The sequence below is a fragment of the Arachis stenosperma genome, chromosome 9, assembly GCF_014773155.1.
Source record: "Arachis stenosperma cultivar V10309 chromosome 9, arast.V10309.gnm1.PFL2, whole genome shotgun sequence".
Classification (NCBI taxonomy): Eukaryota; Viridiplantae; Streptophyta; class Magnoliopsida; order Fabales; family Fabaceae; genus Arachis; species Arachis stenosperma.
The window spans coordinates 110945629-111017717 of record NC_080385.1 but is presented as its reverse complement, the minus strand read 5'-3'; the positions used below and the strand labels follow the sequence as shown (position 1 = coordinate 111017717).

At 39.2% G+C, this 72089-nt stretch overlaps 2 non-coding genes across 2 annotated transcripts; both read left to right on the top strand.

The window, feature by feature from the left end:
• Positions 1 to 36149: 36149 nt before the first annotated feature.
• Positions 36150 to 36257, top strand: LOC130953987 (small nucleolar RNA R71). Its single transcript, XR_009076145.1, has one exon. It is a non-coding gene; the product is annotated as a small nucleolar RNA R71 (small nucleolar RNA).
• Positions 36258 to 67266: 31009 nt separating this feature from the next.
• LOC130952591 (small nucleolar RNA R71) lies at positions 67267 to 67370 on the top strand. The gene has a single exon (XR_009074770.1). It is a non-coding gene; the product is annotated as a small nucleolar RNA R71 (small nucleolar RNA).
• Positions 67371 to 72089: the final 4719 nt, after the last annotated feature.

The window sequence follows — 72089 nt, the reverse complement described above, 5'->3', positions numbered from 1 at the left end:
AAATCAATTAATTTTAGCTTAAACCTCATGATTTAGCATCAATTTAATGGTGGTTGTTTCATTTAAAGAAGTTATGCATTTTCATTCCAAATTTCTTACTTATGATGCAAGAAAGTGCATAAAGACTAGTAAAACAAGTGAAATAAGCTTGAAAAATGGGTATATGATGACCTGTCATCACAAGGCATCGAATGGTAATAAGAGAGGATTAAGATTAGCTAAATTAAGACCAAAGAAGCATGTTTTCAATCATGTAATAATTTTAGGAAGGAAATATAAATGTATGCTAATTATATGAATAAGTGGGTAAAGACCATGATAAAACCACACAATTAAACACATTGTAAACCATAAAATAGTGGTTTATCAGTCTTTGATGACCGAGGTTGCTCAATTGAAGCGGGATACAGAAAGTTTATTTGCAGATGCTAAGGACATGATTTCAGCGACTGAGGAGGCCTTAAAAGCTCAGGTCAAGTGCTGGCCCCAGAGGTTGATATGTCCATGTTGAGGGCCTTTCAGACTGTTCTTGATGGGGATATCGTTAACTTAGAGTTGTTTTTCATTTTAAGGTATTGTGGAACAATTTTCTTAAGTTTGTAAGCCGTTTGTTTGGCTTTTGCTTTTTCTTTTGGCTAGACAATTTCTTAAGTTTGTTTGTTGTCTGTTTGATAGCTTTTACTGCTTTGTTGGCCTTTCTTGGGCCGTTTTGTTATGTGCTAATTGTGGGCCCCTTGGTAGGCCGATTTCTAATTTTATTTTGATTTTTTAGATATTTGTTTTGTTGGCTTCGGGGGTAAGCAAGCCTGGGATTGCCATTTTGTTTGTAGCATTTGCTCGTGTAGAAACGTGAAAAAGAGTATTTGAACTTAAGAGAGTATTTGAATGAAAATAACCTCTTTATTAAAGGTCAGGCCTCGTTAAAACCTCCCGTTGTTTTTGAGTAGGAAAGAGTGCCTTAAAAAATGATTTGAACATGAATGAGAGGGAATGACAAGCTAAATTAAAGCAAGCAAAATACAAAAACTATAAATAAACCATAAGTTTTGCTAAGTTGTCAAGTCAGTGGAGTACGACTATGGCTAGGAGCATGTATATTTGCAGCGTTCCATGATCTCGGTAGCTTGGTGCTGTTAAGTCGTTCTAGCTTGTAAGCTCCTTTTTCGATTATAGACTTAACTCGGTAGGGTCCCTCCCAATTAGGAGTTAGCTTTCGTTCTCCCGGTGTGGGAGGGCCAATGTTGTTACATCGCAAAGCCAGATCTCCTTGCTTGAAGTTCCGTGTTACCACATTTTGATTGTATCTCGGGCTTATTTTATTTTAAATCTTGTTCCCATAGGTGGGCTATGCTTCTGGCTTCATCCATGTGGTCTCGCTCTGGGTCTTCATCGTGTCCTCCTAAGGTCCTTCGAGGGCTGGATTGCCCAACCTCAACAGGGATGATGGCTTCTAAACCATATGTTATCCTGAAGTGGGATTCTCCGGTTGAGGTTTGGAGCGACGTTCGGTATGACCAAAGTACAGAACCGAGCTCATCAGCTCAGAGGCCTTTGCTTTTGTCTAGCATTTTCTTAAGTCTTTTTAGGATGATTTTGTTGGCCGCCTCTACTTGGCCATTAGTTTGTCGATGTTCTATTGAGATGAACTTTCGCAAGATGCTGAGCCCCTCTAGGAACTCCTTGAATTGCTTGTCTACGAATTGGGTACTGTTATCTGAGATTACGATCTCTGGGATCTCGAATCGCATTATAACTTGTCTCCAGAAGAATTTTTGGCATTGAGTGGCTGTGATTGTGGTTAGCGCTTAAGCTTCAAGCCACTTGGTGTAATAATCAATGGCGACTATAAGAAATTTTAGTTGCCCGGGAGTTGTGAAGAAGGGTCCAATGATGTTGATTCCCCAGGTTCTGAAAGGGCATGTTGCCATTATAGTGTTGAGCTGATGATCTATGGGGAATTGCCAAGCCTTGGTAAAATGACGGACGAACACGAAGAGCGATTCTTAACCCATCACCATGAACTAGACCCACTAAATTGCCGCCCCTCAGTGCACAATCCACGGAATGACGATTACCCCCCCCACCCACAGGAGGATAATCAGCACGGTCCACGTGCAACCAACACACAATCAACAGCCAACTGACAATCAAAAGCCACAAACAAATGAGCACCGATCTAGCAAACCTAGGGTAATCGACAGCCTAGGAAAGTAAGAGAACCAGATTATTTAGGGGCTATAGCAGTGAGTACAGACTTTGGAAGGCTGAGTCACTTCTAAAGAATGGTACCAACCAGAATGTACAAGCAAAGTGATCTCTCAAACTATGTCATGAAGAGATGCAAGGCACGAGAGATCGCCAAACCAATAGCACTGTAGACACAGGAACCACAATAAATCCTAGGAACCCAAATTCCATCATGACAAAGACGAAAGTAGATACTAGAGAGATTCCAAGCGAAGAAGAAATGAATACGTGATAATGGGAGGTACCCCATTCATCGAGAGAATTCTGAAGGCCAAGTTACCGAAGGGGTTCGACAAACCAACTGATAGAAGTACGATGGCACCAAGGATCCATATAAACACATAACAACCTTTGAGGCCAGGATGAAACTAGAAGGAACAAACAACGTAGTTTGATATAGGGCCTTCTCGGTAACCCTAGCTGGCCTAGCATTAAGCGATTTAACGCCCTCCTGAATAGTTCTGTATCCTGTTTTGATGACATCTCCATGAAATTCATGGCATAATTTATCACTAGGATTGCAAAGGCAAAGCACCCGATCAGCCTGCTCGGGGTCACGCAATGGCTAGACGAACCTATAAGGAAGTACTGGTCATGGATTCTGGAAACCACAACTGAACCGGCAAGTACACCAGGTCGTACCAAGTAATATCTCAAGTTAGTGAGGGTCGATCCCACGAGGATTGATGGACTGAGCATCTATGGTCGAACGATTCCTTAGTCAGGCAAGCAGAAAGTGATGTTTTGGGGTTCAAAAACATTAAATAGTAATTCAAAGAGTAAGAAAGCCCAAACAGTGAGAATGGTGTAAAATATATGAGAGAAAGCAGTTAAGGTATCAGAGATGTTTACTTTTCCGGATTAAGTTTTCTTACCAACTATTTTAATCATGCAAGATTCATTTCATGGCAAATTGTCAGGGACTAAACCCTAATATTTTAGTGATTTAGTCTCCTCCAACCTAGTTAACTGCCAATGTCTTGGTCACTTAATTTCGATTTGAGGGTTAGGTTCAATTCTACTTTATGGGTAAAAAATCCCTAATTACCTAAAGTAAGAGGATTTTATGTCACGTATCCCGATTAGTTCAAGTAATTAACAATTTAGGAGGAATTTACTTTCAAGCTGTTGTTCAGGTGAGATATCTCTTCCAAGAATCACAAGAACGCATATAGAATAAGGGTCATTCTTCTGATCCATGCAGATTTATAAAATGAAGAATGAAAATAATCCTTGAAACTGAATCAATATGTTAATGAAAATAGGAAAACAATAGTCTCAATCCATAGAAATAAACCGAGCTCCTAACCTTAACCAAGGAGGTTTAGTGGCTCATGCTTCAGAGAGAAAACTAGGGTTCAGAAAAATGTGAAAGTGCGAAAGTGAGAAGATCCCCCTAAAGGGTGGATCTTTTCCTTTTTATATCTAACCTAATTTGATTTGAAACTAAAATAAAATAATAAATTCTAAATCTAAAAGATTTTGTTTGTAAATAAAAAAAACTAAAATAAAATAAAATAAAGCAACTAAAAGCTAAATCCAACTAAAGATGTTCTAAGAGTGAGGTGAGGTCCGGATTGCCTAGCGCTAAATGCCAGCTTTGGCGTTTAGCGCCTTTGAGGGCAGAAACACTTCTGATCTTGCTGAGTCGCTAGAGCTATCACCCTAGTAGGCAGCTTCAATTCTTTTCTTTCTTGTGCAAAACTCTGCCAAATTGATCCAAATTTCTCCTAAAATAATTAAAACACCTAAACAACTCAAAGTAGCATCTAAAGGGGTTTAAAACACTAAAATTGAACTAAAAGTAATTAAATTTTAACTCAAGATAAACAGAAAATAGGGTCAAGATGCTCACGCATCACAACACCAAACTTGAACTGTTGCTTGTCCTCAAGCAACTAAAAATAGTATAGGACTGAGAAGAGCAAATGCCTAAGACTTGAGTCCTCATTTAAGCTCATATCCGATTACTGAGTGGGTCTAATGACACTATAACTCTGAATAGGTTTGGCATCTCACTATCCTTTGAAGCTCAGAAATGTTGATATCCTTTAGAATCAGCACTCAGATGATATTATGGAACCTCTTTCTCATGAAGCTCTGATTAATCCTTGAACACAGTTTTTTCTTATTTTTTCTTTATTGCTTTGCACCTTGATCCTTGCCGTGAGTCTAAATGTTTTGTCTCAAGATTAGCTTGAAACAAAAACACCACAAGTACTTAACTGGGGATCTCTTTTCAAGTTTAATTTTTCTTTTAGTTTCTTCCAATCAGTAGTGCTTAGAGCCTTTGGCATACTCTGTAATTGCACTTGGTCTCAACTCTTAGTGCTCTGTCTCAAGGGTTACTGGACACATTCACACAACAAGCATATGGTTAGGAAAATAATTCTTTGAGCTTTTAATCATTTTTGACCTTCCTAACCATTGATGCTCAGAGCCTTGGACCTTGTTTTTTTATTAATTTTTTCTTTTTGCTGTTTATTTTGCTTCAAGGGCCAATTTCTTACTTACTTTAGAGAATCCATAATATTTCTCTAACTTTCTATACCTCAGGAATCAATATTCTTAACTTCAAGATTGAATATGCATTGTTCAGTTCATACATTCAGAATTATAGACAATACCACCACAACAAAATAATCAGAATAACTCATAATATATAACTTAAGTCTCATGCATTTTACTACTTCTTTTTCTTTCTCTTTTGGTTTTTTTTCAAGCTCAGTGAGTAATGCATGAGACATTTTTCAAAATAAGGATAAACATCAAAATAAATAACTAAACTAGAATGCAATACTGATGATTATACAAAAGCTTTAAATAGAAAATAAGAAATAAGATAAAATACTAAAAAATAGAAAATAAAATAAGCAGAAGATAATAAAATTCAACCACCTCATCCATGTCGCGCCTCTGCCTCAGTCGCTCCTCTACTAGCTAATGGAGGAGGGCTGAGTGGTCCTGGTGCTCAATCCTCAATTGATCAACAAACAATGTCAGCTCTCCAACGGATGTGGTCAACTGATCCCAGTAGTCACAAGGAAGGAAATAAAATCCCCGAGTCATCTCCGGTTGCTCCTGTGGAGGCGGAACTAGCTCTTAAGGCGGTTGGTGCACGAAATTGTGAACACTACTTTGTCCATATTCAAATAATCCCCGGTAATGGCTCCAAAGACTTGGTGCTCAATACCATGGCATAAACACAACTTCGCACAACTAACCAGCAAGTGCACTGGGTCGTCCAAGTAATACCTTACGTGAGTAAGGGTCGATCCCACGGAGATTGGTGGTATAAAGCAAGCTATGGTCACCTTGTAAATCTCAGTCAGGCAGACTCAAATGGGTATAGTGATAAACGAATAAAGCATAAAGATAAAGGTAGAGATACTTATGTATATCATTGGTGAGAGCTTCAGATAAGCATATGAAGATGCCTTCCCTTCCGTCTCTCTGCTTTCCTACAGTCTTCATCCAATCCTTCTTACTCCTTTCCATGGCAAGCTTGTGTAGGGTTTCACCGTTGTCAGTGGCTACCTCCCATCCTCTCATTGAAAGCGATTGCATATGCCCTGTCACGGTCATAGCGGAATTCATCTGTCGGTTCTCAATCAGGCCGGAATAGAATCCAGTGATTCTTTTGCGTCTGTCACTAACGCCCCGCCCTCAGGAGTTTGAAGCACGTCACAGTCATTCAATCATTGAATCCTACTCAGAATACCACAGACAAGGTTAGACCTTCCGGATTCTCTTGAATGCCGCCATCAGTTCTTGCCTATACCACGAAGATTCCGGTTAAAGAATCCAAGAGATATTCACTAGAGCCTCGAATGCTTGTAGAACAAGAGTGGTTGTCAGTCACTTTGTTCATAGGTGAGAATGATGATGAGTTTCAATCATCACCTTCATCAAGTTGAAGAACAAGTGATATCTTGGACAAAGAACAAGCGGAATTGAATAGAAGAACAATAGTAATTGCATTAATACTCGAGGTACAGCAGAGCTCCACACCTTAATCTATGGTGTGTAGAAACTCCACCGTTGAAAATACATAAGAACAAGGTCTAGGCATGGCCGAATGGCCAGCCTCCCAATGATCTAAGATAGCATAAAACTCAAAGATAGCTACCCAGATTCTTAAAATACAATAGTAAAAGGTCCTATTTATAGAAAACTAGTAGCCTAAGGTGTACAGAGATGAGTAAATGACATAAAAATCCACTTCCGGGCCCACTTGGTGTGTGCTTGGGCTGAGCAATGAAGCATTTTCGTGTAGAGACTCCTCTTGTAGTTAAACGCCTGCTTTTATGCCAGTTTGGGCGTTTAACTCCCATTTAGGTGCCAGTTCCGGCGTTTAACGCTGGAATTTCTTGAGGTGACTTTGAACGCCGGTTTGGGCCATCAAATCTTGGGCAAAGTATGGACTATCATATATTGCTGGAAAGCCCAGGATGTCTACTTTCCAACGCCGTTGAGAGCACGCCAATTGGGCTTCTGTAGCTCCAGAAAATCCACTTCGAGTACAGGGAGGTCAGAATCCAACAGCATCTGCAGTCCTTTTGAGTCTCTGGATCAGATTTTTGCTCAGATCCCTCAATTTCAGCCAGAAAATACCTGAAATCACAGAAAAACACACAAACTCATAGTAAAGTCCAGAAAAGTGAATTTTAACTAAAAACTAATAAAAATATACTAAAAACTAACTAGATCATACTAAAAACATACTAAAAACAATGCCAAAAAGCGTACAAATTATCCGCTCATAACAACACCAAACTTAAATTGTTGCTTGTCCCCAAGCAACTAAAGATCAAATAAGATAAAAAGAAGAGAATATGCAATGAACTCCAAAAACATCTATGAAGATCAGTATTAATTAGATGAGCGGGGCTTTTAGCTTTTTGCCTCTGAATAGTTTTGGCATCTCACTTTATCCTTTGGAATTCAGAATGATTGGCCTCTTTAGGAACTCAGAATCCAGATAGTATTATTGATTCTCCTAGTTTAAGTATGATGATTCTTGAACACAGCTACTTATTGAGTCTTGGCCGTGGCCCAAAGCACTCTGTCTTCCAGTATTACCACCGGATACATACATGCCACAGACACATAATTGGGTGAACCCTTTCAGATTGTGACTCAGCTTTGCTAAAGTCCCCAATTAGAGGTGTCCAGGGTTCTTAAGCACACTCTTATTGCCTTGGATCACAACTCTATTTCTTTCTTTTTCGCTTGCTTCCTTCTTTTTTTTTGTATTCACTGCTTTTTCTTGCTTCAAGAATCATTTTTTATGATTTTTCAGATCCTCAGTAACATGTCTCCTTTTTCATCATTCTTTCAAGAGCCAACATTCATGAACCACAAATTCAAAAGACATATGCACTGTTCAAGCATACATTCAGAGAACAAAAGTGTTGCCACCACATCAAAATAATTAAACTGTTATAAAATTCAAAATTCATGCAATTCTTTTCTTTTTCAATTAAGCACGTTTTTATTTAAGAAAGGTGATGGATTCATAGGACATTCATAACTTTAAGGCATAGACACTAAGACACTATAAGACACAAACATGGATAAACATAAGCACTTAAAATTTCGAAAAACAGAAGAATAAAGAACAAGGAAATCAAGGAACGGGTCCACCTTAGTGATGGCGGCTCTTCCTTCCTCTTGAAGGTCCTATGGAGTGCTTGAGCTCCTCAATGTCTCTTCCTTGTCTTTGTTGTTCCTCTCTCATGATTCTTTGATCTTCTCTTATTTCATGGAGGAGAATGGAGTGTTCTTGGTGCTCCACCCTTAGTTGTCCCATGTTGGAACTCAATTCTCCTAGGGAGGTGTTCAGTTGCTCCCAATAGTTTTGTGGAGGAAAGTGCATCCCTTGAGGCATCTCAGGGATCTCATGATGAGAGGGGTCTCTTGTTTGCTCCATCCTTTTCTTGGTGATGGGCTTGTCCTCATGAATGGGGTTATCTCCTTGCTAGAATATAAGTACTGGTTTCTAGCAACAATGTCTATAAGCTCTTGAGCTTCTTCAATTGTCTTCCTCATGTGTATAGATCCACCAGCTGAGTGGTCTAAAGACATCTGAGCTTTTTCTGTAAGCCCATAGTAGAAAATGTCTAACTGTACCCACTCTGAAAACATTTCAGAGGGACATTTTCTTAGCATACCTCTATACCTCTCCCAGGCATTATAAAGGGATTCATGATCCTCTTGTTTAAAGCCTTGGATGTCCAGCCTTAGCTGTGTCATCCTCTTTGGAGGGTAAAAATGATTCAGGAATTTGTCTGATAACTGTTTCCATGTCTTTATGCTTGCTGTAGGTTGGTTATTTAACCACCTTTTAGCTTGATCTTTTACAGCAAATGGAAACAGTAATAGTCTGTAGACATCCTGATCCACCTCTTTATCATGTACTGTGTCAGCAATTTGTAAGAACTGTGCCAGAAACTCAGTAGGTTCTTCCTCTGGAAGACCGGAATACTGGCAATTTTGCTGCACTATGATAATGAGTTGAGGGTTTAGCTCAAAGCTGCTTGCTTTGATGGGAGGTATACAGATGCTACTCCTATATGCAGCTGTAATGGGGTTAGCATAAGACCCCAGAGTCCTCTTGGACTGATTAATTCCACTTAAGTCCATAATGGACAAAAGGGAAATGAGAATGATTGCAAAGAGATAAATTTTGTTTATTTTTATTTATTTTTTTTTTTGAAATAACCGAAAAAAATAAAATAAAAAGAAATTTAAATAAAAAAAATTTTGAAAATCAAAAGGGAAAATGAGATCAAAGCAAATTGAGAACTGAATCAATTAGTAAAAAAAAAGATTTTGAAAACAGCAATTAAGAAGATATGATTGAAAAATTTTTATGAAAGAGATTTGATTTTTAAAAAGAGGAAAGAGAAAAAAACACAAAAGACACCAAACTTAAAATTTTTAGAAAATCAAACACTAAATTTTTCGAAAATTTTAAGAGAAAAACACAAAGAGGACACCAAACTTAGAATTTTTATGAATCAAAAAGGGACTAAGAACATGCAAAAACGAAAATTTAAAAGAAGAATAAAAGCATGCAATTGACACCAAACTTAGAATATGAAACTAGACTCAACTAAAAGACTCTAGACCAACAAAAATAAAACAGTCCTAATCTAAGCAACAAAATAAACCGTCAGTTGTCCAAACTCGAACAATCCCCGGCAACGGCGCCAAAAACTTGATACGTAAAAATTAGATTTCACGTACAACCGGCAAGTATACCGGGTCGTATCAAGTAATAAAACTCACAAAGAGTGAGGTCGATCCCACGGAGATTGGTAGATTAAGCAACTTTAGTTAATGGTAAATTTAGTCAAGCAAACATAGTTTTGATTTCATGAGCATTTTGATTTTTGAACATAATTGCAAGAATTTAAATGACACAAAATGTAAAGAACTAGAATAGAGAAATAAAATGAAAGTAAATGACGGAAACTTAAAGTGCAAGAAACTTAAATGACATCAAAGATAAATTGCAAGGAATTAAAGGCTGCAGAAATTTAAAGAACATAAGAGTAAATGGCAAGAAATAAAGGAACAGAATGTAATAACAAGAATAGTAAATTGACAGGATGTAGAAGGGAGTTGGGCAATGGGTTTTCAAACACTAAGAACAAGAGAAATAAGAATTAATGATAGAGAGGATCATTAGGGATCAGAGATGTTAGTTTTCATGAATTGATGTTAGTCAAATCCTTCTCAATCATGGGTATAGATCTATGGCAAGTGGGTGATTGAACCCCAATCTCTTGGTGATTCAATCTCTCTTAACATAACCAATTGCCACTCTCGTGATCTAATTGTTCATGAGAAGAGATGAAGCTCATATATTATCCAGCCACACAATTTCTATAATCTCAACCAAGGAGAGTTACATCTCACATACTAACCAAGGTATATTGATGAGAGAAATCATGAAAGGATGAACTCTAAACTGAATTATGTGGCTCATTCCTCAAACTCACCACATAATTCATATAGATTAACCCCTCTCTCGATGGTGGTTGAATCTGTGAAGATCAAGAGCTCCCTCTTTAAATCAACCACTAGAATTGAGGAGGAAAGATGGGTTCATCAATCCATTCCAACAAACAGAGCTCATCCCCCTAATGAATGGGGTTTAGTGAATCATAGCTCCAATATTAACAACAATTGCCATGAATGAAAATTAAGCTAAGTATAAAGAAAAATGAAGAAGAAGAAGGAAATGCTTCAAGCTTAAAGAAAATAAAGAAGAAGAGTTCCAAGAAGAACCCCAAAAATAGCTCTCTGGTTCTTCTCTCGGAAGTACCAAAGAGTTCTTCAATACAAGTGCTAAAAGTGATAAAAATTCTAAGTGTTAAAAAGTAAAAAGTCTAAGTGTCAAAGTCTCCTCAAAGTACAAACTCAATCTCTATTTATACTAGTCCTAAAGATCTTCAAGTGAGTTAGCAAGATGGGCTTCCTCTTTGTTGAATTCTTGGCTCAATTGATGAAGTTTCTGGCCTTTGTGAGGAATAGGGGAAGTAGAGCACGTTGGCACCAATTCTGGCCCATTGAGGGCGTTATTGGCTCTAACTCCAGGCCAAATGCACGTTGGCAACGTGCTTGACAATTTCCTGGGCATGAAGTATGAGACTTGGGCGTTGCTAGCCCAAGTTGTTGCAAACAACTTGCTCTTCTCTTCTTGGCCTTACTTTCATGCTAAATGTAGCCCAGAATTTGAGTGTCAACCTTCAGCTTCAATATGGACTATTATACATCATTGGAAAGCTCTTGATGTCTATTTTCTAATGCCACTGGAATCACCTCAATTGGACTTTCCTAGCTCAAGTTATGGTTCCTCAAAGAAGGTAAGGTCAATCTGCCAAGTTGTTGCCAAGTTGTTGTGAATAACGCACCCTCAACCCCAAGTTGGCAACATGCTCGTGCCTAGCCTCCCAAGGCAGGGGTTTGAGGCTGGCGTTGTTGCAAAACACGCCTCCTTAATGCACGTTGGCAACGTGCTCGATCCCACATCCAAGGCTCATCTCTAGCTCCCTTGAATTTCACTTCATGTTCTTGTTTTTAGGGCCTAAAGATGACTCTGGTTTGGCTCCAATCTTGTGCTCCACCATGGACTATTATATATGGTTGGAAAGCTCTGAATGTTAGCTTTCCAACGCAACTGGAAGCACTCAATTTGGATCTCTGTAGCTCAAGATATCTTCCATTGAAGTGGACATGTTCAGGCTGCCTTGTTTTGGTAAGTTGGCGTTGGCAACGCCCATCTAGCGTTGGCAACGTGAGTGGTGCGGCATTTGGGCGTTTGGAACTTGGTTGGTGCACATTCTGGCGTTGCCAACTTGGTGTTGGCGTTGGCAACGCGGATGGTGGGCTGATGGGCGTTTGCAACGCGGTTGGTGCGCCATTGGGCGTTTGGAGCTTGGTTGGTGCGCCATTGGGCGTTTGGCAGCCTGGTTGGTGCGCCAATGGGCGTTTGGCAGCCTGGTTGGTGCGCCAATGGGCGTTTAGCAACTTGGCTGGCACCAAAACTTGGTGCCTAGCCAAGCCTTCTTGTGTGGCGTTGGCAACGCCAGATTCAAGTTGGCAACGCCAACTTTGCTTCTTCCAGGGCCAAGCTTGATAGTGTGGCGTTGTTAGCCTGCGTTGCCAAGGATAACGCCAATGCTTCCTAGCTTCAATAACGTGCTCGAGCTTCCATATTTGTGCCAAAATTGCTTGTGTGTGGCGTTGGCAACGCCACTCTCAAGTTGGCAACGCCAACTTTGCTTCTTGTCTTCCTCCAGGGCCAAGTTCCTTGCTTGTGTCTTGTGTGTGTGGCGTTGGCAACTTGGTTCTAGAGTTGGCAACGCCAACCTTGCTTCCAGGGCCAAGTTTGCTTGCTTGTGGCTTGTGTGTGGCGTTGGCAACTTGGTTCTAGAGTTGGCAACGCCAACCTTGCTTCCAGGGCCAAGTTTGCTTGCTTGTGGCTTGTGTGTGGCGTTGGCAACGCCAATCTCAAGTTGGCAACGCCAACTTCTTGCCTTGGTTGCCTCCAGGACCAAGCTTGCCTTGTGTTGTGAGTTGGCAACGCCAATCCCAAGTTGGCAACGCCAACTTCTTGCCTTGGTTGCCTCCAGGACCAAGCTTGCCTTGTGTTGTGAGTTGGCAACGCCAATCCCAAGTTGGCAACGCCAACTTCTTGCCTTGGTTGCCTCTAGGACCAAGCTTGCCTTGTGTTGTGGAGTTGGCAACGTGGATCCCAAGTTGGCAACGCCACTTCTTGCCCAGCTTGCATCATTCTTGCTTCCATGCTTCCTTGTTTCATCACCTATCATCAACAAGGGAAATAGCTTCAAAGTCTTACCAATTCAAGCAATAAATTTCATGAGATTCCTTCATACTCATTCATATATGCATTCCTTAAAACATTTGCATGAATTTGGCTAGAATTAACATGTTCCTTGATATCATCATGCATGGAAACAAAACTCATAAAAGGACTTATTTATTTAGAGAAAATGAGTGAAATTAAGCTAAAACTAACTAAACTAACTAACTAATAATGCAAATATGCATTTGCATCAGAATACAAACCCCTCAGTTGGCATAAACTGTCCAGCCAGGATATACGTATACATATTGAAGGACGTCGGTCTCTGGACAATTTCCAATGTCATTTTGAATCACTCACACCCCTGCTATCCAAACCGCACAGAGATGTTCAAACAACACAGGGAGCTAAGCATGTTCCTGCATCGCACCATCGAAACCAATGAGGAAGCTGGAATCAGACCGAGCAAAACTTACCAATCATTCGTAGCAGCAGCCGACAGTCATCAAGAACTAAGTTTCATAGAAAAAGATGTGAGGAATTACATCACAAGGGATGTACGAAATGTTTCCGAACAAGACGATGCCAAAGAATTTGGGAAGTACCTACTAAAATTGAAAGAGAAGAACCAAAATTTCTTTTTCGAGCTCAACCTCGAAGGTGATCACTAGATCAAACATGCATTATAGGCCGACGCAAGAAGCAAGACAGGATGTGAGTATTTCGGAGACATCGTTTCATTCGACACCACGTAAAACATAAACAGGTATTTAGTTCACCTAAATTCAGTCTTTACGTTCCCCAAATCCATAAATTTTGGCTTATCACAATGTGAAAGTGTCTATTTATGCAAGTATAATCTGGTTTTTTGTTCTTTAGTGGGTTTGAATCACCACGGTCAGTCGACACTTCTCGAATACACACTGATTAAAAACGAAGACATCCAATCATTCAAATGACTATTCGAGTGTTGGCTCTGTTGCATGGGAGCCAAGGCACCAAAAGGGAACCTCACCGACCAATGCGCATTGATGCAAAGGGCCATCGAGATGTGCATGCCAACAACAATTCACCACTGGTGCATCTAGCACATCATGAAGAAGATCCCAAACAAACTAACCGGCTACAAACGACACGAAGAAATCGAACAAGAGATGAGCCATGTCATTTGAAAGTCGTACACAAAAGACGCATTCGACAGAAACTGGAACAATTTTCTCACTAAGTACAGCCTCGAAGGCAACACGTGGCTCTCAGGTAACCGAGGTTTAAATTCGAATTATTTTCATGCCGTTACCTTTCGGGTCAAATCATGCACAGATTTCGGTTTAACATAGTTCATTGGTTCCGTTTATTCTACAGAATTGTATGAGGATCAGCATATATGGATTCAATTTTACTGGATCACCACTTCTTGAATCAGATATAAATATTAGCATTAGATATATACATTGAAAGAAACAGTGTTTGCTTTTTTAAACAAAATATTATTAATTACAACCAGTCAAACAAAGTATATCCTATTTACTACTATATATGTCCCCAGACGTGTATTTACAAAATGGGCTAGAGAGGGCAGCAGATGGCTTCAGGAGTCTTATTGCTTTACATGCCCAAATCACTTGGTCTCTCATTTTGTTCAGTTTGTGCAATAGAATATTTGGACCATATTCAAGCCTGAAAGCATTAACCTCTTCCTACATTTCAATTGAAAGGAATTAGTTACATAAGAAATGAACCCAACTAAAATAAGAAATGAAAGAATTTTGTTAATTTAGAAAATACTTACTTGTGTCCAAGCTTTATATTGATACCTCTTCTTGGTTTTAATCTTTCAAAGATCAATTGTTTCAAGCCATTTTATGACGTATATCGCACAATCATAGCTAAGCAAGAATTTAAGTAAAATATGATTAATAATATACAAAATAAAACACATTAAAAATATCACTATTGAGGAGAAAGATTTTTACCTTATACGTTGACCATTCAGCCTGATATACTCTACTTTTTCTCCATCCACGTCCTCCATTAAGGGTTCTGTCCCAGCGTAAACCTTCATTTAGGATATTATTAATCCTTGAAAGTGATTAAAACAGTGACTTAAAATAAGGTGAATCAAAATCAGCAATTTCACTTAATCGAACACCAATCATGACATGAATAAAACGTTATAAACATTGAATCAAAAAGGGAAACATTTAAATAACTTACAACAAATTTGTGCAGTTTAATCCTCAAATCATGTATTTCATTCTTCTTCTTGTTCAAAGGGTCAAGCATATAGAATACCTTTTTTTGGACATCGGCAATCCACAACCACCAGTGCCCTTCAATGCAAATCGGCACAAACAGCTGAAGTTTGGGAAAATGATAGAATATATCAGTCCAAACAATAGCAAACGAGAGAATTATCAAAAAAGATTTAGAAATCATCACGACGTACAAATGGATGCGATGCGAGTTTTCTTTAGTCAAGAAACTGGCGTTAGTGTGCATATCGATCAACATCGAACCGGCAGGCCTTCTTAGTCTTTGGATCAATGTAATCCTCGCCATGGTTTTCCAACATAAACATATGCAAAACAAACCTCAGTTAAATCATAAAAGAACCAGTAAAAGACCATTCATGTGCTGAATAAAAGGACCTAACTGAAGACACTAACAATCAAGTGAACAAAAATGATAAACACCACTAAACCGAACGCAATTAATGTGCTGAATAAAAGGTGAAGCACATTTAATCATCAAGAAAAATATTTTCTGCATGCAAAAGGACATAACAGAAGACACCAACAATCAAGTGAACAAAAATGACCAACACTACTCAACCAAATGCAATTCATATGTTGAATAAAACGTGATATACATTCAATCAGCAGGGAATAAAAAATTTGGCTTAGCACAATATTCATCGGCACACGGTATATATCTTTCTCAAACTGGGGATATTTCATGTCATTGAGAATCATGCAATATGTCTTGACCACCTACAGGAAGAAAATTTACGTAGATATACAATATTAGAGTCTTTAGAAAAATCATTAATGTTAACGCAATAGGCAAAGAATTCATCGTGCTTTCCACATGTTGTCCGGGCATTAGAAACATGAAGTGATGTCTAAACTCCTCAAAATTCGCTTGATGGTTCAAGATGAATAAGGGGTCATATTCATCGATACTATCTTTAGTTTCTTTGACATGTGTCATCAAATGATAAAACTTCTTCAAATCTTCCGTGATTTCTTTGTCTTTCTCCGGAGTTTTGTAAACTTCAGCAGCTATGAAGCTCGGCTTAGCACTTGTTGCTTCAGCAAACTTCAATGCCGCCATCACCACAACATCTACCACTGCGTCTGCAGGACTTCAAGCTCTGAGACCATCGGTTGAGAGGGCTGACTTGGTTGAGTCACTGTCACTTAAGATGAGGGAGTTGGTTGAGATGCTGCGGGACTTATCCCAAGGGAGAAGGAAGGCACATCATCTTTCCATTGCCTAGGACGAACAGCACTGCAAGATGATAAAGGAAAGCAAAAAGGAAAAAGCAGTACCATATAAGACAAAATTTAGCAAAAATGATATTAATTAAAACTTCGCATTCAAAGGAGGTTCTGGCTCTTTCTTCCTCTGGGAAGATCCCTCGCTGGCCTGCTTTTTGGGTTCCAGAGGGCAGCTATAACAAAAAGGAGAGAGTAATTAATTTCTGGATTGAACAATATAGTGAACTAAAATTAAACAACTCAGTGAACCGAAATTATCTAGATTTGGACAAGTAGAAAACTTACAAATTAGGTTGTGCTTCTTCTTCCCATTGCCGTGCCATCAGAGCTTCTTGACATGGTTGCTGTTGTTCTTTGAGAGACTGTTGCATTAAACAGAAAATAGTTCAATAACGACCCAGAATTATTATCTTGTAACATTAAAACTAATAAAAAGAATTCTAATTACAACTTAAAGGAACAATGAAAGAGCAATATGTAAGACATAAGATTATAAAAATAATATTAATTAAAACTTACACATTCAACGGAGGTTCTGGCTCTGTCTTCCTCGAGGATGATTCCTCCGCGGCCTGCTTTTCGGGTCTTTTTGCTTACTACTTCTTGGTTCTATGGATATTCAAAGGGCATCCTTAGCATCTACTTGTCATATCCTCTAAGCCTAATGGTTCCTTATGACTTATTTTCTTTCAAAATCATTCAAGGTTCTATACTTAGCTCCTTATCTCTTAGTCCTGAATTTTCTTACCTGGTCTTAGTCACTTTACTCTTGTTTTTGCAACAACTCACCATTGACTCACATGCAAACAAACTACTTTTATTGATGCTAATGAAACTTAAGCAACATTTTCTTTCTTCAAATTAAAACATAAGCATAAAAGACTCATAAATACTTCAAAACATAAAGAAATTAAACACAAACTATCCTAACATTGCAACTATTATCAAACTACTAACAGAAATTCAGAATTTTAAATTTTAAAATTTTCAACCATGGGACTCAACAACCTTGATCTTCTTGGAGAAGCTCTAGTTCATTGGCCCTTTTCCCTTGTCTTTCTTCTTGGAGGAAGAGTCATTCTTGGAGGATCCTTCTTGTGCTTTGGTGTTCTTGGGTTTCCAAAAACCCAGCCTTCTCATGTAGGCGCTCTCATCTTCTTTGTGCTTGGCCAATATCTCCGCTTGCCTAGCACTTAGTTCCTCCATTCCTTGCATGAATGTGGGGTATCCGAGGTTCAAGACAGCCACAACATTGCACAAATAATTCAATTTTGCTTGTGTATTGATGTCATACTGCCTCCTTGAAGTAGTTCTTGCATCATAAAGATACCTAAACTCAGCAAGATTCCTCTACTGCCATTTTTCTTGCTCCATGATTTTGTTGAGGCTGCCTTGTATTTCTCCCCAGTTGAATTGGCCTTGTTGCTCCTTCATGTACTCCATGCTTCCTTGGAGTTGTTGTATGCTCTCCTGCATTTGGTCCCGATGTTGTTGTTGTTCCTTGAGTTGGTTGACATCTTCTCTCAAATTGTGTAAATATCCCTTCATTTGGTGGATGTCTCTTTGCATTTGCTCCCAATTGAATCCTTCAAGAAATTGTTGATATGGTAGTGATGGAAGTGGTAGGTATTATGGTTGATCTTCAGCCTCTCCTTCTTATTATGGTGGCCCTTGTGGTTCATAAGCATGAGCTCTGTGCTCTGATGACAAGTCATCATATACCCATTTTTCAAGCTAATTTTACTTGTTCTGTTAGTCTTTATGCAATTTCTTGCATCCTAAGTAATTGATTTGGAGTGAAAATGCATAACTTCTTTAAATCAAACAACCACCATGAAATTAATGTTAACTCATGAGGTTTAAGCTAAATTTAATTGAATTTTAATTGATTTATAAGCCTTTTGAATTTAGTGATACTTTGAGTGGTTGTTTTGGTTTATTGTAGGTGAAGAAAAGAAAAAAAAGAAAAGCGTGGCCTAAGGAAGTGTGGCCCAAGGAGAAGAAAATGTGGTCAAAGAGAGAAGAAGTGTGGCGCACAAAATGAGGAAGGCAAGCATTGCCCTCCACAAGGGCACACTGCCCTCTAGGAGGGCAACATAAGGGAACAAAGCTTGCTAGGCAACTCTGCCCTGCCCACGATAAGGGCAGAGCACAAAATGGTGCCTTGGATTAAAGGAAGGAAAAACCTTGCCCTGCCCTCCACAAGGGCAGTATCGGGCTCTCCAAAAGGAAAAATTCAAAGAAAAAGTTCACCATTGCATGCCACAAGAGTCGAACACGGAACAAGGAAGAAGCAAGGAACTAGGCTTGATTATGGTGCCAAGAAAGCCAAGGAAAATGAGTAGCGTGCGTTCCAGCCATGTCTCGAACGCGGGACTTCAGTTTGGAAACACTGCCCTGCCCTCCGCGAGGGTAGGGCAGCATTTTGTTGTGGCACACAGGCGCACCAACCTGGCGCACCAAGGGCATCATTCGGCAGCACCAGCAGCGCACCAAGGCACCAATCTGGCGCACCAAACTTTTCTGCCCTGCCCTCCGCGAGGGCAGGGCAGCATCCTGCAGCGCACACCAACGCACCACGCCCGCACCATAGCCGCACGCACCAAATCCTGCCCTGCCCTCCGCAAGGGCAGGGCAGCCTCCTGGAAGCAATCCTTCATGGGATAAAATTGGATTAAAAATCCAATAAAATTCATTTCTTCACCAAATCAAAAGCCCATCCAAATCCCAAGATCCAAGAATAGAAAGTGTATAAATAGGAGTTAGTTTGATGTAATTAGGACTTTTACTTTGGACCTCAACTTTCACTTTTCACTTTTTACTTGACTTTTGAATTTAGCACTTTCTTGGGAGGTTTGAATTTTGCAACTTCTCTTGGTGACTTCACTGAGATTTCAGAGAATTGGGGAGGAAAATTGATCTCTCTTCTGCCTCGTTCTTGCTTGGGCACTTTTACTTTTCTTGTTTTGAGTTTTGGGTGTGAAGAATTGAGGAAATTCTGTCTCAATCTCCATTCAAAATCTCTTTAATTCCTTTCTGCATAATTGAGTTCAATTTCAATTTCCTTTACTGCTTCTTCTTCTATTTCTTGTCAATTGCTTTGTTAACTTGGATCTGGGAAGGCAATTGAGATCTAGACTTTGCTTTCTAGTCTCTGGAGACCTGATATCCCAATTTCCTTTTGGTTCTTCTGTGAACCTTTGCTGCACTTGATTTCCTTACTGTTTGAGCTCTAATTGCTTTTAATTCAATCTCTGCTCTATTAATTGTTGCAATTCAGTTCCTCTTTGCTTAGATTCTGAAATCCCAATCCTCAAATCCCTTTTACATTCAAGCAATTTATATTCCTTGCATTTTAAGTTACTGCAATTTACATTTCTTGCACTTTAAGTTTCAGTTATTTACTTTCTTGTTCTTTAAGATTCTGCAAGTTTACTTTCCTGTTCTTTAATTTACTGCAATTCTACCCTCTCCCTTTACATTCCAAGCAATTTAGCTTCTGTTAAATACAAACTACTCAACCAAAGACTTAATTCGCTTGACTAAACCAACCACTAAACTAAAATTGCTCAATCCTTCAATCCCTGTGGGATCGACCTCACTCATGTGAGTTATTATTACTTGATGCGACCCGGTACACTTGCCGGTGAGTTTTGTGTCGGATCGTTTTTCGCATATCAAGTTTTTGGCACCGTTGCCGGGGATTGAATTAGATTGACAATGATTAAGTAAGGTGGTGGTCTAGATTAAGCATTTTTTTTTCTTTTCAACTAAGCACATTAACTGTTTGACACATTGTGTCACCTAACCCTCTAACCACATTCTAGCATTAGAATGTCCATGTTTCATTTGGTTTGTTTGTGATTCTTGCAAGTCATGAATGCTGAGGTGCGTGAAGAGGGAGTGAGCAACAATACCCAGCCTGCAAGAAGGGTGTTGGCCTCTTACACTATCCCCAATGCAAGAAACTGCGGGAGTAGCATACTCACTCCCAACGTTAATGCAAATAATTTTGAGTTAAAGCCTCAACTTATCACTCTGGTGCAGAACAATTGCTCCTATGGAGGAAGTCCACTTGAAGATCCAAACCAACACTTATCCATCTTCCTCAAGATTTGTGAAACTGTCAAAACAAGTGGTGTGCATCCAGACATCTACAAGCTACTGCTGTTTCCATTCTCTCTGAAGGATAAGGCCACTCAATGGCTAGAGACATTTCCCAAAGAAAGCATCAATAATTGGGAAGACTTAGTGAGCAAATTCCTAGCCAAGTTCTATCCTCCCCAAAGGATTATCAAGCTAAAAACAGAGGTGCAAACATTCATTCAAATGGATGGAGAGTCGCTGTATGATGCCTGGGAGAGATACAAGGCCTTAATCAGGAAATGTCCCCCAGAAATGTTTAGTGAGTGGGATAGACTCCAAAACTTCTATGAAGGGTTAACCCAGAAAGCTCAAGAGGCATTAGATCATTCAGCAGGAGGCTTATTACAGCTAATGAAGATAGCAGAGGAAGCCCAAAACCTCATAGAGATGGTGGCAAACAATCAATATTTCTTTGCTCATCAAAGACAACGCCAACCAGCCCAGAGAAGGGATGTGCTGGAGCTTGAAGGTGTTGACGTTCTCTTGGCACAAAACAAACAGATGCATCAACAGCTTCAGCAACAAATAGAAATGATGGCCAAGAAAATTGATGGACTGCAAGGTGTTGCAGTAAACACACAATGCCAATCTCAAACCTCACATGGGTGGAATCAATCTGAAGAAAGTTTTGGGACATTCAATTTTGAGCAACAAAGTCCTGAGCAGGTGCAATGCATGAACAACACTTCAAGTTCATTTCAACACAATTTTCATGGTGATGCACACAAGACACCCTGGAAGACTCATTCTAATTCAAGGTGGGGTGAGCATCAGAATCAAGGACAAAGGGACTTCAACTCTGGTAGCCTCAGCAACACAAGCAACCATAACCATTCATCCAATAATACTAACCAATTCAAAAATTCACAAAACACATATCACCAACCCCATAATAACTCACAAAACGACCAGAATAACTTTTCCACATCCATATCCCACCCACAAAGTACCCCCACAATTAATTCAAACAACTTCCAACAACAACCATCTCATTTCACACAACCACAACCAAATCCAGACTCTCAAAGAATCTCAAGTCTAGAGAAAATGATGGAGAAACTCATGAAAAATCAAGAGATGGCAAGACAAGATCAGGAAGCTGCAAGGAAAGATCAGACCCTGGCATTCAAAAACCAAGAAACCTCAATCAGAAACCTTGAGAGACACATGGGGCAAATGGCTAAGCAAATTTCAGAAATGGATGAGAAGAGAGCAAATGTCGTCCCTAATGTCACTGAAAAACACCCAAGGGACAAGGGAAAAGCCACAAAATGGGAGGAGTGCAAAGCAATCACAGTGGGAAGTGAGAAGACTATGAAGAAGGAAGCCATCAATCAGGACAAACACAACAGAGAAGTTCCACAAGAAGAGACAGAGGGGAAAAGTAAAGAGGATCAAGAAACCAAAAATGTACAAATTTCAAAGGGATATAAGAACACCCTTGAATCACAACTACAAGAGAAGAGGGAAGGAGTGAATCCTTGTGTCCCCAAACTTCCATACCCTCAGAGGTTTAAAAGAGAAAATGAGAATAAGCAATACTCAAAATTCCTGGACATATTCAAAACACTCAGCATCAATATTCCTTTCTTGGAAGCACTTGAACAGATGCCACTATATGCCAAATTCATGAAGGAAGTGCTGACAAAGAAAATATCCCTGAAGGAAGGACAGATTGTTGAGATGACAAAGGAATGTAGTGCTATCCTCCAAAGAGAGTTGCCCGAGAAGAAAGATGATCCTGGGACTTTTTACATACCTTGCACCATAGGAAACATAGCAATTGAGAAGTCATTCTGTGACCTCGGTGCAAGCATAAACTTGATGCCTTTGTCTCTAATGAGGAAATTTCAAATTTCTGAGCTGAAGTCCACACAAATAGTTCTCCAAATGGCTGACAAATCCACTAAGCAAGCACTGGAGTTGTGGAGAATGTGTTGGTAAAAGTGGGAAAATTCCTTCTCCCAGCTGATTTTATCATCCTGGATATTGAGGAGGACCCTAACACTCCCATCATTCTGGGGAGGCCTTTCCTGGCTACAGGCAGAGCATTGATAGATGTTGAAAAAGGGGAATTGTTGTTGAGAGTGCATGATGAGAACCTAGCATTCCATGTTTTTAAAACCTTGCATGAACCCACTCAAGAAGAAGATTGTACAAAGGATAAAGCCAGGGATCAAAGCTTGAAAGAGGCATTCAATGAGTTAACTCTTAGACTTCCAAATCCATGCTTCAAAGAAGTAGAGATGGTGCAACAGACCAAAGAAATCAAGGAGGAACTAGATCCAAAACCCCCAGATGGGAGCCTCAACACTCCAGATAAAGAACCATCAAGGCATGAATTATCTCCTGAGAAAGAAGAAAAAAAGAAGAGGCCAAAAGGGTGGAGAAATAAGAAAATTCCCACTGAAGGCTTCTCACCAGGGGATAAAGTGATGTTAAACACCCAACCAATAAAGGTGTCTCCACAATCATCTGAGTGCTATACTGTGAACCGGATCCTTTCACTTGAACACCTAGAGATCATCAAAGATGAGACTGGAAGGAAGTTCACAATAAGAGGTGAAAAGCTGAGGCACTATGATTTTCAACCCCCATGATCAAAGGATAAGATGTCAAGCTAGTGACAGTAAAGAAGCGCTTGTTGGGAGGCAACCCAACCTGAGGTAGTTTTCTTTTCATAGCTTTTTCAATAAAAATGTTGAATAATTGGTATGCATTGCAAGGAGCTAAGTTTGGTGTTGCACACCAAAACAATTTAAGGGAGAATGAAAGATTCTAAGTTTGGTGTTCCACCAAAAATCTCATTTAAAAACACATTCTCACCTCTTGCATAATGCTAGCTCTAAGCAATCAAACAAATTATCCAACTATTTAACTGCTTTCTAGCTTTAATTCCATAACCTTTAGCAAGGATACAGGGTTTCAAATATGGTTAACTTGTTGCATCTGAGACAGTGGCAAACAATTAAGTTTGGTGTTCACACACCTAAATAAATCTAAGAGCCACACTCAATTTATGCATACTAACCATGTAATTAAGGGCTTGAGAAGCAAGCAACTTTGAGAATTATGCAGGACATGAGTCAACAATTGAAGATATTGTGCATATTAACTCAAAGAAAACACAGCAGAAGGAAAAATCAAAGGGCTGCAACTTCAAAGGTTGTATCTAAACTTAATCCTTGCTGCTGTGAATTATTTTGAACATGGGAACCATTATATATCCTGCTAAAGTGTTTAATTAGTTGCAAGTGAAATTGTTTGATTATGCTAAATCTGCATAATGCTTGTCATTCATCACTTAGCTTTAATTTTGGTTTGTTTCCCATATGCTTGAATAAAAGAGATTTGGTTTGAATTGAAAAGTAAAATATCCAATGTTGCATAAGTAGAATGGAAGTTAATGGTGGTGTATGTGTTTGATTAAATGCATAACTCATGAAATAATTGCTGCATAATATCATTTTCATTCAAGTGTGAGTTAGCTTGCTGTTATAAAGATCCTCATCAATAAATAAAAAGCCCTTGAGAACAAAAACAGAAAGAAAAGGGAGAAGAAAAAGCCAAAGTGGCAAGAAAAGAAAAAAATAAAGGTTGGACACCAATAGCTTGGACCCTAGGACATATGCCTGTGGTGTTCTTGTACTAAGATATGCTTGGATGAGTAAATTCTAAGGGGTATTTTAAAACCCGGTCACTTAGATCAACTGATTTGGGATGGCCAATTGAAAGTCCACAATAAAGAGCAACTTAGCTACAGAACATTTAGTTATCCAAAGAGATGCTGGGCATCAATGATCCTAGGAAGAAATAGTGAGCCATGTGTCTGTGGTGGAAAGATGTTGAGTAAAAGAAAGAAAAAAATAAAGCCAAAGGCTATTACTGCAACATTAGACACCAAACCTCCAAAAGAATAAGCTTGTTAAGCATTACAAGAAAGAAAAGTTAGCAAGGGAGTGATTAAAGAGTAAGTCTTATAACAGCAAGTTTAGCAAACCTTTGATGAAAAATGTATACTATGTAACAGCAAACAATAACTTGAGTTATCATTGTCTGCATGAAGACCCCAAAAATCAAGTTCTGCTATATGCCTAATAAGGATATGTGTTCTTTTCTTGTTCATTTCAATTTCTCTTAGTTTTGATGCTTGCTTGGGGACAAGCAAGATTTAAGTTTGGTGTTGTGATGACAAGTCATCATATACCCATTTTTCAAGCTAATTTTACTTGTTTTGTTAGTCTTTATGCACTTTCTTGCATCCTAAGTAATTGATATGGAGTGAAAATGCATAACTTCTTTAAATCAAACAACCACCATGAAATTAATGTTAACTCATGAGGTTTAAGCTAAATTTAATTGAATTTTAATTGATTTATAAGCCTCTTGAATTTAGTGATACTTTGAGTGATTGTTTTGGTTTATTGTAGGTGAAGAAAAGAAAAAAAGGAAAAGCGTGGCCTAAGGAAGTGTGTCCCAATGAGAAGAAAATGTGGTCAAAGAGAGAAGAAGTATGGCGCACAAAATGAGGAAGGCAAGCATTGCCCTCCACAAGGGCACACTGCCCTCTAGGAGGGCAACATAAGGGAACAAAGCTTGCTAGGCAACTCTGCCCTGCCCACGACAAGGGCAGAGCACAAAATGGTGCCTTGGATTAAAGGAAGGAAAAACCTTGCCCTGCCCTCCACAAGGGCAGTATCGGGCTCTCCAAAAGGAAAAATTCAAAGAAAAAGTTCACCATTGCATGCCACAAGAGTCGAACACGGAACAAGGAAGAAGCAAGGAACTAGGCTTGATTATGGTGCCAAGAAAGCCAAGGAAAATGAGTAGCGTGCGTTCCAGCCATGTCTCGAACGCGAGACTTCAGTTTGGAAACACTGCCCTGCCCTCCGCGAGGGCAGGGCAGCATTTTGTTGTGGCACACAGGCGCACCAACCTGGCCCACCAAGGGCATCATTCGGCAGCACCAGCAGCGCACCAAGGCACCAATCTGGCGCACCAAACTTTTCTGCCCTGCCCTCCGCGAGGGCAGGGCAGCATCCTGCAGCGCACACCAACGCACCACGCCCGCACCATAGCCGCACGCACCAAATCCTGCCCTGCCCTCCGCAAGGGCAGGGCAGCCTCCTGGAAGCAATCCTTCATGGGCTAAAATTGGATTAAAAATCCAATAAAATTCATTTCTTCACCAAATCAAAAGCCCATCCAAATCCCAAGATCCAAGAATAGAAAGTGTATAAATAGGAGTTAGTTTGATGTAATTAGGACTTTTACTTTGGACCTCAACTTTCACTTTTCACTTTTTACTTGACTTTTGAATTTAGCACTTTCTTGGGAGCTTTGAATTTTACAACTTCTCTTGGTGACTTCACTGAGATTTCAGAGAATTGGGGAGGAAAATTGATCTCTCTTCTGCCTCGTTCTTGCTTGGGCACTTTTACTTTTCTTGTTTTGAGTTTTGGGTGTGAAGAATTGAGGAAATTCTGTCTCAATCTCCATTCAAAATCTCTTTAATTCCTTTCTGCATAATTGAGTTCAATTTCAATTTCCTTTACTGCTTCTTCTTCTATTTCTTGTCAATTGCTTTGTTAACTTGGATCTGGGAAGGCAATTGAGATCTAGACTTTGCTTTCTAGTCTCTGGAGACCTGAGATCCCAATTTCCTTTTGGTTCTTCTGTGAACCTTTGCTGCACTTGATTTCCTTACTGTTTGAGCTCTAATTGCTTTTAATTCAATCTCTGCTCTATTAATTGTTGCAATTCAGTTCCTCTTTGCTTAGATTCTGAAATCCCAATCCTCAAATCCCTTTTACATTCAAGCAATTTATATTCCTTGCATTTTAAGTTACTGCAATTTACATTTCTTGCACTTTAAGTTTCAGTTATTTACTTTCTTGTTCTTTAAGATTCTGCAAGTTTACTTTCCTGTTCCTTAATTTACTGCAATTCTACCCTCTCCCTTTACATTCCAAGCAATTTAGCTTCTGTTAAATACAAACTACTCAACCAAAGACTTAATTCGCTTGACTAAACCAACCACTAAACTAAAATTGCTCAATCCTTCAATCCCTGTGGGATCGACCTCACTCATGTGAGTTATTATTACTTGATGCGACCCGGTACACTTGCCGGTGAGTTTTGTGTCGGATCGTTTTCCGCACATCATGCTCCCTTGCTATCTAAAGTGGGTTGACAGCCACTACTTTGACCATCTTTTTAGCAGTTATAGGCTTCTCTTGGTCTACCAGAACTTCATCAATGATTTTTTCCACCCCAGCGTCATCACACAACCTTTGGATGATGTTGGGGAATACAAGCCTTGTGCTGTCTTTGGTGCTTTTCAGCATCCTATTGATGTTGTTTGCTATCATCTCTCCAACGTTGACATTCTCTCCCTTCATTATACTATATATGAGCACAGCTCTTTCCAATGTTACCTCTGAAGTATTGGATGTGGGGTTGAGATACCTTCTTACAAAGTCTAGCCACCCTCTTGCTTGGGTGCTCAAATCCCTTCTCCTTAGCTGATTAGGCCTTCCATCTTTGTCATTAATCCACTGCACATTCAGCACACATATTTTATTCAGGATCTTTTCAAATCATGGGTCTTGCTGCTTTACTCTTTCTTTATAGCTCCGGGTGGAGTTTGTTTGCTTCACCATCAGCATCCTATCTATGTTGGAAGGGTTATAATCAATAGCCTTCCCTCTCACATAGCTTATGTAGCCATAGGGTTACCCAAGTTGTGGCATTGCATTAGCATAAAACTCACTAACCAAGCTCTCCAACACCTTCCTTGGTGAGTTACACAAGAGTGCCCATCCTCTGTTGTTGATCTCTCTATTATTCTCTAGATGCTTATTCCTTCCAAGTTAGAAGCCTACTTCTGGAATGATTTTCCTCTCACTCACCCAACCATAAAATTGATTTTGGTTGAATGATGAGAGGAACTTATACTCATTGAAGCTTTGGGAGGATCCGGAAGAAGTTTCCTTGATCTTTCTTTTCTTTGACGAGGAGGCTCTTGGAAGTGCCATTGGAGTGAGAGAAAAAAAGTTTGAAGGATTGAAGAAAGGAGCAAAGAAGGAGAGCAAAACAAGGGTTTGCTCCACACACCAAACTTAGGACTTGATTGTCCCTAATCAAGTAAAAGAGAATAGCAAAGACGAAGAAAGAAAAGAGATGGGGGAGTGCTAGTGTCTTCGGGTGTGATGTTGGATTTTGGTATGTGAAGAAAGGTGGGAAGGTGAGTGTCTTTTATAAGGGTGCAAAAGATAGTCTGGAAGGTGGGGAGGTGGGAATTAAAAAGTTTCAATGTTTCCCACTTGGGAGTGGCGCCTAGCGTGGGAAGAGGCGCCAATCCTTATCCTTTTGGCTTCCTTCAGATGTTGAATTCCAAAGTGTAAGTACACTTTAACTCCTTGTCTCAGTGAACTATCAATCAAGTGGGCCCCACTTTTTCCTGAAAATTAAATCCGAAACCCCCATTAGTGATGAAAAAAATTGCTTCATATTCATGCAATTAAAATGCAATTGATGAGTGTCCCTTGGGACAACCTAAATCCACTGCATATAATAAATTGGTTTCATCATTGGACTTTAATATGTTCATAAGCAGTGGAATAAATTTAATCCTTTCACATTCCTTATCTTCTATTCCCTTCGTACACATTGAAGTAACTCTTTATGCACCACCAATTTACTAAATGCTTTCAAACTTAAACCATGTTAGGCTTGCTATGTGAATTTCTTATGGTGGTGGCCACCAAACTTAATTTTTGGGCTTACTTTCAAAGTTAATTCAACCAATAAGTTGTAAGCCTAAATTAAGTGGGTTAATGGCCACACCAAACTTAGCTGTTTAGCTAGTTTCTCAACCCATTCAATCACCATCAATTAGTGTGTTTAGCAACCTTCCACTTCCAGTAAACAAAAGAAAATAAACCAAAGAACTATCAACTAATGTACTGAAATTTAAAATACCTAAATTCATAATCATAAGCTACTTTAGAAACCAGAAAAAAATGAAAGGATATGAGTGTTGGGGTGCCTCCTTACTAGTGCTTCTTTAACGTCACTAGCTTAACGTTCCTTCCTCCATAGTTGAGGTTATAGCTCACTCTCTACTCATCCAATGAGTCCCCCAAGTAGTGCTTGAGTCTGTGGCCATTGACGGTGAAAGTTCTCTATGTCTTGTCCTCCATAAGCTCTACATGACCATAGGGTGGACACCTTGAGGATTGTGAAGGGTCCAGACCATCTTGACTTAAGCTTCCTTGGAAAGAACTTGAGCCTTGAATTATATAGCAGCACTTTTTGACCTTCTACAAACTCTCTTCTTGCTAGCTTTTGATCATGTCATTTCTTTTTTGTTTTCCTTGTAAATCTTGCATTCTCATAAGTTTGATTTCTGAATTCTTCCAGCTCATTGAGTTGTAGTAGCCTTCTTTTCCCAGCAGCTTGATTATCAAAGTACAATATCTTTAGAGCCCAAAATACTCTATGTTCAATGGTGCACGAAATTGTGATACACAACTCCGATACAACTAACCAGCAAGTGCACTGGGTCGTCCAAGTAATACCTTACGTGAGTAAGGGTCGATCGCACAGAGATTGTTGGCTTAAAGCAAGCTATAGTCATCCTGTAAATCTCAGTCGGGCGGATTCAGAATGTTATGAGAGTTTAGATAATTAAAAGATAAATAAAACATAAAATAAGATAGGGATACTTATGCAATTCATTGGTGGGAATTTCAGATAAGCATATGGAGATGCTTTGTTGCTCCAGAACTTCTGCTTTCCAATTGCCTTCATCCAATCATTCATACTCCTTTCCATGGCAAGCTATATATTGGGGGATCACCGTTGTTAATGGCTACCGTCCGTCCTCTCAGTGAAAATGGTCCGGCTACGGGTTATGTAGGGCTAATCATCTGTCGGTTCTCACTTGTGTTGGAATAAGATCCAATGATCCATTCGCGTACTGTCACTGCACCCAACAGTAATGAGTTTGAAGCTCGTCACAGTCATGCCATCCCAGATCCTACTCGGAATACCACAGACAAGGTTTAGACTTTCCGGATCTCAAGAATGCTGCTAATTGGTTCTAGCTCATACCACGAAGACTCTGATTTCATGGAATTGAAAGGCTCTATTGTTAGGAAAGGCAATCATGCGCCGTAAACCAGAAACCTAAGAGATACACACTCAAGCTCTCGCAGATAGAACGTAAGTGGTTATCAGACACGCGTTCATAAGGGAGGATGATGATGAGTGTCACGGATCATAACATCCATCAGGTTGAAGTACGAGTGAATATCTTAGAATATGAATAAGCATGAATTGAATAGAAAAATAATAGTACTTTCCATTGATTCATGAGGAAAAACAGAGCTCCACACCTTAATCTATGAGGTGTAGAAACTCCACCGTTGAAAATATAAAAGTGATGAAGGTCCAAGCATGGCTAAATGGCCAACCCCCAAAACGTGATCAAGAGATCAAAAGTGTTCCAAGGATAGTCTCAAAAATGATCTAAAGATATAAATACAATAGTAAAAAGTCCTATTTATACTAAACTAGTTACTAGGGTTTTACAGAAATAAGTAGATAGTGCAGAAATCCACTTCCGGGGCCCATTTGGTATGTGCTTGGGCTGAGCATTGAAGCTTTCACGTGCATAGGCTTTCCTTGGCGTTTTACTCCAGCTATGGTGCCAGTTTTGGCATTTTACGCCAGAAAATGGTCTCTGACTGGCGTTTAGACACCAGTTTGGGTCATCAAATCTTGGGCAAAGTATGGACTATTAACATTGCTGGAAAGCCCAAGATGTCTACTTTCCAACGCAATTAAGTTCGCACTGATTGGGCTTCTGTAGCTCCAGAAAATCCATTTCCCGTACAGGAGGGTTAGAATCCAACAACATCTGCAGTCCTTTTTCAGCCTCTGAATCAGATTTTTGCTCAGATCCCTCAATTTCAGCCAGAAAATACCTGAAATCATAGAAAAACACACAAACTCATAGTAAAGTCCAGAAATGTGAATTTTGCATAAAAACTAATAAAAATATAATAAAAACTAACTAAAACATACTAAAAACTATGTAAAAACAATGTCAAAAAGCGTATAAATTATCCGCTCATCACAACACCAAACTTAAATTGTTGCTTGTCCCCAAGCAACTGAAAACAAAATAGGATAAAAAGAAGGGAATATACTATAAATCCCAAAGTATCAATGATGCTTAATTCAAATTAGATGAGCGGGGCTAGTAGCTTTTTACTTCTAAACAGTTTTGGCATCTCACTTTATCCTTTGAAGTTCAGAATGATTGGCATCTATAGGAACTCATAATCAAGATAGTGTTATTGTCTCTCATAGTTTAATATGTTGATTCTTGAACACATCTACTTTATGAGTCTTGGTCGTGGCCCTAAGCACTTTGTTTTCCAGTATTACCACCGGATACATAAATGCCACAGGCACATAACTAGGTGAACCTTTTCAGATTGTGACTCAGCTTTGTTAAAGTCCCCAGTTAGAGATGTCCAGAGTTCTTGAGCACACTCTTTTTGCTTTGGATCACGACTTTAACCATTCAGTCTCAAACTTTTCACTTGGACCTTCATGCCACAAGCACATGGTTAGGGACAGCTTAATTTAGCCACTTAGGCCAGGATTTTATGTTTTTGGGCCCTCCTATCTATTAATGCTCAAAGCCTTGGATCCTTTTTACCCTTGCCTTTTAGTTTTAAGGGCTATTGGCTTTTTCTTTTTTTCTTTCTTTTTTTCTTTTAATTTTTGCCACTTTTTTTTCGCAAGCTTTGTTATTCACTGCTTTTTCTTGCTTCAAGAATCAATTTTATGATTTTTCAAATCATCAATAACATTTCTCTTTTTTTCATCATTCTTTCAAGAGCCAACAAATTTAACATTCATAAACTTCACTATCAAAAATATGCACTGTTCAATCATTCATTCAGAAAACAAAAAGTATTGCCACGACATCAAAATAATTAAACTAATTTCAAGATAAAATTTGAAATTCATGTACTTCTTGTTTTTTTTGTAATTAGGAACATTTTTCATTTAAGAAAGATGAATGATTAATGGAATTATTCATAGCTTTAAGACATTGACACTAGACACTAATGATCATGTAATGAAGCTAAAACATAGTCAAATATAAACATAAAAATGGAAAAACAGAAAAATAAGAACAAGGAAATTAAAGAACGGGTCCACCTTAGTGATGGCGGCTAGTTCTTCCTCTTGAAGATCTTATGGAGTGCTTGAGCTCCTCAATGTCTCTTCCTTGCCTTTGTTGCTCCTCCCTCATGGCTCTTTGGTCCACTTTAATTTCATGCAAGATAATGGAATGCTCTTGGTGCTACATCCTTAATTGCTCCATGTTGGAACTCAAATCTCCTAAGGAGGTGTTGAGTTGCTCCCAATAGTTGTGTGGAGGAAAATGCATCCCTTGAGGTATCTCATGGATTTCTTGATGAGGAACTTCCTCATGCGCTTGTTGAGGTCTATGAGTGGGCTCTCTTGTTTGCTCCATCCTCTTTTTGGTGATGGGCTTTTGAGATGAATCTTTCCATCTCCCATGACTCGGTGGTGGAAGCAATTGCCTTCCCTTTCCTCTTCCTTGATGTTTATCCGGCCTTAGGTGCCATTAATGGTTATGGAAAAACAAAAAAAAGCAAGGCTTTTTTCACACCAAACTTAAAAGGTTTACTCGTCCTCGAGCAAAAGAAAAGAGGAGAAGAACAAGAAATAGAGGAAATAGAAGTGTATGAAAGGTTCGGCCAAGGGGGGTTTAGTGGGTTAAGATGTGCGAAATTGAAGGTGGTAAAGAGGGCTATATATAGGGAAAGAGAGGGGTGGGTGGCCGAATTAAAGTGGGTGGGTTTGGGAAGAGTGTTATGGAAAGGTGTGACGGGGAGAGAGAGAGAGAGTTGAGGTAGGTGAGGATCCTGTAGGGTCCACACATCCTGAGGTGTCAAGGATTTTGCATCCCTGCACCTTGCTGGCGTTAAACGCCCATCTATGTGCCTTTCTGGCGTTTAAACACTAGGCTGTTGCCCTTTTCTGGCATTTAAACGCCAGTCTGCTGCCCTTTTCTGGCGTTTAAACGACAGTCTGCTGCCCTTTTCTGGCGTTTAAATGCCCAAAAAGGTGCCAGATTGGGCGTTTAAACGCCCATTTTATACCTTTATTGGCGTTTAAATGCCAGTTTGCCTGCCAGTTCTAGCGTTTAAACGCCAGACTGCTGCCCATTTCTGGTGTTTAAACGCCCAGAATCGTGCCAGGCTGGGCGTTAAACGCCCATTTTGGTATCCTTACTGGCGTTTTGGCGTTTAAACGCCAGTAAGCTCGTCCTCCAGGGTGTGCCATTTTTTATGCTATTTTTTATTTTTTTAATTTTTGCAGTTGTTTTTGTGACACCACATGATCATGATCCTAAAGAAAACATAAAATAACATACATAAATAAAATAAAATTAGGTTGCCTCTCAATAAGCGCTTCTTTAATGTCAATAGCTTGACAGTGAGCTCTTTTCAGAGCTTCACAGATGCTCAGAGCATGATTGTGGCCTCCCAACACCAAACTTAGAGTTTGAGTGTGGGGACTCTGTCTAACTCTGTATTGAGAGAAGCTTTTCTTGCTTCTTCTCCATGTTTACAAAAGAAGATCCTTGAGCCTTAAACACAAGGTAGTCCTCATTCAATTGAAGGACTAACTCTCCTCTGTCCACATCAATCACAGCCATTGCTGTGGCTAGGAAGGGTCTTCCAAGGATGATGGATTCATCCTCATCCTTCCCAGTGTCTAGGATTATGAAGTCAACAGGGATGTAAAGGCCTTCAACCTTTACTAGAACATCCTCTACAAGTCCATAAGCCTTTTTCATTGATTTATCTGCCATCTCTAGTGAGATTCTTGTAGCTTGTAACTCAAAGATCCCTAGTTTCTCTATTACAGAGAGTGGCATGAGGTTGATACCTGAGCCCATGTCACACAGAGTCTTTTCAAAGGTCATGGTGCCTATGGTGCAAGGTATTAAGAACTTTCTGGGATCCGATTTCTTTCGAGGCAATGTCTGCTAAATCCATGTATTCAGTTTATTGATGAGCAATGGAGGTTCATCCTCCCAAGTCTCATTACCAAATAACTTGGCATTCAACTTCATGATTGCTCCTAGATATTAAGCAATTTGCTCTTCAGTAGTAACTTCATCTTCTTCAGAGCTCATTGGTGGACGAAATTGTGATTCATTTGTAATTGTATTTTATAAAATTCATTGCTTTTTCTTTCCCTGGCAATGGCGCCAAAAACATGATGCCAATACCATGGTTCACAACTATGTATGGTCACAACTCTGTTCAACTTAACCAGCAAGTGTACTGGGTCATCCAAGTAATACCTTACGTGAGTAAGGGTCGATCCCACAGAGATTGTTGGTATGAAGCAAGCTATGGTCACCTTGTAAATCTCAGTTAGGCAAATTAAATGGTTTATGATAAGTTCGAAAATTAATAATAAACAGAAAATAAAATAGGATAGAAATACTTATGTGAATCAATAGTGGGAATTTCAGATAGGCGTATGGAGATGCTGTGCTCCTCTTGAATCTCTACTTTCTTATTACATTCATCCAATTTCTTCTAACTCCCTTCCATGGCAAGCTGTATGTAGGGCATCACCGTTGTCAATGGCTACATCCCATCCTCTTAGTGAAAATGGCCCTATGCTCTGTCAGAGCACGGCTAATCATCTGTCGGTTCTCAATTAGGTTGGAATAGAATCCCTTGATTCTTTTGCGTCTGTCACTAACGCCCAGCCTTCAGGAGTTTGAAGCTCGTCACAGTCATTCAATCCCAGAATCCTACTTGGAATACCACAGACAAGGTTAGACTTTCTGGATTCCCGGAATCCTACTCGGAGTACCACAGACAAGGTTAGACTTTCCGGATTCCCATGAATGCCGCCATCTATCTAGCTTATACCACGAAGATTCTGTTGGGGAATCTAAGAGATATGCGCCCGGCCTAAGGTAGAACGGAAGTGGTTGTCAGTCACGCGCGTTCATAGGTGAGAATGATGATGAGTGTCACAGATCATCACATTCATCAAGTTGAAGTGCAACGTATATCTTAGAATAAGAATAAAACAGAATTGTATCGAAAATAATAGTAATTGTATTGAAACTTGAGGTACAGCAGAGCTCCACACCCTTAATCTATGGTGTGTAGAAACTCCACCATTGAAAATACATAAGTGAAAGGTTCAGGCATGGCTGAATGGCCAGCCCCCATGGTCTAAGGACTAGGCATCCAGAGATGTTCCAAGATGTCTAATACACTAATAAAAAGTCCTATTTATAATAAACTAGCTACTAGGGTTTACATGAGTAAGTAATTGATGCATAAATCCACTTCTGGGGCCAACTTGGTGTATGCTTGGGCTGAGCTTGATCTATCCACGAGCTGAGGCTTCCTTTGGAGTTGAACGCCGAGTTATAGCGTGTTTCTGGCGTTCAACTCCGGGTTGTGACGTGTTTCTGGCGTTTGACTCCAGACAACAGCATGTACTTGGAGTTGAGCGCCACCTTACATCGTCAATTCCCGAATAAAGTATAGACTATTATATATTACTGGAAAGCCCTGGATGTCTACTTTCCAACGCCGTTGAGAGCTTGCCATTTGGAGTTCTGTAGCTCCAGAAAATTCATTTTGAGTGCAGGGAGGTCAGATTCTAACAGCATCAGCAGTCCTTTTGTCAGCCTTCTTTCAGAGTTTTGCTCAAGTCCCTCAATTTCAGCCAGAAATTACCTGAAATCACAGAAAAACACACAAACTCATAGTAAAGTCCAGAAATGTGAATTTAACATAAAAACTAATGAAAACATCCCTAAAAGTAGCTTGAACTTACTAAAAACTACCTAAAAATAATGCCAAAAAGCGTATAAATTATCCGCTCATCTCTCATGAATGGTAATAAGAAGTTTAGTGGAATCTTTATGGTCTCTGTATGAGCCTCAGATTCCTTTGGTTCCCCATTAGGGAACTTCTTATTGGTCAGTGGACATCCATGAGGTCCTCCTCAATGGAAATCACACCATCCTCCTCCTCTATAGGTTCGGCCATTTTGGTCATATTAATGGCCTTGAACTCTCTCTTTAGATTCTCTTATGTATTGCTTGGGAGAGTACTAGGAGACGTTTCAGTGACTCTTTTACTCAACTGACCCACTTGTGCCTCCAAATTTCTGATGGAGGACCTTGTTTCATTCATGAAATTGAGAGTGGCTTTAGATAGATCAGAGACTATGTTTGCTAAGCCAGAGAGGCTCTGCTCAGAATTCTCTGTCTGTTGCTGAAAAGATGATGAAAAAGGTTCGCTATTGCCAAACCTATTTCTCCCACCATTATTATTATTGAAACCTTGTTGAGGCTTTTGTTGATCCTTCCATGAAAAATTTGGATGATTCCTCCACGAAGGATTATAGGTGTTTCCATAGGATTCTCCCATGTAATTCAGCTCTTCCATTGTAGGATTCTCAGGGTCATAAGCTTTTCCTTCAGAGGAGGCTTCTTTAGCACTGCTGAATGCAGCTTGCAATCCAATCAGATTCTGAGAAATCATATTGACTTGCTGAGTCAATATTTTGTTATGAGCCAATATGGCATTCAGAGTATCAATCACAAAAATTCCTTTCTTCTGAGTCATCCCTTTATTCACAGGATTTCTTTCAGAAGTGTACATGAACTGGTTATTTACAACCATCTCAATGAGTTCCTAGGCTTCTACAGGGGTTTTCAGATGAAGAGATCCACCAGCAGAATAGTACAATGACATCTTGGACAATTCAAACAGACCATCATAGAATATACATATGATGCTCCATTCTGGAAGCATGTTAGAAGGACACATTTTGGTTAATTGCTTGTATCTTTCACAAGCTTCATAGAGGGATTCACCTTCCTTCTGTTTGAAGGTTTGGACTTCCACTCTAAGCTTGCTCATCTTTTGAGGTGGAAAGAATTTGGTCAAGAAAGCATTAACCAACTTGTCCCAAGAGTTCAGGCTTTCTCTAGGTTGTGAGTCCAATCATGTCCTAGCTTTGTCTCTTACAGCAAAAGGGAAAAGCATAAGTCTGTAGACCTCAGAATCAACCCCATTAGTCTTAATAGTATCACAGATTTGCAAGAATTCAGCTAAGAACTGATGAGGATCTTCCGATGAAAGTCCATGAAACTTGCAATTCTGCTGCATTAGAGAAACTAATTGAGGCTTAAGCTCAAACTTGTTTGCTCCAATGGTAGGAATTGAGATGCTTCTTCCATAGAAGTTGGAAGTTGGTGCAGTATAGTCACCAAGCATCTTCCTTGCACCTCTGCCATTGTTATTGGGTTCGGCCATGTTTTCTTCTTTTTCAAAAATTTCTATCATGTCCTCTCCAGAGTGTTGTGTTTTAGCTTCTCTTAGCTTCCTCTTCAGAGTCCTTTCAGGTTCAGAATCAGCTTTAACAAGAATGTCTTTATCCTTGTTCCTGCCCATATGAAAAAGAAGAGAACAAAAAAGAAGAGAATTCCTCTATGTCACAGTATAGAGATTCCTTTATGTGAGTAGAAGAAGAAAAGAGTAGAAGAATGAGGTAGAGGGAGAATGAGAAGAATTCGAACACAGAAGGAGAGAGAAGGTTCAAATTATGAGTAGAAGAGAAGTGTTAGTAGATAAATAAAATAAATAGAAAGAGATGAGAGAGAGGGGGAATTCGAATATTAAAGAAAAAGGAAAAATATTTTTGTTTTTATTTTAAAAATTAGTTAGTATTCGAAAATTAAGAAAAGGAATAAAATAAATTAGAGTTTGAAACAATTAGTTAATTAAAAAGATTTTTGAAAAAGAGGAAGGTGATTTTCGAAAATAAGAAGTGAAAAAGTAGTTAGGTGGTTTTAAAAAAGATAAGAAATAGTAAGTTTTTAAAAAATGAGAAGTTAGAAAAAGATTTTGAAATTAAAATTTGAAAAAGATATGATTTGAAAAAGATTTGATTTTAAAATTGATGACTTGACTAATAATAAATTAAAAGATATGATTCTAAAATTTAAAGATTGAACCTTTCTTAACAAGAAAGTAACAAACTTGAAATTTTTTGAATCAAATCCTTAAATGTTAGTAAAGTTTTTTAAAATATGAGATGGAAATAAGAAAAAGATTTTGAAAATCAATTTTAAAATTTTCGAAAATATTAAGAAGAAAAATGAAAAAGATTTGATTTTTGAAAAAGATTTGAAAAGATAGAATTTTTAAATTGAAATTTTGACTTGACTAACAAGAAACAACTAAATTTTAAAAATTTTTGACTAAGTCAACCCAAAATTTCAAATTTTATGAGTGAAATAAGGAAAAGATATTTTTTTAATTTTTTTTTAATTTTAATGAGGAAAGAGAAAAACAACAAAAAGACTCAAGACATAAAAATTTTTGATCAAAACCAATGATGCATACAACAACACTTTGAATGTCAAGATGAACACCAAGAACACTTTGAAGATCAAGATGAACATCAAGAACTTATTTTTGAAAAATTTTTAAAAAGACTGACATGCAAGACAGTAAACTTAAAAATTTTTAAACTTTTGATTCTAAGAATCTGAAAATGCATATGAAAAACAGGAAAAAACACAAAACAAGAAAATTTTAAGATCAAACAAGGAAACTTTATCAAGAACAACTTGAAGATCATGAAGAACACAATGCATGAGATTTTTCGAAAATCTTGGGAAAATTTGAAAACATGCAATTGACACCAAACTTAGGATTTGACACTAGACTCAAACAAGAAACACAAAATATTTTTTTTTTGGTTTTTTTTTATTAAAAAACTTTTTGAAATTTATTTTTTTTAAAAAAACTTTTTGAAAAGAAAAATAAAAGTTGAAACAAGAAAGAAAAGTTACCCAATCTAAGCAACAAGATGAACCGTCAGTTGTCCAAACTCGAACAATCCCCGGCAACGGCGCCAAAAACTTGGTGCACGGAATTGTGATACACAACTCCGATACAACTAACCAGCAAGTGCACTGGGTCGTCCAAGTAATACCTTACGTGAGTAAGGGTTGATCCCACGGAGATTGTCGGCTTGAAGCAAGCTATGGTCATCCTGTAAATCTCAGTCAGACAGATTCAGAATGTTATGAGAGTTTAGATAATTAAAAGATAAATAAAACATAAAATAAGATAGGGATACTTATGCAATTCATTGGTGGAAATTTCAGATAAGCGTATTGAGATGCTTTGTTGCTCCTGAACTTCTGCTTTCCTATTGCCTTCATCCTATCATTGATACTCCTTTCCATGGCAAGCTGTATGTTGGGGGATCACCGTTGTCAATGGCTACTATCCGTCCTCTCAGTGAAAATGGTCCGGCTACGGGTTACGTAGGGCTAATCATTTGTCGGTTCTCACTTGTGTTGGAATAAGATCCAATGATCCTTTTGTGCACTGTCACTGTGCCTAACAGTCCTGAGTTTGAAGCTCATCACAGTCATCCCATCCCAGATCCTACTCGGAATACCACAGACAAGGTTTAGACAATAGTACTTTGCATTGATTCATGAGGAACAGCAGAGCTCCACACATTAATCTATGAGGTGTAGAAACTCCACTGTTGAAAATACAAAAGTGATGAAGGTCCAGGCATGGCCGAATGGCCAGCCCCCAAAACTTGATCAAGAGATCAAAAGTGATCCAAAGATAGTTGGTGGACGAAATTGTGATCCATATTCTTTTGTACTTGTATGAAATCATTATTATGGCACCGGTTGAATTCACAACTTCGTTCAACTAACCAGCAAGTGTACTGGGTCGTCCAAGTAATAAACCTTACGTGAGTAAGGGTCGATTCCACAGAGATTGTTGGTATGAAGCAAGCTATGGTCACCTTGTAAATCTCAGTTAGGCAGATTAAATTGGTTTATGGTTTCGAAAATTTATAATAAAAAGGAAATAAAAAGGGATAGAAATACTTATGTAAATCAATAGTGGGAACTTCAGATAGGTGTATGGAGATGCTGTGTTCCTCTTGAAACTCTACTTCACTACTCGCTCTTCCTTCAATCCTTCTTACTCCTTTCCATGGCAAGCTGTATGTAGGGCATCACTATCATCAATGGCTACTTTTAATCCTCTCGGGAAAATGGTCCTATGCGCTGTCACTGCATGGCTAATCGTCTGGAGGCATCACCCTTGGTTGATAGCTACATCCCATCCTCTCAGTGAAAATGGTCCAAATGCTCTGTCACAGCACGGCTAATCATCTATCGGTTCTCAATTAGGTTGGAATAGAATCCATTGATTCTTTTGCGTTTGTCACTAACGCCCAGCCTTCAGAAGTTTGAAGCTCGTCACAGTCATTCAATACCGTAATCCTACTCGGAATACCACAGACAAGGTTAGACTTTCCGGATTCCCAGGATCCTACTTGGAATACCACAGACAAGGTTAGACTTTCCGGATCCTCATGAATGCCGCCATCCATCTAGCTTATACCACAAAGATCCTGTTGGGGAATCTAAGAGATATGCGCCCGGCCTAAGGTAGAACGGAAGTGGTTGTCAGTCACGCGCGTTCATGGGTGAGAATGATGATGAGTGTCACAGATCATCACATTCATCAAAGTGTTGTGCAACGTATATCTTGGAATAAGACTAAGAGAGAATTGAATGAAAAGTAATAGTAATTGTATTGAAACTTGAGGTACAGCAGAGCTCCACACCCTTAATCTATAGTGTGCAGAAACTCCACCGTAGAAAATACATAAGTAAAAGGTTCAGGCATGGCCGAATGGCCAGCCCCCTGAGTGATCAAGAGACCGAATAATCAAAGGCTAAATAGTCAAGAGATTAAACTGTCAAAAGATGTCTAATACAATAGTTAAATGTTCTATTTATAATAAACTAGCTCCTAGGGTTTACATGAGTAAGTAATTGATGCATAAATCCACTTCTGGGGCCCACTTGGTTTATGCTTGGGCTGAGCTTGATCAATCCACGAGCTGAGGCTTCTCTTGGAGTTGAACTCCGAGTTATGACGTGTTTTGGGCGTTCAACTCCGGATCATGACGTTTTTCTGGCGTTTAACTCCAGACAGCAGCATGTACTTGGCGTTCAAGGCCAAGTTACGTCATCAATTTCCAAATAAAGTATGTACTATTATATATTACAGGAAAGATCTAGATGTCTACTTTCTAACGCCGTTGAGAGCTTGCCATTTGGAGTTCTGTAGCTCCAGAAAATCCATTTCGAGTGCAGGGAGGTCAGAATCCAACAGCATCAGCAGTCCTTTTGTTAGCCTTTTTCAGAGTTTTGCTCAAGTCCCTCAATTTCAGCCAGAAATTACCTGAAATCACAGAAAAACACACAAACTCATAGTAAAGTCCAGAAATGTGAATTTAACATAAAAACTAATGAAAACATCCTGAAAAGTAGCTTGAACTTACTAAAAACTACCTAAAAACAATGCCAAAAAGCGTATAAATTATCCGCTCATCACAACACCAAACTTAAATTGTTGCTTGTCCCCAAGCAACTAAAAATTAAATAGGATAAAAAGAAGAGAATATACTATAAATTCCAGAATATCAATGAATATTAATTATAATTAGATGAGCGGGACTTGTAGCTTTTTGCTTCTGAACAGTTTTGGCATCTCACTTTTTCCTTTGAAGTTTAGAATGATTGGCTTCTCTAGGAACTTAGAATTTCGGATAGTGTTATTGACTTTCCTAGTTAAGCATGTTGATTCTTGAACACAGCTACTTATGAGTCTTGGCCGTGGCCCTAAGCACTTTGTTTTCCAGTATTACCACCGGATACATAAATGCCACAGACACATAACTGGGTGAACCTTTTCAGATTGTGACTCAGCTTTACTAGAGTCCCCAATTAGAGGTGTCCAGAGCTCTTAAGCACACTCTTTTTTGCTTTGGATCACGACTTTAACCACTCAGTCTCAAGCTTTTCACTTGGACCTTCATGACACAAGCACATGGTTAGGGACAGCTTGATTTAGCCGCTTAGGCCTGAATTTAATTTCCTTGGGCCCTCCTATCCATTGATGCTCAAAGCCTTGGATCCTTTTTACCCTTGCCTTTTGGTTTTAAGGGCTTATTGGCTTTTTCTGCTTGCTTTTTCTTTTTCTTTCTATTTTTTTCGCCACACTTTTTTTTTTCGCAAGCTTTTTCTTGTTCACTGCTTTTTCTTGCTTCAAGAATCAATTTCATGATTTTTCAGATCCTCAATAACATTTCTCTTTGTTCATCATTCTTTCAAGAGCCAACAATTTTAACATTCATAAACAACAAGATCAAAAGACATATGCACTGTTCAAGCATTCATTCAGAAAATAAAAGTATTGTCACCACATCAATATAATTAAATTAAATTCAAGAATAAATTCGAAATTCATGTACTTCTTGTTCTTTTGAATTAAAACATTTTTCATTTAAGAGAGGTGAAGGATTAATGGATTTTATTCATAGCTTTAAGGCATGGTTACTTACTAATGATCATGAAGTAGAGACACAAAACATAGATAAACACAACATTAAAAACCGAAAAACAGAAAGAAATAAAGAACAAGGAATGAATCCACCTTTAGTGGCGTCTTCTTCTTGAAGGTCCAACAATGTCCTTAAGCTCTTCTATGTCCCTTCCTTGCCTTTGTTGCTCCTCCCTCATTGCTCTTTGATCTTCTTTTATTTCTTGGAGAATGATGGAGTGCTCATGATGTTCCACCCTTAATTGTTCAACATTGTGGCTCAAATCTTCTAAGGAAGTGTTGAGTTGTTCCCAATAGTTGTTTGGAGGAAAGTGCATCCCTTGAGGCATCTCAGGGATTTCTTGATGATGAGCTTCCTCATGCATCTCTTGAGAACCGTGAGGGGTCTCTCTTGCTTGCTCCATCCTCTTCTTGGTGATGGGCTTATCCTCTTCAATGAGGATGTCTCCTTCTATGATAACTCCAGCTGAGTAGCATAGATGGCAAATAAGGTGAGGAAAAGCTAGCCTTGCCATGGGTGAGGGCTTGTCGGCTATTTTGTAGATTTCATTGGAGATGACCTCATGAACTTCTACTTCCTCTCCAATCATGATGCCATGAATCATGATGGCCCGATCCACAGTAACTTCTGATCGGTTGCTAGTAGGAATGATGGAGCGTTGAATGAACTCCAACCATCCTCTAGCTATAGGCTTGAGGTCCAGTCTTCTTAGTTGGACTGGCTTGCCTTTGGAGTCTCTCTATCATTGAGCTCCTTCCACACAAATGTCCATAAGGACTTGGTCCAACCTTTGATCAAAGTTGACCCTTCTAGTGTGGGGGCATTCATTTCCTTGCATCATGGGCAAGTGGAATGCCAACCTCACATTTTTCGGACTAAAATCTAAGTATTTCCCCCGAACCATTGTGAGATAATTCTTTGGACTCGGGTTCATACCTTGATCATGGTTCCTAGTGATCCATGCATTGGCATAGAACTCTTGAACCATTAAGATTCCGACTTGTTGCATGGGGTTGGTTAGGACTTCCCAACCTCTTCTTCGGACTTCATGTCGGATCTCCGGATACTCATTTTTCTTGAGCTTGAAAGGGACCTCAGGGATCACCTTCTTCTTTGCCATAACATCATAGAAGTGGTCTTGATGGCTCTTGGAGATGAATCTTTCCATCTCCCATGACTCGGAGGTGGAAGCTTTTGTCTTCCATTTTCCTTTTCTAGAGGATACTCTGGCCTTAGGTGCCATTGATGGTAATGGAAAAACAAAAAAGCTTATGCTTTTACCACACCAAACTTAAAATATTGCTCGCCCTCGAGCAAGAGAAGAAAGAAGAGAAGAAGAAGAAGAAGAAGAAGAAAATATGGTAGGTTCGGCCTAGGTGAAGAAAAAGGGATTGTGTTGTGTGAAATCGAAGTAGAATGGAAGGGTATTTATAGGGAGAGGGGGTAGTGTGTATTCGGCCATTTAGGGTGGGAATGGGTGGGAAATTGGTTTTGAATTTTTGAAGGTAGGTGGGGTTTATGGGGAAGAGGGGATGAGGTGATTGGTGAAAGTTGTTGGGAAGTGTGACATGGGGAATAGGAGAGTGTGATTAGGATTAGAAGGTAAGGTGGGAATATGTTAGGTGGGGATCCTGTGGGGTCCACAGATCCTGAGGTGATCCTGTGGGGTCCACAGGTCCTGAGGTGTCAAGGAATTCCATCCCTGCACCAAATAGGAATGTAAAATGCCTTTACACACTATTCTGGCATTTAAACGCCGAGTGGTGCACATTCTGGGCGTTCAACGCCCATGTAAAGCATGTTTCTGGCGTTGAACGCCAGTTTCATGCTTGTTACTGGCGTTCAGCACCAGTTTTTCCTCTCTGGGCACATTCCTGGCGTTCAGTGCCAGAATGTTGCTTGTTTCTGGCGTTCAGCGCCAGAATGATGCTCTATTCTGGCGTTGAACACCGGCCAGATGCATCTTACTGGCGTTGAACGCCAGCCTGTGCGTCCTCCAGGGTGCGAATTTTTTCTTCTGCTGTTTTTGATTCTGTTTTTAATTTTTATGATTTTTTTCGTGACTCCTCATGATCATGTACCTAATAAAACACAAAATAACAATAAAATAGAATAAAATAAAATTAGATAAATAAAATTGGGTTGCCTCCCAACAAGCGCTTCTTTAATGTCAATAGCTTGACAGTGGCTCTCATGGTGCCACAAGGTGATCAGGTCAATGTTGTATAGTTGCCAACACCAAACTTAGAGTTTGGATATGGGGTCTTAACACCAAACTTAGAGTTTGGTTGTGGCCTCACAACACCAAACTTAGAGTTTGACTGTGTGGGCTCTTCTTGACTCTGAACTGAGAGAAGCTCTTCATGCTTACTCTCTTTTGTCACAGAGGGATGGCCATGTGCCTTAAACACAAGGTAGTCCCCATTCAATTGAAGGACTAATTCACCTCTGTTGACATCTATCACAGCTCCTGCTGTGGCTAGGAAAGGTCTTCTAAGGATTATGCAATCATCCTCTTCCTTCCTAGTGTCTAAGATTATGAAATCAGCAGGGATGTAAAGGCCTTCAATCTTTACTAACATGTCCTCTACTATTCCATAGGCTTGTCTCAATGACTTGTCTGCCAGTTGTAATGAGAACAAGGCAGGTTGTACCTCAATGATCCCCAGCTTCTCCATTACAGAGAGTGGCATAAGATTTATCCCTAACCCCAAATCACACAGAGCTTTTTCAAAGATCATGGTGCCTATGGTACAAGGTATTAAGAATTTGCCAGGATCTTGTTTCTTTTAAGGTAGAATTTTCTGAATCCAAGTATCCAGTTCATTAATGAGCAAGGGAGGTTCACTTTCCCAAGTCTCATTACGAAATAACTTGGCATTCAGCTTCATGATAGCTCCTAAATATTGAGCAACTTGCTCTCCAGTCACATCTTCATCCTCTTCAGAGGAAGAATAGTCTTCAGAGCTCATGAATGGCAGAAGGAGATTTAATGGAATCTCTATGGTCTCTATATGAGCCTCAGATTCCTTTGGATCCTTAATAGGAAACTCCTTCTTGCTTGAGGGACGTCCCAGGAGGTCTTCCTCACTAGGATTTTCGTCCTCCTCCTCCCTTGTGCATTCGGCCATATTGACTATGTCAATGGCTTTGCACTCTCTTTTTGGATTCTCTTCTGTATTGCTTGGGAGAATACTGGGAGGAGTTTCAATGACTTTCTTACTCAGCTGGCCCACTTGTGCCTCCAGATTTCTAATGGAGGATCTTGTTTCACTCATGAAACTGAAAGTGGCCTTTGACAGATCAGAGACTACATTGACTAAATTAGATGTGTTTTGTTCAGAATTCTCTGTCTATTGCTGAGAAGATGATGGATATGGCTTGCTATTGCTCAGCCTATTGCGTCCACCATTGTTAAAGCCTTGTTGAGGCTTTTGTTGATCCTTCCATGAGAAATTTGGATGATTTCTCCATGATGAGTTATAAGTGTTTCAATAAGGTTCACCCATGTAATTAACCTCTGCCATGGCAGGGTTCTCAGGATCATAAGCTTCTTCAGAAGCTGCCTCTCTAGTACTGTTGGATGCATGTTGCCATCCATTCAGATTTTGAGAGATCATGTTGACCTGTTGAGTCAACACTTTGTTCTGAGCCAATATGGCATTCAGAGTATCAATTTCAAGAACTCCTTTCTTCTGAGGTATCCCATTGTTCACGGAATTCCTCTCAGAAGTGTACATGAACTGGTTATTTGTAACCATGTCAATGAGTTCTTGAGCCTCTTTAGGCGTTTTCTTCAGGTGAATAGATCCACCTGCAGAATGGTTCAATGACATTTTCAAAAATTCAGATAGACCATAATAGAATATATCTAATATGGTCCATTCTGAAAACATGTCATATGGACATCTTTTGGTCAGCTGCTTGTATCTTTCCCAAACTTCATAGAGGGATTCACCATCTTTTTGTTTGAAGGTTTGAACATCCACTCTCAGCTTGCTCAGCTTTTGAGGAGGAAAGAATTTGTCCAAGAAGGCAGTGACCAGCTTATCCCATGAGTCCAGGCTATCCTTGGGTTGTGAATCCAACCATATTCTAGCTCTGTCTCTTACAGCAAAAGGGAAAAGCATGAGTCTGTAGACTTCAGGATCAACTCCATTCGTCTTTACGGCCTCACAGATCTACAAGAACTCAGTTAAGAACTGATAAGGATCTTCAGATGGAAGTCCATAAAACTTGCAGTTTTGTTGCATTAAAGCAACTAGCTGAGGTTTCAGCTCAAAGTTATTGGCTCCAATGGCAGGAATGGAGATGCTTCTTCCATCAAAATTGGACGTTGGCTTTGTGAAGTCACCAAGCATTCTCCTTGCATTATTATTATTTTCGGCTGCCATCTCCTTCTCTTGTTCGAAAATTTCTGAAAGGTTGTTTCTGGATTGTTGTAATTTAGCTTCTCTTAATTTTCTCTTCAAAGTCCTTTCAAGTTCTGGATCAATTTCAACAAGAGTGCCTTTATCCCTGTTCCTGCTCATATGAAAGAGAAGAAAATAAGAAAAGAAAGAGGAATCCTCTATGTCACAGTATAGAGATTCCTTTATGTTAGTAGAAAAAGAAGGGAGTAGAAGAATGAAGAAGAATTCGGATTTTTAGATGAAGAGAGGTGAAGAGAAGTGTTAGTAAACAAATAATTAAATAGAAGAAGAAAATAGAAAGAGAATTTCGAAAATAATTTTAAAAAGGGGTTAGTGATTTTCGAAAATTAGAGATAAATTGTAATTAAAATTAAAACATGAAACATTTAGTTAATTAAAAAGAATTTTTGAAAAGGAGAGAGGTATTTTCGAAATTTAGAGAGGGAAAAGTAGTTAGGTGGTTTTGAAAAAGATAAGAAACAAACAAAAAGTTAGTTAGTTGATTGAAAAAGATTTGAAATCAAATTTTAAAAAGATAAGAGGAAAAGAAGTTAGATAAGATATTTTGAAATCAAATTTTGAAAAAGATAAAATTTTGAAAAAGATAAGATAAAAAGATAAGATAAAAAAATTTTAAGAGAAAGATATTTTGAAAAAGATTTAATTTTTAAAATGACTTAACTAACAAGAAACTACAAGATAAGATTCTAGAACTTAAAGATTGAACCTTTCTTAACAAGAAAGTAACAAACTTCAAATTTTTGAATCAATCACATTAATTGTTAGCATATTTTCGAAAATATGATATAAAAGATAAGAAAAAGATTTTTGAAAAATAATTTTTAAAATTTTCGAAAATAATAAAAAATGAAAAAGATATGATTTTTGAAAAAGATTTTGAAAAGATAAGATTTTTAAAATTGAAATTTTGACTTGACTAGTAAGAAACAACTAATTTTTTTTTTTAAATTTTTGACCAAGTCAACCCAAAATTTCGAAATTTTGGAGGGACATAAGGAAAAGATATTTTTTTGATTTTTGAATTTTTTTATTATGAGAGAGAAAAACAACAAAAATACTCAATGCATGAAATTTTTAGATCAAAGCAATGAATGCATGCAAGAATGCTATGAATGTCAAGATGAACACCAAGAACACTTTGAAGATCATGATGAACATCAAGAACATAGTTTTGAAAAATTTTTTATGCAAAGAAAACATGCAAGACACCAAACTTAGAAATCTTTAATGCATGGATTCTAACAAACAAAAAATGCATATGAAAACCAACAAACAACACAAAACAAGAAATCATCAAGATCAAACAAGAGGACTTATCAAGAACAACTTGAAGATCATGAAGAACACTATGAATGCATGGAATTTTCGAAAAATGCAAGAAAAAATTTTTAAAGCATGCAATTGACACCAAACTTAAAAATTGACTCAAGACTCAAACAAGAAACACAAAATATTTTTGATTTTTATTAATTTTTTTTCGAAAATATTTTTGGGAAAAACGAAAAATAAAAAGAAAAATTTTGAAAAAGATTTTTGAAAAGAAAATTACCTAATCTAAGCAACAAGATGAACCGTCAGTTGTCCATACTCGAACAATCCCCGGCAACGGCGCCAAAACCTTGGTGGACGAAATTGTGATCCATATTCTTTTGTACTTGTATGAAATCATTATTATGGCACCGGTTGAATTCACAACTCCGTTCAACTAACCAGCAAGTGTACTAGGTCGTCCAAGTAATAAACCTTACGTGAGTAAGGGTCGATTCCACAGAGATTGTTGGTATGAAGCAAGCTATGGTCACCTTGTAAATCTCAGTTAGGCAGATTAAATTGGTTTATGGTTTCGAAAATTTATAATAAAAAGGAAATAAAAAGGGATAAAAATACTTATGTAAATCAATAGTGGGAACTTCAGATAGGTGTATGGAGATGCTGTGTTCCTCTTGAAACTCTACTTCACTACTCGCTCTTCCTTCAATCCTTCTTACTCCTTTCCATGGCAAGCTGTATATAGGGCATCACTATCATCAATGGCTACTTTTAATCCTCTCGGGAAAATGGTCCTATGCGCTGTCACTGCACGGCTAATCATCTGGAGGCATCACCCTTGGTTGATAGCTATATCCCATCCTCTCAGTGAAAATGGTCCAAATGCTCTGTCACAGCACGGCTAATCATCTGTCAGTTCTCAATCAGGTTGGAATAGAATCCATTGATTCTTTTGCGTTTGTCACTAACGCCCAGCCTTCAGGAGTTTGCAGCTCGTCACAGTCATTCAATACCGGAATCCTACTCGGAATACCACAGACAAGGTTAGACTTTCCGGATTCCCAGGATCCTACTCGGAATACCACAGACAAGGTTAGACTTTCCGGATCCTCATGAATGCCGCCATCCATCTAGCTTATACCACGAAGATCCTGTTGGGGAATCTAAGAGATATGCACCCGGCCTAAGGTAGAACGGAAGTGGTTGTCAGTCACGCGCGTTCATGGGTGAGAATGATGATGAGTGTCACGGATCATCACATTCATCAAAGTGTTGTGCAACGTATATCTTGGAATAAGACTAAGAGAGAATTGAATGAAAAGTAATAGTAATTGTATTGAAACTTGAGGTACAGCAGAGCTCCACACCCTTAATCTATGGTGTGCAGAAACTCCACCGTTGAAAATACATAAGTAAAAGGTTCAGGCATGGCCGAATGGCCAGCCCCCTGAGTGATCAAGAGACCGAATAATCAAAGGCTAAACAGTCAAGAGATTAAACTGTCAAAAGATGTCTAATACAATAATTAAATGTTCTATTTATAATAAACTAGCTCCTAGGGTTTACATGAGTAAGTAATTGATGCATAAATCCACTTCCGGGGCCCACTTGGTGTATGCTTGGGCTGAGCTTGATCAATCCACGAGCTGAGGCTTCTCTTGGAGTTGAACTCCAAGTTATGACGTGTTTTGGGCGTTCAACTCCGGATCATGACGTTTTTCTGGCGTTTAACTCCAGACAGCAGCATGTACTTGGCGTTCAACGCCAAGTTACGTCATCAATTTCCAAATAAAGTATGGACTATTATATATTGCTGGAAAGCTCTGGATGTCTACTTTCCAACGCCGTTGAGAGCGCCCCATTTGGAATTCTGTAGCTCCAGAAAATCCATTTCGAGTGCAGGAAGGTCAGAATCCAACAGCATCAGCAGTCCTTTTGTTAGCCTTTTTCAGAGTTTTGCTCAAGTCCCTGAATTTCAGCCAGAAATTACCTGAAATCACAGAAAAACACACAAACTCATAGTAAAGTCCAGAAATGTGAATTTAACATAAAAACTAATGAAAACATCCCTAAAAGTAGCTTGAACTTACTAAAAACTACCTAAAAACAATGCCAAAAAGCGTATAAATTATCCGCTCATCAATAGTCTCAAAATGATCTAAAGATATAAATACAATAGTAATAAGTCCTATTTATACTAAACTAGTTACTAGGGTTTTACAAAAATAAGTAAATAGTGCAGAAATCCACTTCCAGGGCCCACTTGGTGTGTGCTTGGACTGAGCATTGAAGCTTTCACTTACATAGGCTTTCCTTGGCGTTTTACTCCAGCTTTGGTGCCAGTTCTGTCGTTTTACACCAGAGAAGTACCTCTGACTGGCGTTTAGATGCTAGTTTGGGCCATCAAATCTTGAGCAAATTATAGACTATTATACATTACTGGAAATCCCAAGATGTCTACTTTCCAACGCAATTGAGATCGCGCCGATTAGGCTTCTGTATCTCCAAAAAATCCATTTCCCGTACAGAAGGGTCAGAATCCAACAGCATCTGCAGTCCTTTTTCAGCGTCTGAATCAAATTTTTGCTCAGATCCCTCAATTTTAGCCAGAAAATTCCTAAAATCATAGAAAAACACACAAACTCATAGTAAAGTCCATAAATGTGAATTTTGCATAAAAACTAATAAAAATACAATAAAAACTAACTAAAACATACTAAAAATTATGTAAAAACAATGTCAAAAAGCGTATAAATTATTTGCCCATTATTCAAGCTCTACTGGTAGGTGACAAGCCTTCCTAAACACCAATTGGTATGGAGACATACCAATGGGTGTTTTGAAGGCTGTCCTATAATCCCAAAGTGCGTCATCCAGCCTTTTGGACCATTCCTTTCTTGAGTTACCAACAGTTCTTTCAAGGATTCTTTTGAGTTCTCTGTTTGAAATCTCAGCACACCCGTTGGTCTGTGGATGGTATGGGGTTGCCACTTTGTGCTTGAATCCATACTTTAGAAGGAGTGCTTCAAGTTGCTTATTGCAGAAATATGTCCCCCCATCACTAATAAGGGCTCTAGAAATTCCAAATCGGCTAAATATGTTTTTTCTCAAGAAACTTATCACAACCTTGTTGCCATTTGTTGATGTAGCTATGGCCTCTACCCATTTTGACACATAATCCACAGCCACCAATATATAGTTGTTTAAGTATGAGGATGGAAATGGTCCCATGAAATCAATCCTCCATACATCAAAACAATTCCAACTCCTTGATGAACCTCTGTGGCATCTTATTTTTCTTGGGTAGGTTTCCAGCTCTTTGACATTCATTGCACCTTGTAACCAGCTCCTTTGCATCTTTGAATATTGTTGGCCAAAAAAATCCACACTGCAGCACCTTGGCTGCAGTTCTTTCTCCACTAAAATGGCCTTCATATGTGGATCCATAGCACTGCCAGAGGACTTCTTGTCCTTCATCATGGGAAATACACCTTCTCAAGATCCCAACAGCACACTTTTTGAACAAGTAGGGCTCATCCCAAATGTAGTGTTTAGCATCATTGAGTAGCTTTCTCCTTATGTACTTGTTGATGTTGGTTGGTAGCTCTCTAATATCCTTGAAATTGGCTATATCTACAAACCAGGGAGCTTCTTAGATCATCATCAACTGCTCATCAGGGAAGCTCTCATTCACTGCAGGTTGGTGTGCTTCACCTTCAACTTGTGGACTTCTTGATAGGTGGTTAGCCACCTTGTTCTCTGCTCCGCTTCTATCCTTGATTTCAATATTAAACTCTTAGAGTAGCAAGATCTACCTTAACAATCTAGGCTTGGACTCTTGTTTGGTAAGCAAATATTTGAGAGCTGCATGATCAGTAAACACAATGACTTTAGAGCCAATAAGATATGATCTAAACTTATCAAATGCAAAGACTATGGCAAGAAGTTCCTTCTCTGTAGTGGTGTAGTTCCTTTGATTCTCATTAAGAACTTTGCTAGCATAATAAATAAAATGTACTAGTTTATCTTTCCTTTGTCCTAGAACAGCACTAACAGCAAAATCTGATGCGTCACACATCAATTCAAAAGGTAAGTCCCAGCTGGGTAGTCCTATAATAGGTGCAGAAGAAAGTCTATTTTTAAGCTCATCAAAGGCTAGCATGCATTCTCTATAAAAAATGAAAGGTGTATTAGAGACAAGTAGGTTGCTATGGGGTTTAGCAATCTTTGAAAAATCTTTAATAAACCTCCTATAAAACCCTGCATGCCCTAAAAAGCTTCTAATTGCCTTGACATTGCAAGGTGGAGGTAACTTCTCTATTACTTCCACCATGGCTTTGTCCACCTCTATGCCTTTTTTAGAGATTTTGTGACCAAGAACTACCCCTTCAGTGACCATGAAATAGCACTTTTCCCAGTTCAAAACTAGGTTGGTTTCTTGGCACCTCTTTACCACCAGAGCAAGGTGATGTAGGCATTTAAAATATAAATCACCAAATACAGAGAAGTCATCCATGAATACTTCAATAAACCTTTCAATCATGTCAGAAAATATGGAGAGCATGCACCTTTGGAATGTTGTAGGTGCATTGCACAATCCAAAGAGCATTCTCCTATAAGTAAAGGCACCATAAGGACAAGTAAAGGAAGTCTTCTCTTAGTCTTTGGGATCTACTACAATCTGATTGTAGCCATAGTATCCGTCTAAGAAGCAATAATATTCATGTCCTACAAGTCTTTCTAGAATCTGGTCCATGAAAAGTAGGGGGAAGTGATCCTTCCTGGTGGCTTCATTAAGCTTCCTATAATCTATGCACGTGCTCCAGCCAGTTATTGTTCTTGTTGGTATCAATTCATTATTCTCATTTGGCACAACATTTATCCCTCCCTTCTTAGGGACTACTTGCACTGGGATTACCCAAGGGCTGTCTGAGATTGGGTAAATCACCCCTACTTGCCACAACTTCAACACTTCTTTTTGGACTACTACATTCATTGTTGGGTTTAGCCTTCTTTGTTGCTGTCTTGAGGGCTTGGCATCTTCCTCAAGGAGGATTTTGTGCATACACATTGAAGGACTGATCCCCTTCAGATCTGCGAGTGTCCATCCTATGGCATCTTTGTGTTGCTTCAGCACATGGATAAGTTCCTCTTCTTGTCCCTTACTCAAGCTTGAATTGATGATTACTGGGTATGTGTTGTTGTCACCCAAGTAAGCATACTTCAAGTTTGGAGGCAGAGTTTTCAACTCTAGTTTTGGTGCTTTCACTTCCTTGTTGCTTGTGTGGTTTAACATGATTAAATCTTCCATGGTTTCTTGTGGTAGTTCCCCACCTGATGCTTGTTACTCTAGCTCCATAGCTTATTCACATTGTTTTTCTTCCAAAACTCCTTGAACTATCTTTTCCATTGTGTCCACCATCATGCATTCACCTATAGACTCCTTGGGTTAACTCATTGCTTTGAAGACATTGAAAGCCATCTTCTCTTCATGCAATCTCAAGACTAACTCTCCTTTTTGAACATCAATTATAGCTCCAGCAGTAGCTAGGAATGGTCTTCCTAGGATTGATGTATTGGCCTCTTCCTCCATATCAAGCACAACAAAATCAGCTGGAAAGATAAACTCCCCTACTTTCACTAACAAATCTTTCACCACCCCATGAGGAAACTTGAATGTTCTATCAGCCAATTGAAGTGCCATTCTTGCTTGGCCTCTTCTATCCTCATTCTTTTCATCATGGCCAAGGACATGAGGTTTATGCTAGCTCCTAGATCACACAATGCTTTCTAAATATTGATATCCCCTATGATGCAGGGAATTTGAAAGCTTCCATGATGTTTCATATTTTAGGGAAGCTTCTTCTGTATGATAGCACTACATTCCTCTATGAGCACTATGGTTTCCTTTTCACCCCCAGTTTCTTTTCCTTGTCATGAGATCCTTTAAAAACTTGGCATAGAGTGGCATTTGCTCCAATGCCTCAGCAAAGGGTATGTTGATTTGGAGCTTCTTAAAGATTTCCAGGTATTTAGAAAACTGGCTTTCCTTCCCATCCTTCCTCAGCCTTTGCGGATAGGGTGCTTTTGGCACATAAGGCTTTAGGACTTGCTTCGGTGAGAATGATGCAGGGGTCTCTTCTTCCTTCTTGGTTTCAGGTTCATTTGCAACTTCATCTTCTTGGTTGCTTTGACTTGGGAATGCTTCTGATGAGAGAACTTTTGCGTGGTCTAGAATTCAGAATAAATTCCCGTTGCAAGTATAGCTTCTAAACCAACAAAAGTCCTTTCATACAAACGTTTTGGTTGTCACAAGTAACAAACCCCTAAATAAATTGATAACCGAAGTATTCAAACCTCGGGTCGTCTTCTCAAGGAATTGCAGGGATGCATGTTCTTATTATTGGTTATGAGTTTGTAAATTAGAGTTTTGGAGTTTGGGCAATGGGCACAGGCATATTTAAATGACAAGTAAAATAAATTAACAATAATAAAATCTCTTGTCAACGTATGAAGAACTGGAAGTCCTATCCTAGTTATCCTTTTCAATTATGATGAGAATTGGATTTTTCTCCCACTTTGTTAACCTCTAACTATGAAGGTAAGTTAAGTGAATGAATTAATTCGAATCCTCAAGTCCCAGTCTTTCCTTGGGAAAAGTTAGAGTTATTGGATCTCGAATTAATTCTTGAAGAATTCCAATTTTCAATCAACAATGAGTTTGATAACTCAAGAGTCACCAATTAATCAACCCAAGCCAAAAGGGAATAAAATCTACTTGAATGAAAATAATTTGGATAGACACCAAGCATCAGTGACATATAAGTTTGAAATATCTCAATTGTATTAATAAAATAAAATCAATCCAATTATGAAGAGTCATAAGCCAAATAAGCAACATCAATGATCAACAATTAAGAGAAGTCGAAATAAAAAGATATTGAACCTGATAAAAAGATGAGATAAAAATATTCCTAAGTTCTAAAAATCCTAATCCTAATCCTAAGAGAGAGGAGAGAACCTCTCTCTCTAAAAACTACATCTAAATCCTAAAAAGTGAATTATGAGAGCATGATCTGAAGTCTCTGCAAGTTCCCTGACTTTAATCTGTGTTTCTGGGCCAAAAACTGGGTTGAAATGTAGCCCAGAATCTCTGCCAGCAACTTTTGTAATTCTGCAGATCGCGCACGTCACGCGATCGCGTCATCCATGCGGACGCGTCATTCGCGTTTTTCCCTGCCACGCGTTCGCGTCGTCCACTCTCCCGCGTCACTTGCGCTTTTCCAATCCGCGCGGTCGCATGAGCTATGCGATCGCATCACTGCGAATTCCTTTCTTCCACGCGGTCGCGTCGCTGACGCGTACGGGTCACTTCTCGCTGGTCATCTCCTCAATTTCTTGTGTTCCTTCCATTTTTGCAAGCTTCCTTCCCAATCTCTCACTCATTCATGCCCTATAAAGCCTGAAACACTTAACACATAGATCAAGGCATCAAAATGTAATAAGAGAGGATTAAGATTAGCCAAATTAAGACCAAAGAAGCATGTTTTCAATCATGTAACAATTTTAGGAAGGAAATATAAATGCATGCTAATTATATGAATAAGTGGGTAAAGACCATGATAAAACCACACAATTAAACACATTGTAAACCATAAAATAGTGGTTTATCAGCTTCCTCCACAACTTTTTCACTTCTTAGTGTGATGTCCTTGCATTCCCTTCTTGGGTTGACCATGGTATCACTAGGAAATGTATGTGTAGGAATTGGTATTTATTTAGACAAGCTCCCTAGTTGTGCTTTCAGTTTTGAAATTGCTGCCCCTTGGTTCCTTATGTTGGATTTGAACTCCTCTTTGTTTGCATCTATCTTTTTGTCAGCCTGCATTTGTTTCTCCAAAACAGTGGAAACGGTCCCTATCAGTTGTGCTATGTGGTGCACGAAATTGTGATCATCAATAATGGCACCAAAGACTTGGAGCTCTCAAACGTGAATCACACTTTGCCACAACTTCGCACAACTAACCAGCAAGTGCATTGGGTCGTCCAAGTAATAAACCTTACGTGAGTAAGGGTCGATCCCATGGAGATTGTTGGTATGAAGCAAGCTATGGTCATCTTGTAAATCTCAGTTAGGCGGATTCAAGTGGTTATAATGGTTTTTGAATATAAAGATAAATAAAGCATAAAATAGAGATAGAGATACCTATGTAAATCATTGGTGGGAATTTCAGATAAGTGTATGGAGATGATTTGTCCCTTCTGAATCTCTGCTTTCCTACTGCCTTCCTCCAATCATTCTTACTCCTTTCTATGGCAAGCTGTATGTAGGGCGTCACCGTTGTCAATGGATACTTCCCATCCTCTCAGTGAAAATGGTCCAAATGCTCTATCATAGTACGGTTAATCATCTGTCGATTCTTGATCATGTTGGAATAGGATCCATTGATCCTTTTGCGTCTGTCACTACGCCCAACACTCGCGAGTTTGAAGCTCGTCACAGTCATCCCTTCCTAGATCCTACTCGGAATACCACAGACAAGGTTTAGACTTTTCGAATCTTAGGAATGGCCGCGAATAATTCTAGCTTATACCAGGAAGATTCTGATTAAGGAATCCAAGAGATATGCGCTGATCTAAAGTAGAACGGGAGTGGTTGTCAGGCACGCGTTCATAGGTGAGAATGATGATGAGTGTCACGGATCATCACATTCATCATGTTGAAGTACAACGAATATCTTAGAATAAGAATAAGCATGAATTGAATAGAAGAATAATAGTAATTGCATTAACACTCGAGGAACGGCAGAGCTCCACACCTTAATCTATGGTGTGTAGAAAGTCCACCGTTGAAAATACATAAGTGATGGTCCAAGCATGGCCGAATGACCAGCCTCCACAAAAGACAAGACAGGACCAGATTCGATCCAGTACAATAGTAAAGAGTTCTATTTATACTAAACTAGCTACCAGGGTTTACAGAAATAAGTCTAAGTGCAGAAATCCACTTTCGGGGCCCACTTTGGTGTGTGCTTGGGCTGAGCTTGAGCTTTACACGTGCAGAGGCTTCTCTTAGAGTTAAACGCCAAGTTGTAACATGTTTTTGGCGTTTAACTCTAGTTTGTGACGTGTTTCTGGCGTTTTACTCCAGAATGCAGCATGGAACTGGCGTTGAACGTCAGTTTGCGTCATCTAAACTCAAATAAAGTATGGACTATTATATATTGCTGGAAAGCCCTGGATGTCTACTTTTTAACGAAGCTGAGAGCGCGCCATTTGGAGTTCCGCGGCTCAAGAAAATCTATTTCGAGTGCAGGAAGGTTAGAATCCAACAGCATCTGCAGTCCTTTTTCAGCCTGAATTAGATTTTTGCTCAGGTCCCTCAATTTCAGCCAGAAAATACCTGAAATCACAAAAAAATATACAAACTCATAGTAAAGTCCAGAAATGTGAATTTTGCATAAAAACTAATAAAAACATTCCTAAAAGTAGCTAGATCCTACTAAAAACTACCTAAAAACAATGCCAAAAAGCCTATAAATTATCCGCTCATCACTATGGCGGCCTCCAATTTTGCAAAATTGCTGCTGATATCACATGGTTTCATGATTGAGGACAATGTGTCTTGAGGGTGGTTGTTGTGTGGTTGTTGGGTGGAGTGGTATGATGCATTTTGTGAGTTGTGGTAGGGTGTATTTTTTGAGTTGTGGTAGGGTCTGTTGTTGCCTGATTGATGGTTAGGGTTGTGGTTGTTGTATTGGTTAGATTGGTACGGTTTGTGATTTTGGCTGTGGTTTTGTTGGTTTCCCCACCCAAAATTTGGGTGATTATTCCAACCTGGATTGTATGTCTTGGCATTGGGATCATATGGTGGTCTAGAGGGATTATTCACATAGTTAGCCTGCTCCCATTCACATTCAACTTCTGGGGTATCTTCTTCTTATGGAGGTGCTTAAGCTTGGACAGCTGAGACTTGGTTCTTCTCCATCTTCTTTGTTAGGGCTGCTAATTGAGCTACAATCATATTCTTCTGTGCTAACAAAGCATCCATAGAATTGGGCTCCATCACTCCTCTTTTTTTAGTTCTATCTGAGGCACAGAAATACTCATTGTCAGCAACAGTTTCTATGACATCTATGGCCTCCTCAATTATCTTCTTTTTTGTTGAGCAAGCCTCTTGAGGAGTGGTCTACAGCTTTCTTTGCTTCATATGACAGCCCTTCATAAAAGATATGCATTTGTACCCATTCGTTGAACATATCTGAAGGGCACTTCCTTGCCAAGTCTTTAAATCTCTCCTAGGCCTCATAAAGTGTTTCACCATCTTGCTGTCTAAAGGTTTGTACCTCAGTTCTCAATCTATTGAATCTTTGTGGAGGGTAGAATCGTGCTAAGAATTTGTTCACAACATCATCCTAAGTTGTTAAGCTCTCCTTAGGAAATGCTTCCAACCACATTGATGCCTTATCTTTGAGAGAAAAGGGAAACAAAAGGAGTTTGTAGGTGTCAGTATGTACACCATTTGACTATACAGTGTCACAAATCCTCAAGAATGTGGTTAGATGTTGGTTAGGGTCTTCTTGGGTACTCCCTCCAAATGAGCAATTGTTCTGGACAAGTGTGATGAGTTGAGGCTTCAATTCAAAGTTGTTAGCATGAATTGTTTGCTTTAGAATGCTGCATCTACATTTTCCTAGGTTTGGGTTGATGTAAAAGCCTAGAACTCTCCTTTCTTGCCCAACATGATTGCCAGCATCTTCTCCAACATGGTTATGCACCTCTTCCTCCATAGTAACTCCCAGATCTTCCTCCACTACTTCCTCCACTACTTCCTCTCCAATTATTCCTTTGCCTTTTGCTTCCCTCCTTAGTCTAAGGAAGGTCCTCTCAGGTTCACTATCAAAAGAGGATAAGTTTCTCCTCTTCTACCTGTCATACATTCAACAAACAGCAAGCAGAGGACAAGTGAAGGGATCACTCTTGTTAAGGCTTATGGTTACTTTGGTTCGTGCAATTAATCAAACAGTTAATAGAGCAGTAAGAAAAATGGAAATATAGACAATAAACAACTGAATTAATCAAATGAAAACAAAGAAAATAAGGGACTGAAATTAAAGGAGTTAATAGGGGAATTAAAATTGCTTAATCTAGCTACCCATTAATTTAATCATTATCAAATTCAAACCAATCCCCAGCAACGGCACCATAAAACTTAATGAGTTTGGAATTCACTCCCCATATAAAATAATGAATCCGTTCTTTTGGCAAACGCACCAAAAATTATCATCAAGTAATAACCCACTGGGAGTGGGGTCGAATCCATAGAGGTTGGTAGATTTGAGCAAGTTTAATCAATGGGTGAATCAGTCAAGCTGAGCAATATAGATTGTAGTTGCAGAATTTTAAATGAGCAAAATTGTAAATGACTCAAAAGTAAAGAGAAGCAGTAAAGTGCAAAAGAGTAACTGGCAAGAATATAAAATGCTATAAAGTAAATGGCAGAAAAGTAAATGATTGAATTATAAATGGGAATGGGGAATAACAGAATGTAAAGGAGGCTATAAAGAATATGGGAGATAAGAATAGGGAAAATTCATTGGGATTGGAAGATGTTGCTCTCTTTGGATTAAATTCAGCTCATTTCATCTTCAATCATACAACTCATTGACCTATTGGCAATCATGATTGATTGAGTCCCAATCCCTTGGTAACTCAATCTCTCAAATCTTGATAATCAGCCAATTCCTTGGTCTAATTGCTTATGAAGAGAGATATGCTTGGCCCCTGATTATACCACACATCATCATATATTCAAAGAATAGGTGGATTATATTTCACCATATCGAATCCAAAAACCCAGATTCTACTAAAGTGTGAGAAGGGATTTCAAGCATGGTTTCATGTTTTCTTTTTCAAGGTTCCCATGAAACCCATTTTGCATTCAACCTCTTTCCCAAGATGATTGAACACTAGCATGAAGAACAAAATTCCTTCTAGCAAATCAAAGAGAGTATAAAGAGAAGAAGAAATTCACTATCATTAATCCATCAAGTACAACAGAGTTCCCTCTCCCAATGAGAGGGAGTTTAGCTACTCATAGCTTAGAGAAAAGTACAAAAAATGGTAGAGATGAAGTAAAGTGTAAAAAGTAAAACTAAATTTGCAATTCCAAAAGCTAACTTCCCAACCCCCTTTCTCAGTACTTCTAGGGGTTATTTATACTACACCTATCACTAGAATTAATAAAATACAAAAGAGAAAAGAAAATTACAGCTGGAGGAAAAAGGAAAACTCATAAAGCGTGACCCTTCAACTTGACTTGTGGCTGGCATTTGAGTGGCATGCCTGATGCCAAGGCATCTTAGGCTAGTTTTACTAGCCTTTTTCTTTTGTTTTTGTAGTTTTATGCACTTTCTTGTGCCATAAGTAAGCATTTGGGTTAAATGTTCATGTATACGTTGAATTATTCAAACATGGTTATTTTGATGCATTTCTATGGGATTTTGGTCATAATTACTTGTGTGCTAAGAATGATGCAATCTCTCATGATATTAGCAAGGCTTTGATGCATGTATTGCTTGATGATAGGTGGAGAAAAGCATGGAAGGAGGTTAAAGAATGGCCATGGAAAGAAGGAAGAGGAAGCAACGTTGGTGGCCAAAGTTGGACCACCAATGTTGCCTCAAACGTTGAGAGGAATGAAACAAGGAAAAAGTCTGCATAATTTTGATTTCCACGTTGGAGGGAACGTTGATGAGCTAACGTTATCTCCAACGCTAGTGATACAATGTGCTTTCTGAAAATTTATTAAAATTATGGTGACGCGTACGCGTGCTACGCGCACGCGTGGATTGTAAATTTTTGTCAATCCACGTGCATGCATTTGAGGGCACGTTGCCACTCAAACGTTGATGCCAACGTGCGCAATAGGAAGTTCAAAACTCAATTTTGGAAAAGTGCATTGACGTGCACATGTATGCTACGCGTACGCGTGAGCGTGGGTTTTGGCGATCCACGCGCACGCGTAAGTGACGCGCACGCGTGGATGAATCAACGTTGGAGGGAGCGTTGTTGGTTCAACGCTGAGGCCAACGTGCGCGAAAATGTTTCAAAAATAGAATTGGGGAACTTGCATCCATGAGCACGCGTAGGAGATGCACACGCGTGGATGAGCATTTTGGTCCCAGACTCGCGCACGCATAGGCAGCACAGACGCGTGAAGTGGTGAATTGTGCCATCCACGCGCACGCGTATGTCACGCGTACGCGTGGACAAGAAAATGTTGGCATTCCAACATTGAGTCAAACGTTCCTCAAAATGCCCAAATTCTATTTTCTCTTAAGGACGTTTGACTCAATGTTTGCCCTCAAATGTGGACCTCAACGTCGGCATCAGAACTCTGCAAATCAAGCACATCTCTTCTCAACAGCATTGGAGCAACTTCAACCCATTTCAATTAAGGCCAAAAGCCCAATTCAGAGACTGAAGATTAGCGGAAGAAAGTGTATAAATATCTTAGAGTTTAAGTTAGTCGGGGGGCAGAGACACTGAGTACTGAACTTCTGCCCAATTTTACTTTCTCTGCAACTTTTCAATTCTGCAATGTACTTTTCATTTCCAATTTTCATTTTGAGAGCTATGAACAACTAAACCCCTTTCATTGGGTTAGGGAGCTCTATTGTAATTCAATGGATCAATAATAGTTTTCATCTTCTTTTTCTATCTTTTCTCTTGATTTTGTTAGAAAGCTTTCGATCTTAATTCAATTGGATAGTTGTCTTGACAGAGAAACTATTCATAATTGGAATTCCTCTGATCCTTGAGAGAGGGATGACGAATTTATGCGAGAATTGCTTTCTCACATTGGATTAGGTTAGGGCTTGGATGGATATTGTGACATTTAATCCTATCAATACTTTGATCTATGAATCTGTGTGGTATAATAAGTGACCGAACATCATCTCTTCCCATGAGCAATTAAATCAAGACATTGGGCAATTATTCATTCTTAGAAAGTGGTGGACGAAATTGTGATCATCAACAATGGATCCAAAGACTTGGTGCTCTTAAACATGAATTACACTTTGTCACAACTCCGCACAACTAACCAGCAAGTGTACTGGGTCGTCCAAGTAATACCTTACGTGAGTAAGGGTCGATCCCACAGAGATTGTTGGTATGAAGCAAGCTATGGTCATCTTGTAAATCCCAGTCAGGCGAATTTAAATGGATTAAGAGATTATTGGTTTAAATAATGATAATAAAATAAATAGAAAATAAAGATAAAGTTACTCATGTAATTCAATAGTGGGAATTTCATATAGGTGTATGGAGGTGCTATGTTCCTTCTGAATCTTTACTTTTCTACTTCTTCCTTCCAATTTTTTATCACTCCTTTCTATGGCAAGCTGTATGTAGGGCATCACCGTTGTCAATGGCTACATCCCATCCTCTCAATGAAAATGGTCCAAATGCTCTGTCACAGCACGGCTAATCATCTGTCGGTTCTCAATCAGGTTGGAATAGAATCCCGTGATTTTTTTGCGTCTGTCACTAACGCCCAGCCTTCAGGAGTTTGAAGCTCGTCACAGTCATTCAATCCCAGAATCCTACTCGGAATACCACAGACAAGGTTAGACTTTCCGGATTCCCATGAATGCCGCCATCAATTCTAGCTTATACGACGAAGATTCTGATCAAGGAATCCAAGAGATATGCGCCCAGTCTAAGGTAGAATGGAAGTGGTTGTCAGTCACGTGCGTTCATAGGTGAGAATGATGATGAGTGTCACAGATCATCACATTCATCAAGTTGAAGTGCAGCGAATATCTTAGAACAGGAATAAATCGAGTTGGATAGAAAATTGTAGTAATTGCATTAAAACTTGAGGTACAGCAGAGCTCCACACCCTTAATCTATGGTGTGTAGAATCTCCACCGTTGAAATTACATAAGTGAAAGGTCCAGGCATGGCCGAATGGCCAGCCCACAAATCAAAGAACTAAACGTCCAAAGATGTAACGTGGTTAGAAGACGACTAATACACTAGTAAAAAGTTCTATTTATACTAAACTAGTTACTAGGGTTTACAGAAATAAGTAATTGATGCATAAATCCACTTCCGGGGCCCACTTGGTGTGTGCTTGAGCTGAGCTTGATCTATCCATGAGCTGAGGCTTCTCTTGGAGTTGAACGCCAAGTTGTAACGTGTTTTGGGCGTTCAACTCAGGTTCGTGACGTGTTTCTGGCGTTTGACTCCAGAATGCAGCATGGAATTGGCGTTGAGCGCCAGTTTACGTCATCTAATCGCGAATAAAGTATGAATTATTATATATTGCTGGAAAGCTCTGGATGTCTACTTTCCAACGCCGTTGAGAGCGCACCATTTAGAGTTCTGTAGCTCCAGAAAATCCATTTTGAGTGCAGGGAGGTCAGATTCCAACAGCATCAGCAGTCCTTTGTCAGCCTCCTATCAGAGTTTTGCTCAGGTCCCTCAATTTCAGCCAGAAAATACCTGAAATCACAAAAAAATACACAAACTCATAGTAAAGTCGAGAAATGTGAATTTAGCATAAAAACTAATGAAAACATCCCTAAAAGTAACTAGATCATACTAAAAACTAACTAAAAACAATGCCAAAAAGCGTATAAATTATACGCGCATCACAACACCAAACTTAAATTGTTGCTTGTCCCCAAGCAACTAAAGATCAATTAGGATAAAAAGAATAGAATATACTATAAATCCCAAAATATCAATGAATATTAATTCTAATTAGATGAGCGGGATTTGTAGCTTTTTGCTTCTGAACAGTTTTGGCATCTCACTTTTTCCTTTGAAGTTTAGAATGATTGGCTTCTATAGGAACTTAGAATTTCAGATAGTGTTATTGATTCTCCTAGTTAAGTTTGTTGATTCTTGAACACAGCTACTTTTATGAGTCTTGGCCGTGGCCCTAAGCATTTTAATTTGTTTTCAAGTATTACCACCGGATACATAAATGCCGCAGACACATAACTGGGTGAACCTTTTCAGATTGTGACTCAGCTTTCTTAAAGTCCCCAGTTAAAGGTGTCCAGTGCTCTTAAGCACACTCTTTTTGCTTTGGATCACGACTTTAACCACTCAGTCTCAAGCTTTTCACTTGGACCTGCATGCCACAAGCACATGGTTAGGGACAACTTGATTTAGCCACTTAGGCCTGGATTTTATTTCCTTGGGCCCTCCTATCCATTGATGCTCAAAGCCTTGGATCCTTGTTACCCTTGCCTTTTGGTTTTAAGGGCTATTGGCTTTTTCTGCTTGCTTTTTCTTTTTCTTTCTATATTTTTTTTTCGCCATCTTTTTTTTTCTTTTTTTTCGCAAGCTTTTGCTTTTTCACTGCTTTTTCTTGCTTTAAGAATCAATTTCATGATTTTTCAGATTATCAATATCATTTCTCTTTGTTCATCATTCTTTCAAGAGCCAACAATTTTAACATTCATAAACAACAAGATCAAAATTATGCACTGTTCAAGCATTCATTCAGAAAACAGAAAGTATTGTCACGACATCAATATAATTAAACTAAATTCAAGGATAAATTCGAAATTTATGTACTTCTTGTTCTTTTGATTTAAAAACATTTTTCATTTAAGAGGGGTGAAGGATTTATGGAATTTATTCATAGCTTTAAGACATAGTTACTAAATACTAATGATCATGAAGTAGAGACACAAAACATAAACAAACATAAAGCATAAAAACAGAAAAATAGAAAAAAATTAAGAACAAGGAATGAGTCCACCTTAGTGAGGGTGGCACCTTTTTGAAGGACTAATGGTGCTTTTTGAGCTCCTTTATGTCTCTTCCTTGCCTCTGTTGCTTGATCCCTAGTGATTTTGGTGTTCTTATCCTTAGTTGCTCCCAATAATTATGTGGAGGAACATGTATGGTATCTCAGGGATTTCTTGATGAGGGAATTCCTCATGCTCTCTTAATGTGCATTCAAATGCTCTATTATTGAGCTATGGACCCTTGAGATGAATCTCTCCATCTCCCACGACTCGGAGGTGGAAAAATATTTTGTCTTCCCTTTTCTCTCTTTTTTTTAAGGTTTCTCTAGCCTTAGGTGCCATCAATGGTTATGGAAAAACAAAAAAGCTATGCTTTTACCACACCAAACTTAGAATGTTGCTCGCCCTCGAGCAAAAGAAAAAAGAATAGAAGAAGAGAAAATATAGAGGAGAGTGAGGGGGAGGTGTATTCAGCCAAAGTATAGAAGAGGGGGTTGTGTTGTATGAAAATGAAGTAGAATGGAGGGGATTATATAGGGAAGGGAGAGAGGGTAGGTTTGGCCATTTAGGGTTGGTTTGGGTGGGAAAGATTTTTGAATTTTGAAGGTAGGTGGGGTTTATGGGAAAGAGTGGATGGATGTGAGTGGTGAAGGGGGTAATTGGGAAGAGAAATTGAGGTGATTGGTGAAGGGTTTTTGGGAAAGTGTGTTATAGGATTATTAGGAGGTAAGGTGGGAATATGTTAGGTGGGGATCCTGTGGGGTCCACAGATCCTGAGGTGTCAAGGATTTACACCCCTGCACCAATTAGGCATGTAAAATGCCTTTGCATGCAATTCTGGCGTTTAAACGCCGAAGTGATGCATGTTCTGGGTGTTCAACGCCCATGTGCAGCATGTTTCTGGCGTTGAACGCCAGTTCCATGCTTGTTACTGGCGTTCAGCGCCAGCTTTTCTCAGGGCATATTCCTGGCGTTCAAATGCCAGGATGTTGCTTGTTTCTGGCGTTCAGCGCCAGATACATGCTCTGTTCTGGCGTTGAACGCCAGCCAGATGCTCCTTACTGGTGTTTAAACGCCAGTAAGTCCTTCCTCCAGGGTGTGATTTTTCTTCTGCTATTTTTGATTCTGTTTTTAATTTTAATATTTTTTTGTGACTCAAAACATGATCATGAACATACTATAACACAAAATAACAATTAAATAAAAATAAAATTAGATAAATAAAAATTGGGTTGCCTCCCAATAAGCGCTTCTTTAATGTCAATAGCTTGACAATGGGCTCTCATGAAGCCACACAGGTGATCAGGTCAATGTTGTATAGTCCCAACACCAAACTTAGAGTTTGGTTGTGGGGATTCAACACCAAACTTAGAGTTTGGTTGTGGCCTTCCAACACCAAACTTAGAATTTGACTGTGGGGGCTCTGTTTGATTCTGTACTGAGAGAAGCTCTACATGCTTACTCTCCCTTGTTATAGAAGGATAGCCGTGTGCCTTAAACACAAGGTAGTCCCCATTCAATTGAAGGACTAATTCTCCTCTGTTAACATCTATCACAGCTTCTGCTGTGGCTAGAAAAGGTCTTCCAAGGATGATGCATTCATCCTCTTCCTTCCTAATGTCTAAGATTATGAAATCAGCAGGGATGTAAAGGCCTTCAACCTTTACTAACACGTCCTCTACTAAACCATAAGCTTGTCTTACTGACTTGTCTACCAATTGTAATGAGAATAAGGCAGGCTGTACCTCAATGATCCCTAGTTTCTCCATTACAGAGAGTGGCATAAGATTTATGCCTGACCCCAGTCACACAGAGCCTTGTTAAAGGTCATGGTGCCTATGGTACAGGGTATTAAGAATTTACCAGGATCTTGTCTCTTTTGAGGTAAAGTTTTCTAAACCCATGTATCTAGTTCACTAATGAGCAAGGGAGGTTCACCTTCCCAAGTCTTATTACTAAACAACTTGGCATTCAGCTACATGATGGCTCCTAGATATTGAGCAACTTGCTCTCCAGTCACATCTTCATCCTTTTCTGAGGAAGAATAGTCTTCAGAGCCCATGAATAGCAGAAGGAGATTTAGTGGAATCTCTATGGTTTCTATATGAGCCTCAGATTCCTTTAGGTCCTCAATAGGGAACTCCTTCTTGTTTGAGAGATGTCCCAGGAGGTCTTCCTCACTAGGATTTTCGTCCTTCTCCTCCCTTGTGCATTCGGCCATATTGATTACATCAATGGCCTTGCACTCTCCTTTTGGATTTTCTTCTGTATTGCTTGGGAGAATACTGGGAGGAGTTTCAGTAACTTTCTTACTCAGTTGGCCCACTTGTGCCTCCAAATTTCTGATGGAGGACCTTGTTTTACTCATGAAACTTAAAGTGGCCTTAGACAGATTAGAGACTAAATTTGCTAAATTAGAGGGGCTCTGCTCAGAATTCTCTGACTGTTGCTGAGAAGATGATGGAAAAGGCTTGTTATTGCTTAGCCTGTTTCTTCCTCCATTATTAAAGCCTTGTTGAGGCTTTTGTAGATCCTTCCATGAGAAATTTGGATGATTTCTCCATGATGAATTATAGATGTTTCCATAAGGTTCACCCTTGTAATTTACCTCTTCTATTGCAGGGTTCTCAGGATCATAAGCTTCTTCAGAAGCTGCCTCTTTAGTACTGTTGGATGCATTTTTCCATCCATTCAGACTTTGAGAAATCATGTTGACTTGCTGAGTCAACACTTTGTTCTGAGCCAATATGGAATTCAGAGCATCAATTTCAAGAACTCCCTTCCTCTGAGGCGTCCCATTATTCACAGAATTCCTCTCAGAAGTGTACATGAATTGGTTATTTGCAACCATGTCAATAAGTTCTTGAGCTTCTGCAGGCGTTTTCTTTAAGTGAATGGATCCACCTGCAAAATGGTCTAATGACATTTTGAAAAACTCAGATAGACCATAATAGAATATATCTAATATGGTCCATTCTGAAAACATGTCAGAAGGATACTTTTTGGTCATCTGCTTGTATCTTTCCCAAGCTTCATAGAAGGATTCACCATCTTTTTGCTTAAAGGTCTAAATATCCACTCTAAGCTTGCTCAACTTTTAAGGAGGAAAGAATTTATCCAAGAAGGCCGTGACCAGCTTATCCCAGGAGTCCAGGCTATCTTTAGGTTGTGAGTCCAACCATGTACTAGCTCTGTCCCTTACAGCAAAAGGGAAATGCATGAGCCTGTAGACTTCAGGATCTACTCTATTTGTATTGACAGTCTCACAAATCTGCAAGAACTCAGTTAAAAACTGATCAGGATCTTCAGATGGAAGTCCATGAAACTTGTAGTTCTGTTGCATCAAAGCAACTAATTGAGGTTTCAGCTCAAAATTGTTTGCTCCAATGGCAGGAATTGAGATGCTTCTTCCATCAAACTTGGACATTGGTTTAGTGAAATCACCAAGCATCCTCTTTGCATTATTGTTGTTGGGTTCGGCTGCCATCTCCTTCTCTTGTTCGAAAATTTCAGAAAGGTTGCCTCTAGATTGTTGTAATTTAGCTTCTCTTAGTTTCCTCTTCAAAGTCCTTTCAAGTTCTGGATCAACTTCAATAAAATGTCTTTTTCCTTATTCCTGCTCATATGAAAGAGAAGAGAAAAAGAAAAAGGAAGAGGAATCCTCTATATCTGGACAAAGAGGATCCTTATTATTAGTAGAAGAAGAAAGGAATAAGAGTGGAGAATCCAATCACAAGGGTGAGGATAGAGGCAGTGATTGGAGATGAAAAGAGGTAAAGAGATGTGTTAGTAAATAAATAAATAGAAGAAGAGAAGAGAGAGAGAGAATTCGAAAATTAATTTTGAAAAGGAGTTAGTGATTTTCGAAAATTAAAGATGAGATAGAATTGAAATTAAAATTTAAAACAATCAATTAATTTAAAAAGAATTTTGAAAATGGGATGAGATATTTTCGAAAATTAGAGAGGGAGAAGTAGTTAGGTGGTTTGAAAAAGATAAGAAACAAACAAAAAGTCAAATAGTTAGTTGAAAAAGATTTGAAAATCAAATTTGAAAAGATAAGAAGATAAGAAGTTAGAAAAGATATTTTAAAATCAATTTTTTGAAAAAGATAAAATTTTGAAAAAGATATGATATAAAAGATAAGATAAGATAGATTTAATTTTTAAAATTAAAATTAATTACTTAACTAACAAGAAACTAAAAGATAAGATTCTAGAATTTAAAGATTGAACCTTTCTTAACAAGAAAGTGACAAACTTCAAATTTTTGAATCAATCATATTACTTGTTAGTATAATTTTCGAAAATCAAGATAAAATTAAGAAAAAGATTTTTTTGAAAAATATTTAAAAAGATTTTCGAAAATTAAATAAAAAAATAAAAAAGATTTATTTTTTGAAAAAGATTTTGAAAAGATAAGATTTTTAAAATTGAAAATTTGACTTGACTCATGAGAAACAACTAATTTAAAAAATTTTTGACTAAGTCAACTCAAATTTTCGAAAATTAGGAGAGAAATAAGGAAAAGATATTTTTTTTATTTTTGAAATGTTAATTATGAGAGAGAAAAACAATTAAAATTAAAACGTCATAATTGTGTTTTTCTCCTTTCTTTTTGGATCAAAACAAGGATTGCATGCAAGAACACTATGAATGTCAAGATGAACACCAAGAACACTTTGAAGATCATGATGAACATCAAGAACATATTTTTGAAAAATTTTTTATGCAAAGAAAACATGCAAGACACCAAACTTAGAAATCTTTAATGCATGGATACTGTTCCGAGGGTTACCTGAAACGTGTAGCTCGGTCGTCTTGGGATGGCCCGAGGTGAGGGTCAGGGACCCGAGCTTGATATGTAGAGTCGTTGGTGGTGGTACCTGCAATGACACTCCGATGCTTAAGTTAGCATGGGTCCAAGCAGATATTTGTAGAATGTGGAATGTATCAAATACCTGGGTGCTCCAGTGTTTTTATAGTAGTTGGCTGTGATCTTCCCTGGATAAGATATTCTTATCTTATCTTATCTTTTAGGAGTTTTATCCCTATCTTTGTGGAACCGCCCTTTCTAGGCCCTTTTGGCCTTTAGGTTTTGGGCTGCGTTCCTTTTGATGGGCCTTCCTTGCTTTAACGTCCGAGGTCCGACCTTTAGGCGTGGGCCTTTGGATGAGATCGGACCTTTCATGGATTTGACCGAGTATGAGGAGCCCGGTCAGGGTATGAACAGTGCCCCTGCCCGAGTTCGTCCTTTTTGGGAGGTCGAGCTCGGGCATAGTAGTTTTTCAAATTTCAAAAATGGCCGTTCCTGCATTTATTGTATTTTACCGTTTCTTCCTCGATTTCCGTTTCGGGCTTTGTGAAGGCATTATTTATTTGCCCCTTTCCCCCTTTTCTGCGTTTTTATTCTGCTCTTTTTCTGTTTTTCTAAGTTTCGCCATCTCCTTTTTCGAGCACCGCTTCTTCTCTCTCTTTGTTCTTCTTCCCCGAATCTTTCCGTGTGTCTTTCCGGGGTTTCCTCTGCGCCGCCGCTTTGTTCTCTTTGCTTCGGAGCTTTTCGCCTTCGTTTTCTTTCTTTCCAGGTTTGTTCCCCAGTTTCCTTTTTTCTTGTGATCATATGCTTCTGTTCTTCGTGTGGCTCTTTGTTTGTTTCTTTTTCTTTATGCCTGGGTTGCCCCGAAAAGAGGCGCCGCCATTGCTTTGTTTGTATATGGGGGGGTTCTTTTTTGTTTTCTGGTACTTTGTTCCGGGATGCCGTATTTACTTTGTTGGGTTCTTGTTTCTTGCTTGGCTGAACGGGTTTTCGCTGTCTGCTTTATGTGATTTTTGCTTCCTGTTGTATTTCTTCTTTGTAGGTAAGAGTTTTATGTCTCGAAAGGTTCTTCAAGCGATGTCGACCAAGATTCCAAGTGGTCTTGGTTGGGTAGACCCTCTCCCCCTAAAAGTCCCTTCTGTGGTAGATTCTGAATATCTAGTTAGGTTCCGTAGGCACTGTAGCATATGTGAGAGTAGAGAGTATGAGAGGGATTATGAACTGGTAGCCCCGGAGTCCGAAGAAAGAGTGTGCTTCCCGCCTTTAGATAGTTCTGAGAAGCTCTTTTTTTATGCTTATGATTGTTTTTTCTCTAAGCTGAGTGTCCGACTTCCTTTTACCGACCTGGAGTCTGAGGTGTTGTGGTCTTGTAACCTTGCCCCTACGCAGCTTCATCCAAATTCTTGGGCGTTTTTAAAGCTGTTTCAACTTTTGTGTCAGTTTTTGGGCGTTGCTCCCTCGATTTCTCTTTTTTCCTACTTGTTTGTGTTGACGAAGCCGGGGTCGGGTGGGGGTAAGGTATCTTGGGTCTCTTTTAGGGCTAACCAGGGAAAGAAGCTTTGTACCCTGTATGATGAGTCCTTTCATGATTTTAAGAACTTTTATTTCAAGGTCCGGGCTACTGGAGATGTCCGACCTTTCTTTCTAGATGTGAGTGGGGAGCCTTCTTTTCCTCTTTGTTGGCAGGAGAATGTAGTGTCTGTTAAGTATACCTTTGAGAGTCTAGATGAGGTGGAGCAGGCTTTTGTGGGTGTGGTGAGCAGTCTATGGGGTCGGGCACCTCACTTGGACACGAAGAAAATGTTGGGAGATCCAAGCCTTCTCCGTTCCGAGTTAGGTAGTTCCCGACCTCTCCGAGATTTCATCTTTTTAGTACTTTTGTTTTGCTTGTTTTGGTGGGTTTTCTGTTGTGGTGATGATTTTTCTTTTGTTTCTGCAGAGATGTCCTCCCAGGCGGATTCCATGAAGTTCCTTCGTCGGGCGAAAAAGTCTGCGGCTGCTCGAAATATCGAGGCTGAGGAGGGTTCTGCCCGATCTTCTCCGCAGAAGCCTACTGTGGGTGTTCAGACTCGGTCGAAGACTATTCCGACTCCCCAGTTCCGAGCTATAAATCAAGACCCTCCGACCTCCGGGCCTGCTACCTCTTCTCCTCCCCCGTTCTCGGGTCCTCCTCCCAAGAAGCAGAAGACCTCTCAAGAGCTTGCGGGTTTTAACGATAAGGATTTCGATGCTCTTGGTTGGATTGAACAGCATATCCTCCCTCAGACTTTTATCTCTACTGATGACGTGTCTATGGAGCACCATTTTCAATATATGGCGCGGAGTTGTGTTCGGATGGCCAGTCTTCATGCTGCTATTGCCCGGGAGTTCAAGAAATCCCCCATTGGTGCGACCAGCTCCCGACTTGAGAAGGCTCAGTCTGAGTTAGAGAAGATTAGTGAGCTGAAGGCTGCTAGGATTACTGAGCTGGAGGCCTCTCTGGAGAAAGAGAAAGCTAAAGCTACCGCGGCTGTGGCGGCAGCGAAAGCATCTGAGGAGATGGCGAAGGCGGCGACGGAGAATTATACTCGGGTATACGCCGAGCTTGTGGAGACAAAGGAGAAGTTGCAATCTGCTCGGGATGATTTTTACGAGCTAGAGGGTCATGTGGCCAAGGGTATGGATGCTATGTTTGGAAATTTGAAGGATCAGGTCCGGGTTCTTGCTCCTGACCTGGATCTGAGTTTGTTTAGTACGGATAACGTTGTTGTGGAGGGAAAGATTGTTCCTGCTCCCAACGAGGATGAGGTTCCGGTGTCCGACCTTAATGTTCCGGTTGCGAACCCGACTTCACCTTTGGCCGGGGATGGGTCTGGTGTGGAGGTTTCAAATCGAGATGATGGTGCTGTCAAGGCTGTCCCGATCTCTATGGTTCTTCCTCCGCAGCCCTCTACCGATGTGGAATCCGGAAAGGACCTTGATCCTCTGTAATCTTTTGTTTTTGGTCACTTTG